The 72,089-nt window shown below is 42.8% G+C and overlaps 1 protein-coding gene across 1 annotated transcript; it reads right to left on the reverse strand.

Annotated features, from left to right (window-relative positions):
• Window positions 1–14,843: 14,843 nt before the first annotated feature.
• Window positions 14,844–49,437, reverse strand: LOC126303912 (mite allergen Der p 3-like). Its single transcript, XM_049991790.1, has 6 exons — window positions 49,355–49,437; window positions 44,616–44,769; window positions 40,670–40,805; window positions 27,795–27,911; window positions 24,250–24,399; window positions 14,844–15,309 (listed from the first exon to the last, which is right to left on the reverse strand). The coding sequence occupies exons 1-6, from the start codon at window positions 49,431–49,433 to the stop codon at window positions 15,166–15,168; spliced, it is 780 nt and encodes a 259-aa protein (XP_049847747.1). The 5' UTR covers window positions 49,434–49,437; the 3' UTR covers window positions 14,844–15,165.
• Between the last annotated feature and the right edge of the window lie 22,652 nt (window positions 49,438–72,089).

A 72,089-nucleotide genomic window follows, 5' to 3' on the forward strand; every position in this document is an offset into this window, starting at 1 on the left:
CTTTGAAGCCGCGCTCGCCACAACAGAGGGTTGTATAGTCAGAACAGCCGTGCTTTAATCGTAAACCTAATAACTGCTCTGCTCGCAGCTGGTTCTGTGGTGACTGGCGAATTGTCCCCTTGCATGCGAGAACGGATGCGGCACTGCTATCACGGAAAAGATGCGACGTGGTAAGCCGAAGGCGGCATAGTGACCTGAGAGGACGTTGACCTGGCGCTATCCTTAGTTGGAAGGAATGAAGGGAAGTGTATAGATAGGAAGGAAAGATGTATGAAAATACAGAATTAAGACATACATGAAGCAGTGCCAAATAAGCAATTTATACTCCTTCATCCATTCTGTCATTTATCAAATTGTGAGACTGAGATTGACCTGGAAGGGCCTTTAGCTGTCGTGAAAGATAAATGAAAATTAGATGTTATACACTGAGGTGAAAAAATTCATGGGATACCTCCTACTATTGTGTCGGACTTCCTTGTCTCCAGAGTACCGCAGCGACTCAACGTGGCAAGGACTCAACAAGTCGTTGGAAGTCCTCTGCAGAAATTCTGAGCCACGCTGTCTCTATTGCCGTCTATAATTTTGAAAGTGTTTCCAGTGCAGGATTTTATGCACGAACTGAACTCTCGATTATGTCTCATAAATATTTGATGGGATTCATGTTGCACCACATCAATCGACAAATTATCCAGAATGTTCTTCCAAGCAGTCGTGGACAATCATGGCTCAGGGTCAGTGTCATGGCGCATTGTCATCCATATAAGTTTCACCGTTGTTTGGCTGCAAATGGTCTTCCAGTAGGTGAACATAACCATCTCCAGTCAATGATCGGTTCACGTGGACCAGAGGACCCAGTCCATTCCATATAAACTCAGCCCACTCCATTATGGAGTCACCACCAGGTCGCATACCACCTTGTTGACCACTTGGGGCCACGGCTTTGTGGGCTCTGCGCCATACTCGAACCCCGCTAGTAGCTGTTACCAACTGACATCGGGACTCATCAGATCAGGCCGCAGTTGTCAACGGCCCAACTGATGTGTTCACAGCACAGGAGACGCGACGAGGGCGATGTCGTGCTTTTGGCAAAAGTACTCGCGTCGGTAGACTGGTGTCATAGCAGATTAATGACAGATTTCGCCTCATTGTCGTGACGGATACGTTCGTCGTACGCCCCACATTAATTTCTGCGGTTATTTCACGCAGTGGTGCTTCTATGATAGCACTGACAAACTCTTTGCCTCTGGCCTCGATCGCTAAGTGAAGACTGACGGCCACTGTGTTGTCTGTGGATACAAATAATGCCTGAAGTCAGGTGCTCTCGGCACACTGTTGACACTACGGATCTCAGAATACTGAAGTCCCTGATGATTTTCGATATGGAAAGACCCAGGTGTCTGCTTCCAACTATCATATCGCCTTCAAAGTCTTATAATTCCTGTAGTACGACCATAATCACAAGGGACACCTTTTCACGTGAGTCAGCTGAGTACAAATGACAGTTCCACCAATGCCCTGCCCTTTTATATCTTATAAACGTCACACTAACGCCATAGGAACATGGGTATATCGCTATGCCATGACTTTAGTCACTTCAGTGTATACATTGAATTAAGCAATTTAGTGTTAGTTGGAATTTTCTATGGCATGCCGGGAAGAAATTTTTATCGTTTCGGACAATAATACATTAACAATAGAAGATGTGCCTTTCCACCAAACTTTACACATAAACACGTGAATTATAATGGAGTTACGTGCTTTTTTTCAGTTTGGGTGACCACGATGAGTTCTTTCTGCCACTAGCTTAACCAGAGTATGCGTTGCGACACAGTGAGCCTCTGTTGGTAAGTTACAGCACGATGTAGAATTTGTAATGTACACAGACCGGAGAAAATCGCAACACCAAAATATAGTTAATTTAGAGTGATGGAATTTCGGTAAATTTGTCTACGTAACATATGTACGTTATTAACATCGCAAGAACACATGTTAATGTAAGTATAATATTATCTCACATCGTCTAAGTGGTAGAAACTGGTGAAGTTCCTACCTGCAAACACAACAGATGTTATACTCGTATGAGCTATAAAGTTTGCTAAGTGAGTAAGGGAAGTCGAAATGAACCTTTCATGAAACAGCGGAGACTTAGCATGGAGCCTGACAACTGAAGGAATTGAGTTCCAATTTTCCTCTATGTGGGAGACATTCTTAAATTGTAGTGCAGGTATTATGGTGAGAACGGTAATCAGCTCATGCTAATGTGTGGACCTCCATATTAACTGGAACGATTCTCCGGAGACTTGGAAATATTTGGATGCGTATCTGCTACTTGTGCTCCACAGTGATCTGGCCTCATTATGTTTTAAATATACTAGTGGCTATTCGTGTGGAGTTCAGGTGACTCACTTCCGAGTGAAATATTCCGTCGAATCCCGCGACCTGCATATCCCATAAATCTGGTGCTCCCGAGCATGTGCGGGACTCATTTGGAAGGACGAACATCTAGAGATTGTTCGAGAGCTAAAAATATTTTTTTACTACTGGCGATCTATCCTACGGGAATAGTAAGTAGATTCATAAGCGAAGCAGTGATGGCCGTTGCAGGTGAACACAAATATGATGTAATCACACCACTAAAAAAATTTCTGTACATTATGTTGTTAATGTTAGAATTACACATGTAAATCCCTCTGTATATTAATATATATTCTTATATATGTAAGATAAGTACGAACTACAAAATTATCCTTATATAACGTGTGAATTCTGTAGTCATTACCTGATTTTTGATGAGTGTGTTGCGCAATACCAGAAAAATAGTGTTGGTAGAAAGTTCAATGGCGTGATACTGTACCATCATGTGAAGAGCCACCACGTTATCAGTATAACAGCCTATATTTGTCAAGCGATATGTTGGCGAGGCGTTATCGCATTTAAGTGTCTTATCTACCTTAAACAGATTGTAACGATACCTTCAAGGTCCATGATGCGAGACAAACCCGTTTGGCTTACAGTATTTCATTGACATTACAGAGTACCTGCCCTAACTTAGAACTGCTTAAACCTAACTAACCTAAGGACATCACGCACATCCATGCCCGAGGCGGGATTCGAACCTGCCACTGTAGCGGTCGCGTCGTTCCGGACTGATACGCCTAGAACCTTTCGGCCACACTGGCCGGCACACAAATAGCAATACCTGCAAATATATCCTTAAAATGCTAAAATATCTTCACTTAACATTAATGTATTTTATGACACGACACTCCTCATTGGATGTCTTTCCAACCGAGAGCGACTGTCCAGTGAAGTAGAAACTCACTGTGCTACGGCAACAATAAAGCTGCTCTCTGTGTCGTCGATAAGTTTTTAAGTTGGAAGGTTTTTCGAATATTGAGCACCTCTCCCGCAGCTTGGAAATAGTTCCCACTTGATAAAAGTTTTTCTCTACTGACTTCTGCTATGCTGGTGTTAAGTTCTGGAGGGAAAATTGTTTGAAAATGACGCCTCATTGTAAATATGATGTACAGATGAAATGATACCATGTCAGTGGTTGTTAGGGGAGAAATTTCTGCTGCAGCTTTTCGCACCTCAAATAACATTTTGACCTGAAAATAGGAAAATAGCAGTTTCAGTGAATCCTGGTTGTAAGAAAACTCACATGTGGAAAGAAAACCACTTTTTATGAGTTTAGTGTCAGGTACTACACCGCACCGAGAAAAAAATGGTGACTGGAAGAGTGTGTAGCACTATGAAATTATAAAACGGGAAATCGTCGTATCCAGTGGTGGGTACGATGACGAATGCTCACAAGTGGACTGCAGCTTCAGAGAAGAACGCATACAAAGAGACAATGGGGGCCTCAGTTTACAGCGAATGATGTCATGCGGCTAATGAACCATGCGTTGATGTTTTATGCAGTTGATAGCCTACACTTTGTTGTTCTATACACTGAATGTCGTCTGTCACAATGGCAGCTTTCAGAATAGTTAATTCTTCCTCGCATTGTAAAAATGTAGACATATAACAAAGATGCTTCTGTACCAGGCAACTGATCACTGTAACTATCACACTCTTTGACAAGCTTAGAAAATCAAAAATGTTCAAATGTGTGTGAATTCGTAAGGGACCAAACTGCTGAGGTCATCGCCCTCTAGACTTACACACTTCTTAAACTAACTTAAACTAAGAACAACACACACACCCATGCCCGAGGGAGGACTCGAACCTCTGGCAGGAGGGGCCACGCAATCCGTGACACGGTGCCTCTAACCGCGCGGCCACTCAACGCGGCGACAAACTTAGTCGTATAGCTCAATTTGACTACCTGATGAGGCAGCCAATGGGAAGCGGGCGCCACCAAGTGCTTCGCTGTGTACGGACCGTTTAAAGGACTCGGTGTGAGTGAAGTATGGCCTGATCTTGTTTGTGTATCCTGTCAGCTCTTTCCGGCTGCTGCGGGGCAATCGTGGTTTAGTAATGTATTGGGCTGCCGCTGCACTGAAGCCCTTTGATGTTAGTTATTCTCAGACTGCTTGTCAGAAACTTGTGAGTAGGTTCCGCCACACATTGCACAGTTTGGCGTAACATTATTCACCACTTTTCCAGATCTTTAGTGTGCAATTTATTGATGTGGGAACTTAATGTTAGTTTTCTGTGACGTGGTCAGTTGTCGAAGTATGATACAGAATTGGGTTCACACAATTCCGTCCCAATAGTAGGAGCATTAAATTCATAGCATCCTAAACTAGTAGAATGTTTTCATTAGTTTCTAATGCATGTAGGATTCTTCTTATTCAGTTCTTTCTTTAGTGGTGATCTATCATACCATATGTTACATACGTGGATGACTGTATCCTTTACTGTAGCAATGATTAAGCTTTAAATAAAATAATAACCAAGTGCCACTGTTTGAAAATTCTATTGTTTTCACGATAGTGTGTGCCTTTTGCAACCTACATCGATTGACGAGACGTAATTTTTTAGGCCTTCTGCCTTTGACTAGTCTCCCACTAGGCTTGGTGAGTTACTATTATTATCAGTTAATACGTTTCAACAAACTGCAGACAGCAGTACGCTTCGGTTATTTCTTTGGATGTTTTTGTGATTAGAATGTAGTCATCCTGTAGATATAGAGAGAGCTGGGTGTACATCACCTTATGGAAGTCTTTAGATTTCAGTGCCAAATAGAAAAATTTTGATAAACATATTGAGCATCACATGCATATATCACGTAAATTGCCCACAATGTGAGTGTCCTTTACGTTCTTGAAATGGGTTTAAGAACATATTACAAGTTAGTACGATCATGTAATACCATCAAGTGCCCATTTATGCTAAAAATTCTTTCGTTTTGCACATTAAGTTATTCCTATCCTTCAATATCTTCGTTTCTTTAAATGTTGTAGTCACACAGCATTACATAACATTTCGTGAGTCTAAACTTCGTGTACAAGCTGCAGTGATTCAGAGCATGTTTCTGGATGTATATTTGCATACAATCTGAATTTAATCAAAAGTTAGATAGCTTACGACATATAATGCCGATTGATTTAATGCAACAATTGTTATACATACATGATTCCTTCTGAAATTCGTGTATTTTTCGTTTGAAAAAAAAGCAGAACTGACTACTTTCCTATTGCTTCCGCGTTATGTTAAATTAGAAGAAACACCTTGAACGGAGAAATGAGATGAAGTTGAAGTAGTGGTTTGCAAGTATACTCTCAGTCCAAAATACGCGGCATATGTTTCAGTGGTATCTAATTTCCCTTATCTTTGAATGGTGATCACCATGCGACTTGAAAGTTGGTGGTAATTGTATATGCTCTACATCCTCGGCGAAGATCGGATTTCGGAATTTACTGAGCAGCCCCTTCCGTTTAGCGCGTCGTCTAGCTGCAAGTGTGTCCCACTTCAAATTTTCTGTGAGATCTGTAACGCTTTCGCGATGGCTAAATGTACCAGTCACGAATCTTGCCGTTCTTCTTTGGACCTTCTCAATATCTTGAATCAGACCCAACTGGTAAGGGTCCCATACAGACGAACAATAATCTAAGACTGGACGAACTAACGTATTGTAAGCAATTTCCTTTGTTGGAGGACTGCACAGCTTCAGGATTCTACCAATAAACCACAATCTAGAGTTCGCCTTGCACGTTACTTGTGTAATTTAATCATTCGATTTGAGATCATTTCGAATAGTCACACTCAGATACTTGACGGATGTCACCGCTTCCAAAGACTAGGCATTTATTTTGTGCTCGTACTTTACTGGAGGTTTTCGTCTTGTTATACGCAGTAGGTTACACTTACTAATATTAAGAGATAAGTGCCAGTCATTACACCAAGGATTTATTTTCTGCAAATCCTCATTGATTTGTTCACAACTTTCGTGTGATACTACTTTCCTGTGGACTACAGCATCATCGCAAACATTCTAATGCCGCTGTCAATACCATCAACCAGATCGTTTATGCAAATCGTAAAAAGTAGCGGACCTATTACCCTGGGGCACACCTGGAGTTACGCTTGTTTCTGTTGAAGTCACCCCATTCAGGACGACATACTGCTCTCTGTCTGTTAGAAAACTTTCTATCCAACCGCATATGTCATCGGATAGACTATAAACCCGCACTTTTTGCAGCAAGCGACAGTGAGGAACTGAGTTGAACGCCTTTCGAAAGTCGAGAAATACGGCATCAACCAGGGAGCCGGTATGTAGAGCCTGTTGTATATCATGCACAAAGAGGGCCAGCTGTGTCTCGCATGACCGCTGTTTCCTGAAACTGTGTTGGTTACCGCAATTAGCTTCTCAGAGTCAAGAAAGATCATTATGTCTGTTCCTCGAAACTTATCTCACTTAATTCATTTCCAAAGTTATAGGGAGAAAATCGTATTCAGTGATAAACTTAGTTTAAAAATGCAGTTCTCATCGGAAATCAGAAACTTCTGTATCGTTCTGCACAAATAACGTAACCCATATTAACATTTAAATTAGAAGCAGCGCTGTACTTCTTGGAAGTTTCCATTATAAGACAGGACTAAATTGTGCTAACTGTAGCTACAGCTGTGGCAAAACGTGTAATTTTCCGAACTGAAAAACGATGAAATTTTTTTGTGACTAAAATTTGATGTTGATACTGCAATCTCTCTCCTGTCATTAACACGCCTCTGTTGCTTTCTTGCAGTTACCAATATTACAGCTAATCACCTCGCTGTCGGACTCTCTAAATCCACAGACACACACACACATACACACACACAGACACATAGACACAATGGATTGTTTATTATGAAACAAAGGACTGCAAACAACAAGTGAACAGTTCCTTTAGAACGTTGATTATAACGTCAAACTAAATGATACGCGAAATATATTGTGCAATGGGCTCCACTGCTTTCATTAACGGTGTGACGGCATTGCAATAATTCAGCCGAAGTTGGAACGCTCTCTTATCTACAGATGCTTTGATTCAAATAAGAGTTCAAGTGTTTAGTACGCAACACACACAATAGTGATTATCTCTTTTTCATCCATAATGTTAAAGAAGTCTCATGAAACCAAACAGCCACTTAATTAAAAATGTTCCATTACAGAATACTCCGGTATCTACATTTTAAAGAGTAAGATAATTCGCAATAGTAGAGCTGCCTAAGCGAAACTCCTAGTAAAAAACTGATATGAATATGTTCATTGTAATTTAAGAATGAATCTCTGTTTCCCACAATAATAAAAAAACTAAGTGTTTACAGTAGACATTGTAAGTATAAGTGCCAGTCATTACTCCATGCATTTATTTTCTGCAAATCCTAATTGATTTGTTCACAACTTTCGTGTGATACTAGTTTCCTCTTGGTTATCATTGGAACTAATGTTTACGTTGCCATTTCTGTTATTATCAGAAAATACATGACGACATACAGATATGGCCTTCACTTACAGTTTGAAAGGATTACTTACGAAGAGTTGTGCAGTGCTTTGACCATATGGTCTTCCATAATATTGAAAAAAATATCAGCATATCGATTCTTAGTAAATTTTTAGTTATATTTATTTTCTACTGATACTAGTTCAGATCAAAACCCATAGGAGATATAAAATTTTCGACAAAGACAGAAATGTAATAGATGACAATATAGATTCAAGACGTAATAGATGGCAGTACAGATTCAAGAACCCGAAAAGATTTCGAAGAAAGCATCTAGTTGCAGTTTTCCGAAATTCCTTCACCAGGGAAGACGAATGGAATATTCCAGAATTTGAAACACGAACATCTGCTAGCATGAGTTTCTTAGAAGTAGATACCTTAGGGGTTGCGAAGCAACTCAAATCGCTTGATACGGGTAAGTCTTCAGGTCCAGATTGTATACCGATTAGGTTCCTTTCAGATTACGCTGATACTATAGCTCCCTACTTAGCACTCATATACAACCGCTCGCTCACCGATAGATCTGTACATACAGATTGGAAAATTGCGCAGGTCGCACCAGTGTTCAAGAAGGGTAGTAGGAGTAATCCATTTAACTACAGACCTATATCATTGACGTCGGTTTGCAGTAGGGTTTTGGAGCATATACTGTATTCAAACATTATGAATCACCTCGAAGGGAACGATCTATTGACACGTAATCAGCATGGCTTCAGAAAACATCGCTCTTGTGCAACGCAGCTAGTTCTTTATTCGCATGAAGTAATGGTCGCTATCGACAGGGGATCTCAAGTTGATTCCGTATTTCTAGATTTCCGGAAAACTTTTGACACCGTTCCTCATAAGCGACTTCTAATCAAGCTGCGGAGCTATGGGGTATTGTCTCAGTTGTGCGACTGGATTCGTGATTTCCTGTCAGGAAGGTCGCAGTTCGTAGTAATAGACGGCAAATCATCGAGTAAAACTGAAGTGATATCAGGTGTTCTCCAGGGAAGCGTCCTGGGACCTCTACTGTTCCTGATGTATATAAATGACCTGGGTGACAATCTGAGCAGTTCGCTTAGACTGTTCGCAGATGATGCTGTAATTTACCGTCTAGTAAGGTCATCCGAAGACCAGTATCAGTTGCAAAGCGATTTAGAAAAGATTGCTGTATGGTGTGTCAGATGGCAGTTGACACTAAATAACGAAAAGTGTGAGATGATCCACATGAGTTCCAAAAGAAATCCGTTGGAATTCGATTACTCGATAAATAGTACAATTCTCAAGGCTGTCAATTCAACTAAGTACCTCGGTGTTAAAATTACGAACAACTTCAGTTGGAAGGACCACATAGATAATATTGTGGGGAAGGCGAGCCAAAGGTTGCGTTTCATTGGCAGGACACTTAGAAGATGCAACAAGTCCACTAAAGAGACAGCTTACACTACACTCGTTCGTCCTCTGTTAGAATATTGCTGCGCGGTGTGGGATCCTTACCAGGTGGGATTGACGGAGGACATCGAAAGGGTGCAAAAAGGGCAGCTCGTTTTGTATTATCACGTTATAGGGGAGAGAGTGTGGCAGATATGATACACGAGTTGGGATGGAAGTCATTACAGCATAGACGTTTTTCGTCGCGGCGAGACATTTTTACCAAATTTCAGTCACCAACTTTCTCTTCCGAATGCGAAAATATTTTGTTGAGCCCAAACTACATAGGTAGGACTGATCATCAAAATAAAATTAGAGAAATCAGAGCTCGAACAGAAAGGTTTAGGTGTTCGTTTTTCCCGCTCGCTGTTCGGGAGTGGAATAGTAGAGAGATAGTATGATTGTGGTTCGATGAACCCTCTGCCAAGCACTTAAATGTGAATTGCAGAGTAGTCATGTAGATGTAGATGTAGTTTTTAGGAAATAAGCAAATACAAATTCAATGGAAACTCCAAAAACGGGAATAACTCGTGGAGATAGAGGTGGGTGTTAATATCCCGTCACAGTCGACATCAATTACAAGCACAATAGAGACGCGATAAATGTTGTTGTTGTTGTTGTCTTCAGTCCTGAGACTGGTTTGATGCAGCTCTCCATGCTACTCTATCCTGTGCAAGCTTTTTCATCTCCCAGTACTTACTGCAACCTACATCCTTCTGAATCTGCTTAGTATATTCATCTCTTGGTCACCCTCTACGACTTTTACCCTCCACGTTGCCCTCCAATGCTAAATTTGTGATCCCTTGATGCCTCAAAACATGTCCTACCATCCAGTCCCTTCTTCTAGTCAAGTTGTGCCACAAACTCCTCTTCCCCCAATTCTATTCAATACCTCCTCATTAGTTACGTGATCTACCCATCTAATCTTCAGCATTCTTCTATAGCACCACATTTCGAAAGCTTCTATTCTCTTCTTGTCCAAACTCTTTATCGTCCATGTTTCACTTCCGTACATGGCTACACTCCATACAACTACTTTCAGAACCAACTTCCTGACAAATCTGTACACGATGTTAACAATTTTCTCTTCCACAGAAACGCTTTCCTTGCCATTGCCAGTCTACATTCTACATCCTCTCTACTTCGACCATCATCAGTTATTTTGCTCCCCAAATAGCAAAACTCCTTTACTACTTCAAGTGTCTCATTTCCTAATGTAATCCCCTCAGCATCACCCGACTTAATTCGACTACATTCCATGATCCTCGATAAGTTTTTATTGATGTTCATCTTATATCCTCCTTTCAAGAAAATGTCGATTCCGTTCAACTGCTCTTCTAAGTCCTTTGCTGTCTCTGACAGAATTACATTGTCGTCGGCGAACCTCAAAGTTTTTATTTCTTGTCCATGGACTTTAATACCTACTCTGAATTTTTCCTTTGTTTCCTTTACTGCTTGCTCAATATACAGATTGAATAACATCGGGGAGAGGCTACACCCCTGTCTCACTCCCTTCCCAACCGTTGCTTTCCTTTCATGTCCCTCGACTCTTATAACTGCCATCTTGTTGCTGTACAAATTGTAAATAGCCTTCCGCTCCCTGTATTTTACCCCTGCCACCTTTAGAATTTGAAAGAGAGTATTCCAGTCAACATTTTCAAGCTTTCTCTAAGTCTACAAATGCTAGAAATATAGGTTGGCCTTTCCTTAATCTAGCTTCAAAGATACGTCGTAGGGTCAGTATTGCCTCACGTGTTCCAACATTTCTGCGGAATCTAAACTGATCTTCGCCGAAGTCGGCTTCTACCAGTTCTTCCATTCGTTTGTAAAGAATTCGTGTTAGTATTTTCCATCTGTGACTTATTAAACTAATAGTTCTGTAGTTCTGTAATTTTCACGTCTGTTAACACCTGCTTTCTTTGGGATTGGAATTATTATGTTTTTCTTGAAGTCTGAGGGTATTTCGCCTGTCTCATACATCTTGCTCACCAGATGGTAGAGATTTGTCAGGACTGGCTCTCCAAGGTCATCAGTAGTTCCTATGGAATGTTGTCTACATCCGGGGCCGTGTTTCGACTCATGTCTTTCAGTGCTCTGTCAAACTCTTCACGGACTATCGTATCTGCCATTCCATCTTCATCTACATCCTCTTCCATTTCCATAATATTGTACTCAAGTACATAGCCCTTGTATAGACCCTCTATATACTCCTTTCACCTTTCTGCTTTCCCTTCTTTGCTTAGAACTGGGTTTCCATTTGAGCTCTTGATATTCATACAAGTGGTTCTCTTTTCTCCAAAGGTCTCTTTAATTTTCCTGTACGCAGTAGCTATCTTACCCCTAGTGAGCTAAGCCTCTACATCCTTACATTTGTCATCTAGCCATCCCTGCTTAGCCATTTTGCACTTCCTGTCGATCTCATTTTTGAGACGCATGTGTTCCTTTTTGCCTGCTTCATTTACTGCGTTTTTATATTTTCTCCTTTCATCAATTAAATTCAATATTTCTTCTGTTACCCAAGGATTTCTACTAGCCCTCGTCTTTTTACCTACTTGATCCTCTGCTGCCTTCACTACTTCATTCCTCAGAACTACCCATTCTTCTTCTACTGTATTTCTTTCCCCCATTCCTGTCAATTGTTCCCTTATGCTCTCCCTTAAACTCTGTACAACCTCCGGTTCTTTCAGTTTATCCAGGTCCCATCTCCTTAACTTCCCACCTTTTTGCAGTTTCTTCAGTTTTAATCTACAGTTCATAATCAATAGATTGTGGTGAGAGGCCACATCTGCCCCTGGAAATGTCTTACAATTTAAAACCTGATTCCTAAATCTCTGTCTTACCATTATATAATACCTTCTAGTATCTCCAGGATTCTTCCATGTATGCAACGCTCTTTTGTGATTCTTGAACCAAGTGTTAGCTAAGATTAAGTTATGCTCTGTGCAAAATTCCACTAGGCGGCTTCCTCTTTCATTTCTCTCCCCCAATCCACTATGTTTCCTTCTCTCCCTTTCCCTACTCTCGAATTCCAATCACCCATGACTATTAAATTTTCATCTCCCTTCACTACCTGAATTATTTCTTTTATCTCATCATACATTTCAGCAATTTCTTCATCATCTGCAGAGCCAGTTGGCATATAAACTTGTACTATTGTAGTAGGCATGGGCTTTGTGTCTATCTTGCCCACAATAATGCGTTCACTATGCTGTTGGTAGTGACCTACCCGCACTCCTATTTCTTTTATTCATTATTAAACCTACTCCTGCATTACTCCTATTTGATTTGGTATTTATAACCGTGTATTCACCTGACCAAAAGTCTTGTTCCGCCTGCCACCGAACTTCACTAACTCCCACTATATCTACACTCCTGGAAATGGAAAAAAGAACACATTGACACCGGTGTGTCAGGCCCACCATACTTGCTCCGGACACTGCGAGAGGGCTGTACAAGCAATGATCACACGCACGGCACAGCGGACACTCCAGGAACCGCGGTGTTGGCCGTCGAATGGCGCTAGATGCGCAGCATTTGTGCACCGCCGCCGTCAGTGTCAGCCAGTTTGCCGTGGCATACGGAGCTCCATCGCAGTCTTTAACACTGGTAACATGCCGCGACAGCGTGGACGTGAACCGTATGTGCAGCTGACGGACTTTGAGCGAGGGTGTATAGTGGGCATGCGGGAGGCCGGGTGGACGTATCGCCGAATTGCTCAACACGTGGGGCGTGAGGTCTCCACAGTACATCGATGTTGTCGCCAGTGGTCTGCGGAAGGTGCACGTGCCCGTCGACCTGGGACCAGACCGCAGCGACGCACGGATGCACGCCAAGACCGTAGGATCCTACGCACTGCCGTAGGGGACCGCACCGCCACTTCCCAGCAAATTAGGGACACTGTTGCTCCTGGGGTATCGGCGAGGACCATTCGCAACCGTCTCCATGAAGCTGGGCTACGGTCCCGCACACCGTTAGGCCGTCTTCCGCTCACGCCCCAACATGGTGCAGCCGGCACCAGTGGTGTCGCGACAGGCGTGAATGGAGGGACGAATGGAGACGTGTCGTCTTCAGCGATGAGAGTCGCTTCTGCCTTGGTGCCAATGATTTTCGTATGCGTGTTTTGCGCCGTGCAGGTGAGCGCCACAATCAGGACTGCATACGACCGAGGCACACAGGGCCAAGACCAGGCATCATGGTGTGGGGAGCGATCTCCTACACTGGCCGTACACCTATGGTGATCGTCGAAGGGACACTGAATAGTGCACGGTACATCCAAACCGTCATCGAACCCATCGTTCTACCATTCCTAGTTCGGCAAGGGAACTTACTGTTCCAACAGGACAATGCACGTCCGCATGTATCCCGTGCCACCCAACGTGCTCTAGAAGGTGTAAGTCAACTACCCTGGCCAGCAAGATCTCCGGATCTGTCCCCCATTGAGCATGTTTGGGACTGGATGAAGCGTCGTCTCACGCGGTCTGCACGTCCAGCACGAACGCTGGTCCAACTGAGGCGCCAGGTGGAAATGGCATGGCAAGCCGTTCCACAGGACTACATCCAGCATCTCTGCGATCGTCTCCATGGGAGAATAGCAGCCTGCATTGCTGCGAAAGGTGGATATACACTGTACTAGTGCCGACATTTTGCTTGCCCTGTTGCCTGTGTCTATGTGCCTGTGGTTCTGTCAGTGTGATCATGTGATTTATCTGACCCCAGGAATGTGTCAATAAAGTTTCCCCATCCTGGGACAATGAATTCACGGTGTTCTTATTTCAATTTCCAGGAGTGTAACATCAACCTATCCATTTCCCTGCCCGATCCGCAGAACGCGATAAATAATATATCTTTATCGTTTTTGAAGATAACCATCTATAGGTGAAATGACTCACAATCAGGTGGGAAAATAAAAAAAATGACTGAGTTTGGAAATAATTATTTTAAATCGTCATGTCGATAAGATTTTACAATACATATATTTGTTCAGAAAATCTATTTCATTATTGACGCACAGTAATTTGAAATCCATTTCTCCTGATTAGCAATGCACTGTCTTAACAACTTTATCACCTCATTTTGTAGACAATGACTCTAATTGAATGTGTTTACATATTGCGTGACCAATTTCTGCAAACGTGTGAGGAAAGTGGAAACTTGTCGAAAAGTATTAACACTGCATGTGAACAGAAAAACTAACACTTGATAGTGAACGAACAAAATTTCAAGAAAATAAAAATAAACAAATGAATGAAATGTCGTGTGCGAAGGGCCTCCAGGCGGGTAGACCTGATCGCCTGATGCAAGTCTTTTGAGGTGACGCCACGTCTGCGGCTTGCGTGTCGATGAGGATGAAAAATGATGATGATGAAAACGCCACAAACATCCAGTCCCTGAGCGGAGAAAATCTCTAACGCAGCCGGGAATCGAACACAAGCCCCACGGCATGAGAAGCCGTCGCACTGTCCACTCAGCTACGGTAATAAATAAATGAAGCAAACCAAATTCATCTGATAATTTATCAGAATTTCAGTTTAATTGTCCTAAGCCAGTACATGCGGAATGAAGTCAAACACAAGTTACTTTTCGCCTCCATAAAAAATTACTGATTTGTACCGATGAAATACTAATGACAGTGACTTCGAACAATACTTACCATACCACTGTTCTTGTAATGAAAGGTCACAATAAAACGGTAGGGGGAAAAAGTCAGATAAAGGACGTGCGACTCTTGAAGAATGTGTTAACATATGATAAGCATCCAAAGATGAAAATAACAGGAAGTAGGCCTATAAGCGTAAGTCTCCTGGGTGACAACGAGCGTCGCCTATTTCTTGTTCTCCTCGACCCAGTCCACGAAGTGTGAGACCCTGGTGTAGACGGTGGGGTAGCCCTCGAGGGCGCAGCCCTGCTGCCAGGACGCCAGCCCCACCACGACCCCGTCCACCAGCATCGGGCTGCCGGAGTCACCCTGCACACAAGGTATAAGCAAACCGATGTATAGACTGCACCACAGCAGGAACGAAGAGAAAACGGGCAGTAGGTCGTAACTGTTGAGGGGAATGCCCCACTCTCATACAAAATTCAGATTTTTTTTTTTTCAAAGAAAATATTGATGTACTCTATAGATAGAAAATGTCACTTTCGTACTCAATTTTACTCCATTTTAGACGAATCGTTTAATTTGTAAGATGATGTAAGGTCTCTAGTTTAGTTATGGTATACGATGAGTGTGCTGTCGGTTCTATTATTACTTGATGTGTCGCACTCGGGATATTTTTCAGACAGAATTCCTTAATAATCGACATTTAACACCACAAGAGTTCTCAATCCTGGCAATCTGATTTTTGTTGCCTATAGTGTTGTCATCACAGACCACAGTTAACATACACTGCGCATTACGTCATTTTACTAAAACCAACATCTAAGTCATGTGAATCGGGACACGAAGCTGAGTATGTCATTACGCATTTATAGTGAACAATTTATGACACTTTTGTTACAGACCAAATATTGAGCTTTTTACCAGGTGCAGGAGAAAAGACCTTCACATATGCTCAGATGAGTCTTGTATTGTATCCTACAGATTACGTAATGTGACGAAAATCTAAGTTGTGTAAGTGAAACAATTTAAAATACTTGCAGACATATATCCATAAGTTGAAAGTTAGGATGGATGTTGGTCCTTGGATGTGAAACTTGGTGAATGTGTAAGCTTTTGAGATGTCATGTCGGTAACACCCAACCTACACCAGTATAATCAACGTTTTGTAATGCGTATTATGCTACCTATATTAATATCATTTCGATATCAGTGCTGGATTAAGAAAAAGCCACAAAACATATGTGCCTATTTTATGTAAATACAGGACATTATGCGCATAAACGGATTTCCTTTCCTACGAAAGCTTACTAAAGTATTTCACAGATATTCTTGTGGAATCATTAGAAAACTAATGCTGCATTCGAAATTGTTATTTTGTCTTCCACAGCTGTGGATGCATTAAACTATAGGAATTTACAGTGCTAAAAAAACATTTTTACTAATGAACAGTCATTCTGTCGCTTGTTAAAAGAATTTTCAATACTTTTCAACTCGATCACAGGTAAGAACGAAAACCAATGTTTTGCTATCAGGAATTTCGCCAGAAATTAGGAAAAAAATCTGATAATCTGTGGTAAGTTCCAATGGGACCAAACTGCTGAGGTCATCGGTCCATAGGCTCACGCACTACTTAATCTAACTTATTCTAACTACGCTAAGGACAACACACACACACATACAGGCCCGAGAGAGGACTCAAACCTCAGAAAAGCAAGTGATGAAGAGTAGTACTACAGCTCGCAGAATTGTCAAAATCAGTGCTTGATTAGAGCTATAAATGAGAGAAAATGTAACTGACAGCTCCACTTCACTCAAAGTGTAATGACGAACTCGACTTTATTCACCGAGTCACGTGATTTAGATGTTGGTTTCAAGCGTTAGCATGACTGAGATAGGGACATGCTTGGTCTATGTTTAACACAGCCACTGTAGCATTCTAGAGTTCCACAACGATTCCCGCAGGCGAGACGTCATTTTGAGAATATCGACGACCACATGATTGTCTATCGTTAGCATTCAGTACGATGCTTTCACATGATTTCATGACTGCGCCCGGGGATTCACAGAAACACCCAGATCTTGGAATGATTTATTATAATTATCGGTATAATAAAATGCAAAGTAATTATTTATCGATGGTAAATGCCTTTATATAAGAGTGCCCTTTAGGAGTGAGCTGTTATCTTGAATAGCTTACAAATTAATAATGAAACACAATTGTTTTATAATCTGCAGTGTGGTGGTTCAGTGCAAAGAAGCATTGAAAATTTATCACAAACACATCACCATTGTCATAAAATTTTTCTGCATTGATTCTAATCTGTTAGTGCGATTGTAGAGACCAGGTTGAGCAGAATAACTATCACACATGCCTTGGACTCAGTCACAGATTCACCGCTGCTTTACCACTTCTTTAACGAATTACGTAATAGAGTTATTATTTTTATAAGATGTAAATTTTGTAAAGATTATTGTAATCGCTAAAAGTCGGTTTCATAATGCAGTTTTCAAGAAGTGCTAATCTCCTTTATGATAGTACGCTCAGTTTCTTTAAATGGCATATTACGAACATTTTATTTCGTAATCGAGTGTCACCACATTGCACTTAGCGAAACACAGTTAACCAAAACTTAAAGTATTATTTGCTGTTTTTCTTAGTACAGCTGCCTTTGCTTGCACTTAGCCTAAGTTTTCTTTTGCTTGTTTTCTGCTATATTATCTTTACTGCCTCTGTGTTTTTTCATGTGTTTACCTGATCAACTACGGCGATTTTCAACAAATTGAGCATTTGATCAAAAGGATAGACAACTGTAGCAAACGATACTGCAAAAGACACTGCACAGGTAGAAGAAAGCGCTCACTCTTAATATCCTGGAAGAATTGGAGATAGTGTGTTGCATAAATCACCTTCGCCAAAGTAAGCTCAGTCGACAGATAGAACTGAGACATCGCAATGTCTTAGCTAATTTTGATTGTCTTAACAGTAGTCGATAGATCCACGTCCCCTGTAATATTGTTACATGATAGTACTAGTTTTGTTTCTTCTCGAGGTTTGACCCTCACTTTCTAGGCACAGTTATAGATTACCGTCAACCCCTTAGTGTCATCTGGCATTACTTTTTAATTATGTTGTTATTTTTTGGTCTTTCCTGTCCCTATTATTTTTTCATTATTTTGTACAAAGTCGCCTATAGTAGTTTTTTCAGGTTTACTTGGCCTTGACACAGATTGCTTTTACCGGGTGGATCAGTCTCCAAAACACTAACAGGTTTCGCATTGCCTATGTAATGAGTCGAATTCACTACTATTTACGTTTTATTATGGTTTTTTTGTCTTGTTGCGTTCCAGTATGAGTGGCTTTTCCTAGGGTGAGTGAGAGGGGGGGAGGGGGAACGGGGTGGCGTTTAGATAGATATCACTGATTTATTTTATATTATTAGCATCATGTTACATTTGTTATAAAGGTCAGATATTTCTTCAGGTATGACATGCTGTAAGCCAATAATGTTGTGTCCATTGATAACCAACTTACAACGATTGTCGACGTTTACTGATACAACGAATCTGGTTTTGTAAAGAAGTTACCCAACTGCTCCTGTCCGGACACGAAATGCGGCGTGAGACTAAGTGTGTTTCTTGTTGTAGCACTACGGTGGCGCAGTTCATGCCTGCACGAAGTGGCTTGCTTGCTGGTTGTTCCTGCAGGGTTGGTACAAACACCGTATTGCTGGAACTCATACAGTTCTATGAGAGCTGTATCCTGAGTTTTAGTTAGTTTCATCAACACTGGAAATGTGATTCTTACGGGTAAATTCGTCGTATTTATATTTGGTCCGATTTTGTTGTTGGTTCCAGTCTGATTTTCTGAGGTTGTTTACAGCAACATTCAACCTGTTTATAGTACGACAGTAGGCTCAAGCCGGCCAGTGTAGCCGAGTAGTTCTAGGCGCTTGAGTCTGGAACCGCGCGACCGCTACGGTCTAGCGTTCGAATCATGCCTCGGGCATGGATGTGTGATGTCCATAGGTTAGTTAGGTTCAAGTAGTTCTAAGTTCTAGGGGACTGATGACCACAGCTGTTAAGTCCCATAGTGCTCGGAGCCATTTGAATCAGTAGGCTCATTTGGCGTATTACCATTACTTGGACACCCAATGTTGGCTCTTCCGTCCATTCCAACATTGGTGTCTCATATACATGTGAGTATTTATTTGTACTTTCGGTCATTTGGGATTGGAGTAAAATGCAGTTTTTTAATAAATATTCTCCCTTTTGTAAGATGTGCCTTTAAGCTACGAACCCGTTTGTCTAGCATAGAGTTGTTGGCGGTTTTCATTCCACAATTATCAAATGAAGAATTACAGTGATTATGAAGGTCACACGACTTTGGAACAGAAATAACCACTCTACACAGACGACAAGGCGTTCCCACGTCGCAACCTCATATTTAGATTTACTGTTAGACAAATTTAGGTCGTGAAGTTTGAAATTTAATTTCACACATCCACTTTTTTAAATGCAAATGGTATATCCTCGCAACAACTTCCGTTCAAATTTAGTGGACCGGAGTCAGCGGCTATCTCCAGGTTAGAAGGTCCGTAGTTCAAGACCATCACCGCGGAAACTACACTAAAAATACACAGACATTGGACTGAACTATGGCACCTCGTGAAATGAAGATGGCCAGTGACAGCCGGCCCGTCAGTTTTTGTACTAAAATTGTTGTGGTTCTGCTGGATAACAAATTATTTCCAACAGTCGACCAAGTGCCACCCCAAAACGACCGAAATGTCTTTCTTTCCTGCCTGTTATATCAGAATTTTCTGTCATCTACCCCACACGAGGCCACCCCTAGTTACGTTCACAGACACATGAGTATGTCGAAGACTTCTTAAGTAACAGAACACAGTACGTTGTTCTCAACAGCGAAAGTTAATCCGAGACAAGGGTATTAGCCGGATTACCACAGGACGTGTATCTGTATAAGTGAATGATTAAACGGACACGATGAGCGGTAATCGACGGCTGTTTGCTGATAACGATGCGGTGTACGGGAAAGTGTCCTCGTCGAGTAGCTGTAGAATGATTCAGGATTAGTCAGACAAAATTTCTGCTTAGTGCGTTGAATGGTGACTTACTCTATGTGTAGAACGAGTTAATGCATGTGAATAGTAAAAACAAGCCAGTAATGTTAGAATACAGCATTTTTATGTACTGCTTGGCACAGTCACGTCAATCGAATAACTAGGTGTAGCGCTGCAAAGCGATTTGCAATGGAACGAGCAGTAGTAAGGAAGACGACCGGCTTCAGCCTATGAAGAAATAGGACGAGGATCTCCGGTGAATGGTACAGCCACTTCTGTGGTAAGGTTAGAACGTAGCATTCTGGGTAGTCCGTAGTGTACAATTTGCTACAGCCTTTGGTAATGGGCAAGACAGTTTAAACACAGTTGAGCAGTTAAGCTGAAGTTGCACACACAGATATTTCAAAATATACAAGCTGTGTGAACTTTCTTTTGAAGAAGTAGGAATTCATTTCAAGTCCGAGATCCTTCTCAGTCGATTAGGATCAGTCCACAGTGTTTAAAGGAAAAATCTGGTCTTCTACGTAGACTAAATGGCTGGTCTTGAGATGTATGTGAAGTTATTTTGTCTACGTCACAGAACAATTGAGGCATCAATAACAAATCATACACACACACACACACACACACACACACACACACACACACACACACATACACACACGTATGCACACAGTCACTATATCTAATCGAATATCTTAAAAGTAAATTTAAGAACTCTAGAAATGATGGGTAAACGGAAGATGTACTCATATATGCATTTGGATATTATAAACATTCAAAATTTGAATAAATGGCTCTACGGTCCACAACAGCAGAAATTTTCAAAAGTTCTGTTTGTATATGAACGGACCAGTAACAGTATGAAATAATTTACAGCACTAAGTTCAGTACTTCGAATGCAGTATCCAGTATTTACAATTTTAATACTGTTATTGCTGACCATATGGTGTAGATTTTCGTTAGCACTAAGTGCGCTATACCATTGCTAAATCTTTACAGCCTAACACGGAAAAATGTTTGCCATTCATCTGATATATTATTCATTGAAAGATAATGGACTCGTATTGATGCTTAAGACATCAAATTTCTTAAATCTCTTTAGGCAGTAGAAGAGCAAGTTAGTATGGTGGCCAGTCAGAGATTAAATGGTATCCTTCGATTTCCAATTAACTACCAACTTACTAAACGGTCAAAGCAAGTACGAGTTGGAAACCAAAAAGATGTAGCAGCAGTGAAATGTACTTCTCGCGTAACGCTCACCAGTTTAGTATGGCGGGGCTCGTTTCATACTGACCAAACACCTTCAGTTGACCTGTATTTCATCCTGATGTCTTAAGTATGAATTCCACAACCAAAATCGTCCGACCTGTTCGTACGAACTCATGGTTGAATAGCTAGTAAAATTGGTAGTGTTAGAAAACGAAGAAAAATATTCAGTTTTGATCTAATTTCTGCTGTTGAAGAGCTAAGTTATTCTCTCGTAACTGTATTTCCCAGTTTATGTTCGTTTCTTTTGTTTTTGCGTTTTTCTGTTTCGAAAACTCAAAGTTATACTAACATAATTTATTTGTTATCAACAGGAATTTTATAGTTCCTTTCATACATATGATTCTTCTCTTACGTTAAGATGTGTGGTACAGTGATAAACCATTTGAAGAAAAATGCATTGCAGAATTTCTCATTCTGGAAACATCGCCCACGCTGTGGCAAGGCCATGTCTCCACAATATCCTATCTTCGGTGCTAGTTCTGCAATCGCAGGAGAACTTTGTAAGGTAGGAGACGACGCGCTGGCAGAACTGAAGCTATGAGGAAGCTACGAGGAAGCTATGCTTGGGTAGTCAGATGGCAGAGCACTTGCCTCCGAAAGGCAAAGGTGCCATGTTCAAATCTCGGTCCAGCACACAGTTTCAATACACCAGGAAGTTTTGTAACAGCACATCGCTGAAGAGTGAAAATCTCATTCGGGATCCTGTAAGTGTTTTTCCTTTGCTACTCTGCTTTCCCCACATTCTTCCGAGAACCATGGATTTTTCTTCCTTTTCCTTTTACCGCACTGCTGCTGCTTCCACATTCGTTTTTGCCATTTCCCCCTGGCCTTCAGTGTCGAGGTTGTCTTCCATTGTTGGAACCTCAAACACAAATTCACATGCCTTTCCATTATCTTTCAATTTGTTCCCGTCAATAGTGCATTCTTTTATATAGTTTCCTTCCACTGGTTTTTCTGTAGCCATTCATTGCCGTGCCTCTGTCGTGAACAGGTAGTGGTCTGTGGCTGCCTCTTATGGTTTTCTCCTTCTCTTCGCTGGTTTTATGCCTTTGCTCTACCAGAACGTGGTGTATTTGGTGTTATTGTTCTACTATCTGGTGATATCTAAGCTGCCTTGTGAATGCCCTTCCGAAGAAAGTATGTGATCATAGTCCTTAGGTCGGCAGCGCTTGCAGAGCGAAGAAATCTCACTCCATTATCATTACTTTCAGCGTGCAAGCTTTCTGTCCTTGCTACTCCCTTCCTCGTCATTACTTTAGCGACTTCATTGTTGAAGTATCCAGGAATGAGTTTCGTATGATATCCTTGTGGCTTACCGATTACCTCTTCAAATATTTCATGGTAATCATTTCCTTTCATCTACCGCTATCTCAGGTGGGGCACTTAGCGTTACACATGGTGAACGTCAATAAAACCGACAAACTGTATTCCCGAATGGAAATGGAGGAAGAAAAAAGATTCTATGAACGTGTGTCCCGAAATGCGTCGTTGCCATGGTAGATTGCGCTCACGAGTGGAAGTTCCTCGGACCACGTTCCGTATGTTCCTTGTCTGTTGCACGCTGTGTGGCTGACGTGGCGTACTGTAAGCAGCGTACTGGTCCGGTATTCATGTCGGAAACAAGCTGAGATGGTTTTTGTGTGTGGCAACGCAGATAGAAACGATCGAGAGATATCACGGCTGTACCAAAATAAGTTCCTTCATACACAGCAACCACATCACACATGTCAACCCCTGTTTGAGCGTTTGTGTGATCAAGGGTCCTTTCAGATAGACAAACGCGCAGGCAGGCGGTGGATTGTGCGTACATTTCATCTGGAGGACCGAGCTCTGAAGGATATTGAGACACCGAAACATCATCGTTGGATAGGTCGCGGAGACCGGTAGTACGACCTTCTAGCCTACAGGACTTAAATCAGCTGAATTTTTACCTCTGGAAGCATCTAAAAAGCGTAGTGCATGCTGAACCACTGTCCTATGTGTAGGCCCGCCAACAGTGTATTCACTACGCCTCTGACGCTATTCGGATGGAGGTGAGAACATACGAAAGAATGCGGCAATCCACGATGCGATGAGTGAAAGCGTACATTGCATCCAAAGGGGACCAATTTGAACATCCGTTGTGATGTGGACGCAGTGCAGCTCTGTTTTGCATTACGGGACGATTTGTAGTCGTTGCACGCACACTGTCCATTTCCGAACTCGTATTCATAGGACACTTTTTTCCTCCATTTTCAGTTAGGGTTCCGTTCCTGCAGTTTGTTGTTTTAATTAATGTTAATTCTGCATTTGTAAATCTGTGTCTTAGCTCTCCTGTTATCAGCTGACTGAAAATCAGTTACTACAGCTGCTGTTCTTTTACCAGCCGTGAAACCTCCTCCATTAGCAATTTTCCATCTTCCAGTCCACTGTAGAGTCCGTCTGTTTGCGGCATTCCTGTCCTTGGGTAACCTGTTTCTTGAAGTGCGAGTGGATCCATTCTATATCTGTCGAGTTCTTCTGGAAGAATATTTTGAGCCCCAGATATGCCAAAATCCTTACGTTCCACGTTCCAAATAGTCAGTCCTTGTTCGTAATGCGTTTGCAATGTTCCTTTTTTTCATTTCCACCCGAGGCACTTTCCTGACGTTTCCTGACGGGTTCCTTTTTGTGAGACAGCTTGTTAGTCAAGTGCCCGACTCCCAACCTAGAGGACAAGACCAGTTACTTTTTCAGCGTGATATTTTGTTTTCCCCCTACTCTCGCACACTGCTGGCGGCAGAGCCGGCATGCTGTGAAAACAAAATGTTAAAAATTTAGTCAGCCTCATTCTTAGACGACAAAACGTTATTCTTCACAAAGATAATGGTTTTTCTGTGCAAAGGCAATCTCTGCTCTTTTGCAAACCTATGTTTAAACATGTAAGCGTGATACTTGTTGCAGAGAAGTGCGTCTCCCAGCAGGAGGTACTCACGTTGCAGGCGCCCTTGTCCGGCAGCGGCACCTCCGAGCAGATCTGGCTGTCGTGAATCGTGTAGTTGTAGGCGTACACGTCGAAGCACTCCTGCTGGTCCACGATGGCCGTGTCCACCTTCTGCAGCATATCGGGCAGGTCTCCGTTTTGCTGTAAACAACACTCATGTTTTACAACTGCTGTTCAATGAGCACGTCTGTAGGGTAGCTGATGCATGCAGTGAGTCTTGTGACACATTCAGCGCCAGAGATCTATTTGTCTATTAAATTCTAAAATCTGAGTGAATTAGTGAATCTTTATCTGTACTGTACTTTTTGTGCTTAACGTTTGTGACTATATTTGTCAAACAGTAGCTAAAACGAAGGGTTTGTTAGAGGATCATCCCCGTCTGTTTGACTCTATACTTAAAAGGTTTAGTAAATACACTTTCAGAGGTTCGAATTAATGTTTTATGAGTGTGACACGCGAAGAACTGAGGAAGTGAAGAAATACATTTGTGTAATTGAGTCTTCGACATATGTAGCGAAAGCTGATCACACGTTTTTAAAGGAGAACGAAACATTATACGTTTGTGTGGAATAATCAGGAGAAACTGATTTTCATGTCTGTTTGTTGGTGAAAAACACGACTGTTAGATATTAACAACACGCAATTGATAATGTGCGTTATTTCGCGTCCTGAAAATTAATGGTACCGAAATCGTTCATCAATGTTGATAATCAATACATTTTTTAGTATCTAAAGAGAATCGTTAAATTCAAATACCAGCCTAAGCCCGAATAATGCTAATTTATCCCACACATAAAGCAAATTAATCAACACTGATTATCCCAGTGCTGTAGCATAGTTTCTCTTTAGCTGATGCCTTTGCACAATACTTTTCTAATCTCACACTCTCCCAACAGACATTGCTCCGCTATTGTAATATTACTTTTTGAAACATTTGAATAAGTTTATACTTAATAACAAACGATTGGATATAATCAAGAGACTCACTGTACATTTCATCTGTCATATATGATAATTTGGTAGGCGGTTTTCTTTCTTTGGAAAGTTTCCCTTCGTCTTGCTGAAAGGTAACACTGAAGCAGCAGGCATCTGTTACAGTGACTTATGATCTACAAAACAGTGTCACAGATTTATAGAGTATTTCGTCTGCTTTAAAATACTTTTCCCAACTAATAGCGGGGATGTCACAACAACTCGTAATGAAGAAACGAACCGTCTTCGTTGCAGGGTTGTAATTATTATTTATTTACCGATCATCTTCAGATTGGCTGCACAAAAATAGAGCCCATATTTTATTAGAAGTAATATGACCCCATTTTGCAAAACTGGAGTTACTTGAATGAAATTGTAACACGACTTACTGATGTTAGAAGGGGCTATTCCCGTGACATACTGAGCATACAACACTTCCCAGGAAATAACTGCGTCTATCAAAACTTTGTAAACATTGGGCAATTTTCTATAAATAAATAGGATGGAATGTAGCCAGAAAATACTCAGACTCAATGACCAGCATAAAAATATGTATTGTGCACCGTGAGAAAATGAAATACGTCAGATTAGCCTCCTGAGGCATGCTTTGTTGTTCAATGAATACAAGATCGGATCAGGCCTGCATATACGGATGAGTCAAAACATTATAACTACTTGCTTAATAGCTTGTTTGTCAGTATTTGGATGGAAATACATCACAGATTCTGCTTCTCAGCGATCCAAAACCTTGTTCGTATGTTTGTGGAGCTATGTGTCGTACATGTCTGCGTATAAGTCATGTAATTCGCGTAAATAACGGGCTACTGATTTGCTTACGCTGTGATGGCGCACGATAGCGACCCAGACGAGTTCCATTGGATTTACATTAGGCGAATTTTGTCGCCGAGACATCAATGAGAGTACCCTATGAAGCTCGACAAATCTCTATAGCACGGTTCTGGCTGCGACACACGGACAGTTATACTGCTGAAAGATGACATTGCCGCAGAGAAGATATCTAGCATGATGGGATGCAGGTGGTTCGCAGCAGTCAGCGTGTCTTCGATTACTACCAAACGTCCCATGCAAGCGCAGAAGAATGTCTCTTATAGCATAAAATTGCTCCCACCAGCTTGCGTCCGTGACACACTGCACGTATCGTGCAGCCGTTCACCTCCATGACGGCTTTCTAGAGATGAACATCGACCTGATGTAGCAAAAATGTGATTTGCCGAAAGAGCCGACACGTTTCCATTGATCGACGGTCGAATTCCCGATGGTCCCCTGCCCTCTGAAATAGTAACTGGCGACGTCGTTGGGTCAACACGTTAACACGTAGGGGTCATCTGCTGCGGAGCTCCATGTTCAACAATCTACGGTGAACGGTCTGCTCTGAAACACTTACGCGTGCACTGGCCCTGTGCTCCTTCGGCACAGGCGCCACCAATCAGCTTCTATCCTACAAGCCTCCGAACTCCACATTCTGTGAAGAGTCGCGGACGTATAACCATTTGGCGCTTAGTGGTAGTTTCACTGTCCTTCTACCTCCTTCTGTAGATGGTCACGTCAACAGAACGTGAACATTCGACCAGCTTCGCTGTTTACGAGACACTCATTGACAGGCTGTGAGTAATAATAATTTATCCTTCGTCAGAGTCGCTTATCTGAACGGATTTTTCCATTTGTAGCCGATATCTTCGCTAGGGTGAGCTCCCCGCTTACATACTTTTGTACCGCATCTCGTGCACGCTACGCCACCAGGCGACATTCAAAATCAGGGTGGGCAGTGATCATAATAGTATCGCTTATCAGTATACAACTATCATCATGTAAATATGTTTCAGCTGTAGTTGCTCAGGTTTGGTGTATGCCTGCAAAAAGTACCGGTGATGGGAACACACAGAAGTGTGCCCCAAGTGTCTGCTTGGACACAGCAGATGTCGTAATTGAGCTGTGAGTTAAGACGTATTATTTAACTGCCAAATATAGGCAAGGGTTAAATAGCGAAACGTAAGAGCTACTACAAGTCATGTATAAAGCTCATTTGAAATTAATCATATAAAAATTATGGCTAAACTATTTACAGATAAGGCCAAATCAAAGACGAAAAGTAATAAATAAAATTGCGTACTGAGTGCAGAGAAATGAGAACAAATGAAGCTCACCCAACTGGTAATAACAATCGTCAGAGATGGATGAAAAAGGTAACTGGTGGTACAGATACAATGACATAAAAGTTAAAAAGGTTAAAATTGAAATAAAGTTGGAGCATTAAATACTAGAGGCCTACAACACTGCCAATGAGAGAATGAGAGACGCACAAAAGTCATTGATTGCACTGATAGCAGCTCTCAGTATTTCGCAGTGCTGATAACGTGCTGATCTTCAAAATTCCCGATATGCAGATTACATTTTTATACAAATAAATATACTAATTCTATAACTATTACAAAGGTTAATAAATGAAATCGAGAATCTTAATATAAAACCTAAAATAACTACAAAATCAAAACTTAAAATAATGAACTAAAACGTAATCTTGAAGATAGCATTCCAGTCCTTACCCAGAGCCGTCCCCAGCCGATAATGATGGCGGGAGTGCCGGCAGGAGTGTCTTGCCATTGCTCCGGCAGCCTGGCAGCCGCCACGCTCACGTTGTCGATCACCATCGCGGGCTCCACCTGTGGGCACACGACGGCGTTCAGGTCGCAAGTGGTGCAGCGACTTGATTTCTTTTACTGAGTGACTTGCTCATCGTCCCAGCGAAATTCACAATCAACGGGCAGCAAACGGTAGAATGTAAGCACTCACATTAGGACGTGAAGGAACTGTGATTAGGGTTTAGCATTGTATCAAAGACAAGGTGATTAGCGGTCTCAGAAAATATTGAGACAAAGTGAAAGCTTTCTGTATTGACACTTCTGGCCTTGAATTTTCTTTCCTGTATTATTTCCCTCTGAATGTTTTGATGTAAATGGTACATGTTCACATGAAGCATTACAAGGAGTTTTACGATCTTCATGTATGAATGTTATATCATCTCCTTGTGAGAGGCAATAAGGTAGAGCGAAATCCCAAAGTGCTAAAATTAAATGTAGAGGAAGACTTAAATATATCCAACAGAGTAAGTATAGTACAAGTGACACTCTGAGATGACGAGGTTGGAACGGTAGAGAATGTCAGAAGATTCACACGAAAAAGTTATAATATACGACATACAAACAAGAGATGGAACTGCAGGATAGATGTGACTTAGTGTCTTAATCATATTTCATTTTGACTCTCGTTTCTTCTTTACTTTACGGGAAATTAAAATCATGGTGTTCCTCATAAACGCAAAATCGTCATGCTAGTCTGGTTTCATGCGTGTCGCCACTACTTCCTCTCCCTCATCTCAGAGCAGCACTTGCAACCTACGTGCTGGATGTAATTCCGTGTTAACATATGTCCTTTCATCTTGTTAGTGTTTTCCGTATATTACTCTTCTCTCCGAGCCGGCCGTTGTGACTGAGCGGTTCTAGACGCTTCGGTCAGGAACTGCGCTGCTGCTACTGTCGCAGGTTCGAATTCTGCCTCGGGCATGGATGTGTGTGATGTCCTTAGGTTAGTTAGGTTCAAGTAGTTCTAAGTCTAGGGGACTGGTGACCTCAGATGTCAAGTCCCATAGTGCTCAGAGCTATTTATACCATCTTCTCTCCAATTCTGCGCAGTCTCCTCATTCTTTACCTTATCAGTGTACCTAATTTTCAATATTTGTCTGTAGCACCACATCACAAATGCTTCTATTCTCTTCTGTTTTAGTTTTCTCACAGTCCATGTTTCGCTACCATGCAATGCTATGCTCCAAATGCATATTCTCAGAAATTTCTTCCACAAATTATGGCCTTCTTTTCATACTATTAGACTTCTCTTGGCCGGGAATGACATTTTTCAGTGTTACTCTGATTTTGATGTCCTCCTTGCTCCATCCGTCATGAGTTATTTTACTGCCAAGATAGCAGAATGCACACTGTTATCTATCAAATGTTAGTTCGTTTTAAGATCACAACAGATTTCCTACATAATTTTGGTAAAGAACTGAACTGTTTTACAAGTTATGTAGGTTAAATAGCAATTTAATAAAATTTAAGACAAAACGGGATTCACTTCATTTAAAAACAGTCACATTTATAGTTTCGTACATATTCCTTGATGTTCTTCTACGAACATGTCATATATTCCAGCACACACCACTTTCACTAGCACTAAATATGTTCACGATTTTCAGTGTGGAGAACCACTGAAATCTTGCGATTTTGTACACTTTTTTTTGATCTGTTAAGAATGACGCAGAAAAAAAACCTGACCACTGAAAAGTCTTTGAAATAAAGTGAAACGCGTTTTGTCTTAGTCAGACTTTATTACAGTCGCAAAAGACGATGTTTAAAGTATATAATTTGTAAACTGTGACTGCGGAAAAAAGGACTCAGAACAACGATGAGAACCATTTTATTTGGTGTAATATAATAAGAATTAGAGGGACCGAGGTAAACACTCGTTATAATTTCTACGAAGCGAACTTGACAAAACCAGTGACACGAGAAAAGGTATTATGTTATTTATGAACACGAACGACGAACTTGGTGGTTCTTCTCTATTACCTGCTACTCAAATAAAGTTGTGCCACCTACGTAGAATGTTTGAAAAATGAGCTGGAACTTTCATTTGTGGATTAATTCTCGCCCATGTAGCAATTTTCTCAAATGATTTATGAAATATAAAGCGGATAGCCCACATAAATTAAAACCAAAATCTCGAAAGGTTTAGAAAGTGATAGACGCAAAAGCTTGAAATCCAGATAATGGTATCACTGCAGAGACTAGTGAAGCAGAAGTCGTAACTGCACCACTGTGCCCGATACTGCATCGTCACGCACGCCCTCCGCTCAGACTGTAAAGTTCCGCCCGCTCGCTGCGGCAAGAGACAGTAGTTTAGATGGCTCGAGGCCAACATTTAGCCTATGAATGACGATGCCTTGTAATTAGAACGCTGGATGCGGTACAAAACCAGGTCGACGTTTAAACACGACTCGTACTCAGATGCTCTGTAAACAGTGGGTGCCGCCATAGCTCACCGACCTAGTTGCACAGGACCCTGACAACTTGCAATAAGGGCGGTAGCGAGCGTAGGGACTAGTTGCTGTTGCGACAAGCTTTATCGGAACGCCACAGCTGAAACACATCGACAGTCACTGTACTGCAGCAGACGTTTTGTATTTGAACTTAACCAGCGTCATAGTGCGAGCATTGGCAAGAAATCAGGGAATATGGGATTAGGACCACGAATAGCGACGGCCACACCTATCTGTGGATGCTTCCCGTCTATTTCTTGATCCTACAGGCGTGTTGATAGTCACTGATGACGGAATATTGAAACGTGTTCTGTTTGCCTGAAAGAGGTCTGTTTAGGCGTTATGAACTCCGTGTATAAAAAGGTAGGACGGCAGTAGTACGGTGAGAAAAATCGCACAAGGAAAACAGGAAAACAACGTTCTAGAAGACAATAGTAACTGATCAGACTAAACACGTCTTGTGCTTCAGTGCAGGAATGATGCATCCAAAATATACAGTGATATTCAAGAACCTGGACAATGACCTCCATGCACGCTTTTGGAATGGTAGCATCCTCATCTCTACAGAACGTATAGAAATTCAAAGAGCCATGTGTGAAGAATGGATGCAAGAATCAGTAATAACATTTGCCAAATAATTGTATTATCTTCTTGGCTGCAGCTGCACGGTAGTTGTGAATCTTTCATCTAGAAACGTCGGAAGCTTTGTTCATATAATACGGTAATATATAAACTCTGTCATCAATAGCCCCCAGGGGCTCAGAATTCACTTGGTGAGTACGGGCTTGGCGACCCCGTGGTCCTGAGCTGGGGACTGGTCAGCGCCGCCAGTCTCCTGTCACCGTAACCCCCGCATATGCTTCAGCGACCACCATACGGCGCGGCGGTGAAATGTTGTGTGCTGCGGGGAATGGTAATCTTGTCTTGACCGCCTGGATTGCTAGTAATGCCAACCTCTATAAAAACTCCTCAATCTTTCGGTGTGCTCCGCGCCTATAAGATGCATGGCTGTTGGGGTGGAACAGTCGCAAGCGGGTAACCTCTGGGACACCTGCCGCACCCCTGTTGTATAAGGCTTACTCAGGCACGCGGGGCTTTGTCTGAGCGGACCTTTAGTTCCCTAGCTGCTCGTGGGACCACAATGGACCCTTCGACCTCTACATTTCCTCCTACCAATGGCTTGGGTGGGCCACTGGTAGGAAAACACACCCCATCGAAAAAGCGGTTACGCGCTGCTAGTCCTCCAGCGCCTGGTGTTGCTAGAGATTTGACAGACTGTCGTAACGGAGCACATGCTGATAATCAGACTGTGTTTTTGATTATTGAACGGAAAGAGGATGGCTTTGAGAGGGTTTCTCCCTTTTACATCCACAAGGGTCTTGAGGGAATTGCAGGAACACTGAAATCTGTGAAGCGACTGCGCAATGGGACTCTGTTAGTTGAGACTTCTAGTTCCCGTCAAGTCGCTTCCCTTCGGAAGGCAACCTGTCTAGGAGAGTACGCTATAGAGACCGAGCTCCACTCCACTTTGAATTATAGTAAGGGTGTTCTGACGTGTAGGGACTTGGTGGATATCCCCATAGACGAGTTAAAATCTGAGTGGGCTCACGAAGGTATTGTTGACGTGCAGCGTATTATGAAACGAGTCAATGGGGACCTCGTCAAATCTGACTCGTTTATTCTCACGTTTAGTTGCCCGAGACTCCCAGAGCATGTTAAAGCGGGGTTCTAACGTTTGCCAGTACTGCCATATTTCCCCAACCGAATGAGCTGTTTTAAATGTCAGCGCTTTGGGCATACTACGTTGGGGTGCAATGGGATAGCCACTTGTGGTAAATGTGGTCAGCCTGCCCATGACGGAGCCGATTGTTCACCGCCTGTGAAGTGCGTGAATTGCTCTGGGAGTCACCCTGTCTGGAGCCGGATCGGCACCATCTATCTCATAGAACGGAAGATACAGGAGATTAGAACATCTAAGCGCATCCCCTATGGTGAGGCCAAGAAGCTCTTTAAGGCCATACAACCTCCTGTGTTTTCAACATCTTTCGCTTCCGCTCTGAAAAAACCGGTACACATGGCCACTGTTGCTACGCCAACGGAGGTTGCTAGCGTTAGCACTAATACCTGCGCTTGCCAGTGCACTTGTGCTGCTGCGGTTGTTTTGCAACCTGCGGCTCTCCCCGCTACGTCGGACAAGGCCGTGCTTGCTGACATTGGGGTACTTCCTGCCTCTTCCCATATGGCGCCTTCTGCCCAGGCGAGTAAAGCTCCAACTGTTGACAAGGCTCTGCATTCTAAGCCCCCCCAAGACAAAGACGCCGAAGGTGAAGGTTTTGCCACCTGAGGAGACTACTCAGGGTCGGTCCGATGACGAGGCCATCGTACTGTCTGACGTCTCCCGTGGGTCGTCATCGGAGCTTATGGACATTGATGTCGACCGGGGGTGATCTTCGTACCCCAGGAATAAATCTGTGGCCAGTACGGGCTCTTCTCCAAAGCACAGAGGCAGGGTGAAAGGTCAGCCACCCTGATCACTGGCTCCCATATTACAGTGGAACCTGAATGGGTTCAGGACGCTTGTGGCCGAATTACAACTCCTTGTACGAGAGTGCCCCTTGTGCTTATGTCTCCAAGAGAGACATTTTCGGGCCACTGATGTTCCTTCTTTACAGGGCTATACCGTATATCGAAAACGTGATCTGACGGGGGAAAGGGCAAAGGGTGGTGTTGCGGTTTTTGTCCGTGACATGCACCCCTCATCTGAGCTCCCTCTCGTTACCGACTTGCAAGCAGTTGCAGTTGACATTCTTGTGAGTCGGAGGCTCACAGTCTGTTCAGTTTATTCACAGCCTCAGGATGCGATAGACTCTGAGGCTCTCACGGACCTTATTAGCCAACTCCCCCGCCCATTTCTTCTTCTGGGGGACTTCAATGCTCATAATGTCTTATGGGGCTTTCCGACTACTTGCCCCAGGGGTCGCATTCTGGAAAGCCTCATTATGTCTGAAGAACTGTGCATCCTCAACTCTGGTGCTCCCACTCATTTCTGTACTGCTTCCGGGTCGTCATCGGCTATTGACCTTTCCTTTTGCTGTCCAGCACTCGCGGATTCTGCTCTGTGGGAGGCTGCTGCTGACCTCCATTCTAGTGACCACTTCCCCCATTGGATTTGCCTCCTGGATGAGGCTGTGACATTACCAGTGCCGCCCTGGTGGCACCTCTGCAGAGCTGACTGGACACTTTTCAGCCAACTTGCTGTTTTGGAACACTGTGCCAGCGTCCACGAATGGGTAGACGATGTTACAGCCGTGATCTCCGATGCTGCTGAATTTTCAATCCCACGGTCATCCGGTCATCCCAAGAGGCGTCCTGTCCCTTGGTGGACCACTGGGAGCCGCTCAGCCATCCGAGCCCGCCGTGCAGCTCTGCGCCGCTTCAAGTGCCGTCCCTCAGCTGACAATCTTGCGGCCTTTCGGGTGGAAAGGGCCAAAGCGCGGCGAGTGATTAAAGAGAGCAAACGACGGTCATGGCAATAGTTCTTGAACTCCATCTCTCGCTCCACTAGTTCTACGAAAGTATGGGAAGCTATCAGGAGGATTTCCAGGAAAGTCACGGCATTGCTGCATCAGGGATGTCTCCTCACGGCGCCGAGAGACATTGCCCAGACACTGGCCATGCATTTTGCGGACTCTACCGCCTCTATTAACTGTGATCCAGATTTATGCCGTTACCGCACTGCCATCGCGAGGGGTCACTTGAACTTCCGGTCTCTAAAAACTGAACCCTACAACTGCCCCTTCACAATGTGGGAACAGGATTCGGCGCTGTCTGTGGCTCATGATACTGAGCCTGGTCATGATCAAATCCGGTACAGCATGCTGCGGCACTTGTTGCTGCCATCCAAGGAAGTTTTGAACTGTTTTATTATGATATGGTTATCCGGCACGTACCCTGACTCGTGGAGGGAGGCGATTTTGATTCCCCTCTTCAAACCAGGGAAGGACCGAACGCATTCCCAGTAGTTATCGAAGTATTGCTTTGACAAGTTGTGTTGGGAAGACGTTGGAACGCATGGTTAACCGTCGCCTGGTTTGGCTGCTCGAGACCAGGCAGCTCCTTAGCCCCTCTCAGTGTGGCTTTCGGAGATGTCGTTCCACTATAGACAACTTGACCCTGCTTGAGGCCGCCATCCAGCAGGCCTTCCTACGTAACCAGCATTGTCTAGGTGTCTTCTTTGACATTAACAAGGCGTATGACACTACTTGGCGCCGCCTTATCCTCAATAAACTCCATGAGTGGGGCTTTCGTGGCCGTCTCCCCATCTTCATTTGGTCCTTTCTTTCTCACCGGCTCTTTCGGTGTCGGGTTGGTGATGTGCTCTTCGATTTGTACGTGCAGGAGAATGGTGTTCTTCAGGGCAGCGTTTTAAGTGTCACCCTCTTTGCCGTCAATATTAACAGTATCACGTCCACTATCCGGAGTCCTGCCCAATGCTCCTTGTTTGTGGACGATTTTGCTGTTTTCTGTTCTTCCTCCAGTCTTGTCACTGCTAGTCGACAGTTGCAGCTTACGATAAAGCGATTAGAGGCATGGATTGCGCAGACGGGATTTACCTTTTCTGCAGACAAATGTGTGTGTGTTCATTTTAATCTTTCTCGACGTCATTTTATCTCCCCTGAATTGCGTCTGAGGGACACCGTTCTTCCTTTTGGAGACACTATGAGGTTCCTGGGCCTCACTTTTGATTCCAAGTTATCGTGGTTGCCTCACCTTAAAGACCTCAAGGTGCGGGCTCTGATGGCACTGAATATTTTGAAGTGTCTGAGCCATCGGTCCTGGGGAGCAGATCGGGCGCGTCTGCTGCAATTTTATAGAGCTTTCGACCGATCGCGTCTTGACTACATTTGCACCGTGTATGGGTCAGCAAGGCCTTCGTATCTGAAGTACGCCATGAGGGTATCAGGATGGCCAATGGTGCCTTTCGTACCAGTCCCATCCCCAGCCTGTGTGCTGAGGCAGGGGAACCGCCGCTCGCCATCCGGCGGAAACTCCTCATGGTGCAACGGGTGTGTCAATTCCTTGCCTGTCCTACATCCCCTGCGTACCCTACCGTTGCCCGACCGCCTATGGAACGTCTCTTTTCCAGTCGTTCCAGGGCAACGAGACCATTTGGGATTCGTGCCAAGCATTTTCTTGAGTCCCTTGGTGTGGAGCGTGTGGCCCCCAACGATAAGGTTTTACTCGCCTGCCTCCCTGGTTGCTCCAGAGGCCCAGCATCCTTCCAGACTTATCGGAGAACCGGAGGAGCTGCACTCCAGCGTTTGTTTTACCTCCTTATTTTACGATATTTTAAACCAGCATCGGGACCATGTACCTGTATTTACGGATGGCTCTAAACAGGGGAACTCTGTTGGTTGTGCTGTTGTTTTCCCTGATCGAGTCTTCAAGTTACGGCTTCCTGCGGCGTTTACCTTCTTTGATGCCCAATTGTTTGCAATCTTGCGGGCATTGGAGCAGATGAGATGTGTTCCCAGTCTTAAGTTCCTCATCTGTTCTGACTCCCTGAGTGCCCTTCAGACCATGCAACACTTGTACCCAGAGGATACGGTCGTCGGGAACATCCATGATGCCCTACTCCACCTGCAACGGCAGGGGAAGGAGGTTTCTTTCTGCTGGGTGCCGGAGCACGTGGCTATCAGGGGAAACGAACTGGCGGATGTGGCTGCCAAGATGCATGCTCCCTCCCTCACGTTGCTGAATGTGCCGTCCCCCTCCATGCTGTTACCACCATTTTGCGTTTTCGTGTTATGCGTCAATGGGAAGAGGAGTGGCTGGCAGTTCGTGACAATAAGCTGCGTCTGGCAATGCCCACTACGCGGCCATGGCGTACGTCCTACCAGTCATGCAGGCGGAATGAGGTTCTCCTCACTCGCCTCCGCATCGGGCACAGTCCCTTAACGCATGGTTTCTTACTCCGGCGGGAGGACCCCCCAATCTGCAGTTCTCGTGGCGTCCAGATTACTGTCCACCAAATTTTACATGACTGTCTTATATACTCTGACCAGAGGTCGGTGGTTTCTTTGCCACCGGATTTGCCCTCTATTTTGCAAGACGACGCAACGACTGTGGTTAAGGTTGTAAGTAGGCTGTTTAGGTTTCTTTATTGGTAACGCCGCCGACACGTAGCGCTCTGTATGAAAATCACTGGCTGTGGCGTGTGCAGTCTGTGGCTGCTTTGCATTGTTGTCTGCCATTGTAGTGTTGGGCAGCGGCAGTTGGATGCTAACAGCGCGTAGCGTTGCGCAGTTGGAGGTGAGCCGCCAGCAGTGGTGGACGTGGGTAGAGAGATGACGGAGTTTTGAAATTTGTAAGAATTGATGTCATGGAGTGATGTATATATTATGACTACTAAGGTAAATACATTGTTTGTTCTCTATTAAAATCTTTCATTTGCTAGCTATACCTATCAGTAGTTAGTGCCTTCCATAGTTGGAATCTTTTATTTAGCTGGCAGTAGTGGCGCTCGCTGTATTGCAGTAGCTTGAGTAACGAAGATTTTTGTGAGGTAAGTGATTTGTGAAACGTATAGGTTAATGTTAGTCAGGGCCATTCTTTCGTAGGGGGTTTTTGGAAGTCAGATTGCGTTGCGCTAAAAATATTGTGTGTCAGTTTAAGCACAGTCTTGTAATAATTTTTCAAAGGGGACGTTTCAAGGTCTTACGGTTTTGTGTCCTGTCCAATTTGTTGCCTCGGATTTTAGGGAGAGAGTTTTAATGTGCTGCTGGGTGACTGGCTCACCCAAGTTTTAGGTAAGAGGTCCGCCAGTCACGATTACCTCCTTGTTACCCTTCGGTTTCTGTTCTGTTTTCCTTGTGTTTCCTTTCCTTTTTTAGTGTGTTCCTTCTCCTCTTGTTTTGCCTCTGTATGTGGGGATTTGGAACTGCGTCAGGTCTGCTTCTTGTAGACATTCTCCTTGATCGCTGTTCGCCTATAGTCCCTTCACTGCATGTGTTCCTGTTTTTATGTGCTTGGGCGCTGATGACCACGCTGTTTATCGCCCGTAAACGTCAAACACACAGACACACACGCACACACACACACTGTCTTCGATAAATGTCATTGGAATTGGTGGTCCTTAGTAGAGTCCAGGTAAACCACATTAGTTTTCATTAAATCTTTTCTGATTTTTCTTTTTTTCATCCTCGAACATCTTGATGCACTTATTCAAATGATTTTCCACTTTCCCTTAACTAAGGCCTGCTTCTGTAACGCTGCATCAGCCACTAACAAATCATGCTTCTTTGTTCCATGTACAATTTATTTTTTCTTGACAATTATTTCAGATCGGATACGTAGTCGACCATTGACAGTTGCACGAGTCCCTGTCTGTGAAGTATCCTAGTGAAATACTGCTCGCTGCTGTTCTGCCCTAGTGGCTGCGGGATCCAGTCTCCGGTATAACAATAGTAACAATCCATTACGATGGGTGCTGAAATTCTTCATGAAGCTACTTCTAGCATGACAATACTCTCAGTCGTACACAGCATTTTCTCTACTACACTAACAAAGAGCTGATGTTGAAGCTGATGACATAAGTGAGCTTGAGTACAAGTAGCTACAAGACATCTTTAAGCTCTTAAGATGCCTTCCCAAACGAATTCTCATTCTAATGTGAAGGCTAGCAAAATGGTTCGGCAGCTCCACTCAAATAGGAAGTCAACCATGATTATCAATATGGAGAAGTAAACTGTTATCAAGCAGTCGTGGTCACCCGCGGAAATTTTACAGATGGGCTTCGAGGGGAGGGGGAGGGGAAGACAGACGCAAGAGACTTGGTCAGTCTGGACACATGCCATAGGATCTAAGTTTAACAGGTGACACAGAAAGTTGCTATGTGGCAGAAAATTTGTGATCCACTAAGCGGCGGGGGGGGGGGGGGGGGGGGGGAGGGGGTAGGGGGGCGACGTAACTCTTGCCCTCCCTTGCGAACTGCTATGCAAGCAACGCACCCACGGAAACCTCTACGCATCTCACCGTTTCATTGTAGTGGAAGTAGAGCTTACTTTGTTAAGCGGAAAAAAGTTCGAAGCAACTGCTCTCGATTACATAAAAATATAGAAGATCTAAAACTTCGGCCTTGTTCTAAAGACACGATTTCTGTAGTTCATGGTGAGTTCTGTCAGTTCGTCGAGAGCATCAAAATTCTCGAAGAAACCTCGAGGTCATCACCAATGTGTAGCTAGGCAAATAGAATAATTCAGCGAGTTACAGACGTATCTTTCTGAGATGATTTGTCTACAAAGCACGGAAGAAGTTACTCCTGCAGAAGTTTGTGAGATAAACAATCGTACATCTCGATCGACGCAAAAGGAAGTGCCTCTGTGACGTGCGACAACGCGCGGTTAAGCGTTTCCGACTCGAAGACGGGTTTCACGGTAGTCTACTTTTGAGAGCGTGCCAGTGCCGTAGTCGTTGGGAGTCTACGGATATGGTCGGGCGCGAACACTCCGTTGAGGAAGTATCCGAAACAAGGCCAAACAGTGTACAGGATTTTATTGTCACATGTCTAAAAAATTAATTAGCAAACGGGAAACGTCGCCCGAGACTGAAGCATTCTTGAACGTTGATGTTCTATTCGACTGTCGAATCATGTTTTTGATACTATAAACCAATAACTCCTTTCGATAATGGATCACGAAATAATAATAGTTGTGAAACAATCCAACGTCGATAAGAAGAAGATTAATTATCGATGACGTGAGCGAGAGAGGGAACAGACGAGCTGGTGAGGAAGACTGATCAACTTTATCTCGAAAACTGACGTATCAAAGGAATGGCGAGGTAGGACTAATATGGACAGGCATAACATCGATGCTAACATATACAGAACAGTTTTCTTTACCTTTATACAAAACATTATTATGTGAATATGCCTAATATTTCTGTCGTTGGCAAAACGTGCATCAAACGGTAATGTTTTATAACAATTAGCAATCGTGGTAATAAATACCTGAAAGAGGTGTCATGTACAGAGCTCATACACCTCAGTTTCCAGTGATTTCCACACCATAAAGAGAATCATTATAAGATAATTAAAACTTGGATTTTACAGTCTTTATTTTGTTTTACAGAATAACGAATGTATTGAAATTTACATTATTTATAATATATAGAATTGTTCAAATGGCTCTAAGCACTATGGGACTTAACATCTGATGTCATCAGTCCCTTAGAAATTAGAACTACTTAAACCTAACTAACCTAAGGAAATCACACACATCCATGCCCGAAGCAGGATTCGAACTTGCGACCCTAGCAGTAGCGCGGCTCCGGACTGCAGAGCCTAGAACCCCTCGGTCACAGCGGCCGGTTATAATGTAGAGAGGCTGAAAGCGCCAAGTTACAGAAACACGCTCTGCCATAGACCTGACAAAAAACCACAGTGGGCTAATATTGTCTAGAGTAAACTACACCCTATTTATTTGTTTTCTAATCGTTTCAACAAAATGTTAGCCTCATGTCCTCACTGGCTTAATTTTTTACTTATTCCTGATAGAAGAAAAAAGTATAATTATAATCGTATGGCTTGATTACTGAGAGTTTTTGACGAGGGATGTTCAGTTGCAGTACTAAACTTTTTTTTTTAACTCCGATTTAGCGAAATAGGAGCTACACCAATGTAAACGATAATATTGCCATACTGAACACCGAACCCTTAAAGAAATGCTAATACTGAATACTAACAGACAGAAAAGAACAGTGACCCAATTGCTCCAGAGAACTGTACATAAAGTACTCCATATATAACAGTTTCTGTAATAAAAACCGGCAGTTCCTCTTTCTCTGACACACTTTTATCCAAATTTTAACTTTATTGATTTGAGTGTGAGTGCTTAAGGAAAAAAGACATATCCATATCAGAAATAGAGGACGATAATACACACTGTGGTTGCAGATTATTACAGACAGAGAGAAGGGAGATGTGCCGCTCTAGTTTCACGAGTCAGTTCACTGCAGTACACTTTCAGAGCAAATTTATTAAGTTTTTCCCTCTGTTTGTAGCTGATAATATTCTAATCTCCACTATTTTTAGAATTCAGAAGCTCGCCCTATAGTGTTACCGTTAACAAAAATGTTCTGAGAATCCGTACCATCACCACCTATGTAAAAAAAACATTGTGCTACACAAAAAGCCTTTTGATATTCACATATATCTGTTAACAGACTCTTAAACGTAGACCTAAGACGATAAGGGGCTCAGCAAAATGAAAACCAAATGAGCGCGAAAACTCATCTGTGGGCGGGAAGTAGCTGTCCAGCCAGACTTACCCTTATGAGAGCGACGTCGTTGACCCAGGAGTCCTGGGGGCTGTACCGGCTGTGCACCACCACCTTGTTGGCTCGGTGTCGCGTGCCGCCAGAGGATATGTTGACGGTTCCGGCCAGCACCGACAGCTGGCTCGTACTGCAACAGAGTGTCGTCTGCTTTCTGCAGATAGTACAAGACACTGCCCAACATACAGTGGAAGAGCTAAGGAAAGACGGGGAAGATTTATGGGTTTAGCTACTGAATATAGTTTTTCCATTTCTTGAAGGTATGAGAGCTGCAAAGTACATGAGACACCCATTATACAGAATATGGTAACTGCTTGTCTTTCAGCGGTCTGCAAGAATCTTATTCATAATACTCCATATTTTGTATAGTGCGAATTTTTGGAAGATGTTTGAATTCATGTAGTTCATAAAGGAAATAGCTCTTGATAATTTTAGTCGAATTGTTTGAATTACATCGGACAATATTTGCCACAGCAGATTGATATGTAAACGATAACATTTCCGTAGCCTGCACATTTCCCAGACCGCAATCACTTGCATAATTGTACGTGGGCCCACGGAAATGAAGACATTAAAAATGCAGCGATGCTTCATTAATGTGTCAGGGAGGTGTGCGAAACCATTAGACATTACTGTCGCAATTTGGAAGGCGAAGTTTCGAGGCTGTAAGATTGAAGGAAGTGGAGATAACCTTGTAGGTGGGGCAACCTTGGGTATTAATAACCGCTTCAGCTGTATTTCGGTCCCTCACTACAGTACCACTATCGGTTTCGTGGCGTTAAAGCCACACCTTCGGCTGACATGTGATTAGAACATTACAGCGGGAAAATTCGGGATCTTTTTTCCTAACATTCGTTGTGTGTCAGAACATAACACCGCTAAAAGGCGGTCCCAAATTCCAGTATAGTGGATGGATCCAAAACATATCGTACCATAATGATCGCTTCTCCGATCTATGTGGAACTACGTACCGTATTGGAATTTAGCAGCTTTTTATCCATGATATACCGTTTTTAGTGGTGTTTGGTTTTGGCGAACAACGAATGTTGGGAAAAAAGATTACGAGCTTTTCGACTCTAATGTTCTAGTCATATGGCGACTGAAGATGTGGCTTTAACGCCACGAAACCGGTAGTGGTACAGTAATAAAGGACGAAAATACTGCTGAAGCGGTTATTAAAACCCAAGGTTGAGGAAAGTGTTCTGAGGCTTCCAGTTGCCTGAAGTGGTTAGAATGCCAGGAGCATCGACCAGCTAATATCTGGCAGTGACTGGTTATAGGCCGTTGGTACCACACGCTCGTATTTACGCTAGCTGCCGGCTGTGACCTCACTGGTTCCTACGATGTCACCATGAATGGTCATACGTTGCCTCCGCGTTCTATGCGCCCGTTCCCACCTCACCGAGCTGAGTTCAAGGGTACCACCTCTACTGACAGTGTTGTCAGTGACTTTTATTCCAACGGATTCTTTAATTACAGAGTCCCAGAAGCTGCTAATGCCAGCCGCGAAAGAGGTGTCGATGAATTAACTCCTGTTATCTTCTCCTAGAGCATACTATTCTAAAGCTGACTCTTCGCTGTAGCACAGGGTATAAAACCCTTCTCACTCCTTCCTGCTTTTTTCTACAATGTGCACTGTTTGTTCAACGAGGGTATTTTGTAAACACCTGTTACCATACCTTCCACGTCCTTAACTGGGCACAGTAATTACCAGATTTTCCGAGGAGACCTGAAGAGCGATTTGGTTTTACGTCTTTTCGGCAGGAGGCTTGTCTTACACGACATGGGGCCACAGACTGGCAAAACTGCTCAACTGTTTCTCTGCTCTTCGTCGGTGGCCTTGCTACAGTTCTTATTTGAGCTCACTTCATTTGGTGATCGTCAAGAAACTTGCGTAGCTCCCTCACCTCATGGGGCAGGTCATTGGCGTCCAGCATCGGCCTGGCACGATGTACCAACGTCTGCATCACATTGCGCTCCTGTACCTACTTACTATACAAATTGTAGGGTTAACTTACTAAACACGTATATTTAGATGTCAGACAGGGCTGGGAGACCTAATCTTTTAGTAGAAAAAACGAGTGCAGAACGTCCGAATTAAGATAAATAACAGCAAGCGTTCCAAACTGTTTGTGGTGGTGTCATCATGATACATTGCCCTGTTCGAAGCTATCCTCCGTTCCCGTTCAACCTTACCATGTGTTACACACCACATTCAGCTTTTAACCTGCCCATACATGTCTGTTACACAGGCAAGTTGTCTATCGTTATCAGCAGAATGGGTACGTTGCTTTACTCTTATCCAAGACAAGGTAAGCCATGCTATGCTGGATAAAGGAGCGTTTATCCAAGACAAGGTAAGCCATGCTATGCTGGATAAAGGAGCGTTGCTTGTCTGCCCTTCTTCCCGCTGTGCTACGGTACTCAGGAGGTTATTCTGTACGCTTTCACTGTACCGTTATGAGTAGGATTCTGAAGTTGGTTGAAATATCCCAGTAACATACCTCCATGAGATATCTATTTATTTTAGTTCATTGTAGGCCAGAAAAGTGGTTGATTTAATTTTTTCCCAGTTTTCGAAGCATATTGGGCTTATTCATTTATTTCTCTTCTCTTCTTTTTCACTTCTCTGCACCTTTTTTCGACTTGTAGCGGCTGTTCTCAATTATAACCATCATTAGGTCACCTCTAATACATATTTTCTGTTGTAATGAGTGCCATCTTCGAAGGCCGAAATCCTTATCACCAAAATGCCTGAAGATGTCTGTTATACAACAATGGTTGCCGAAGTATAGTTGAAATGGCTCTGACCACTATGGGACTTAACTTCTGAGGCCATCAGTCCCCTAGAACTTAGTACTACTTAAACCTAACTAACGTAAGGACATCACACACACCCATGCCCGAGGCAGGATTCGAAACTGCCACAGTAGCGGTCGCGTGGTTCCAGACTGTAGCGCCTAGATCAGCTCGGCCACCCGGCCGGCGAAGTATAGTTTCTGTAACCTTAACGTTTCCAGCCAAACTTGACACCAGTTACAGGAATTTTAATTACTTTTTCCTGGACGTCCATTGTGGGTTCTCTGAATTCACTCTAAGTGGGCAAAATCATTCATTCTATATTTTCCAAACGCATTTTACCCAAATCAAAGTTCGTTTATTAATATTATTATGTTAATCTAAATAGTACGCGTCTGAAAGAAAAAGGTTTTCTTTGATACGAAGCTTTCTTAACACTATGATCCATAGCACCAGAATGAGGTTCTTAATAAGCACTGAGCCATATTTTTTTCCTATTTCAGAGAACGTTTGCGCTATATGAAAAGTCTATACACTGCTATATGGCCTCAGTTCCTTAGCATACATTTGCACACACTTGTCAACTACTAAGTCCTAGTCCTCTTTCAAAGTATGTGTATAGTGAGACATGTCGTAATATGCTTGAGGTTCCCGAATCGGTGCCTAAGAACTTTTTACACAGTTTTCATTGCGAGAAACCTGTCGATTTATTTGAAGTTGCCATATAAACAAAGGACAACTTTTCACTTGTTGGAGTTGCGATCTGTTGCAACTGGTATATATTCCCCAATTCTTAAATTCTCCTGATTCTTCTGCCAAGTTTGTTTGTTCATTTTTGTGTTCCCACCGTTATCATTAATCAGCTGCAGTGAAATTATCTACGGAAACATATACATGGCTAGTCCCGTTGCACTGATAGCGCAGCCTGTTGTCAGCTTCAGTAAGCTAGCGGCAACCAAATATGCCCTGCTTTAACCACTGCTCTTCAGTGCACAAAATGTACTCTTGTGTCTCCGTTGCAGCAGGTTGAGCTGCCTTAATTGCTGCAGTGGAGATAGTGGCAGGCAGGCTGGAACACGAATTTTTACACCTCCGATACACACACACACACACACACACACACAAACGGTGGCTTGCTTACTCGACGTCGACGCAGTGCGCGGCGGTGAGCAGCCACTGCTCGTCGAGTACGTTGGCGCCGCAGTTGTGGCTCTCGTCGACCTGCAGCGACACGATGGCCGGGAACTCACCTGGAGCCGCGTCCTCGCCGCCTACTATGCGGTCCTGCGGCAAACCTGTGTGGTCAACAGTGAGCGCATATCAGCAACCACTTCTCGCAACGAACTACAGGTGGCAGTGTTACACCAAGTGCAACAGGCCATAAAGTGGCTTGCGGAATGTAAATGTAGATGAACATCTAGACATGAGTCATTTCCATGAAAAGTCTTAGTCGTCTTTTCACGTGCGTATGTGAATTCACACATTGCTACATATGTAGTACAATTTTAGAATACTCTGCGAAAATTGTACTGATGGAGAAAAATTACAAGAAAAAATACTTGGCTACTATTATCTACTGAAACAATGGTTACTACCAATAATTTTTTCTCCCAGAAGGATTGCCTATCTTCCACGTGGTGGAATATTTCATTTGAAAAATAATAATATGTGGAAGGGCTCACCTATGAAGAAATCATTTCAAATAGCATGGGTGTTACCGTTCATTCTGATAGACACCTCATGAGATTAGAAGAAAACAGTTAGCCAATATGTACAATCGACAAAGATAGTGGGCCACTCAGGAATAATATCCATTTAACATGCAAACTAGTAATGGACATGCCACGAACATGTGGTTTTCATATTACACGAATTGAAATTAACAGTGTCATTAAAATACAAGGATTTCAAGCGTAGGACAACAGATGAAATGAATCTAAAATCTGGAATTAACACGAGCATTCCGCACATTCATCGCAGACAAAATGGGCATTAGATAGTGCGACAGTATGTATTTCAATCGTAACTCCTCACAAGTGGCTTCTAACCAAAGTGCGTGCCTACGGAGTATCGTGTCATTTGTGCGTCTGGATTCGTGATTTCCAGCCAGAAGAAGAGTAACTGACGGAAAGTAATCACGTAAACCATATGCGATAACTGACGTTCCTCAAGGAAATGCTATTGGCCATTTACTGCTCGCAATCGATGTGACAGCTACATAACACAATATAATCAGTCTGCTGAGACTGTTAAAAATGATGCTGTCATTTACTGTCTAATAAAATTATTAGAAGATCAAAAGCAACTGCAAAATGATTTCGAAAAGATATCTGTATGTTATGAAATATGATAATTGACCCTAAATAATGAAAAGTGTTAGATTACCCATACTAATACCGAAAGGAGTGCGTTACATTTTTATTTCACATTGAAACACACAAATATAAAGGCTATCAATTTAACCAAACACTTAAGGATTACAGTTATGATTAACTGACATTGGAACGGTCTCAAAGATAATGTTGTGGGGAAAGCGAACCAAGGCTGAATTTTATTCGCAGGACACTTAGAAGATCTAACAGGTCTAGTAAAAAGCCTATACTACCCCTGTCCGCCCTCTTCTAGTGTACTGCTGCACGGTATGAGATCCGCACCAGATAGGATTGACGGAGGACATCTTAAACCTTCATAGAAGGGCAGCTGTATTGTTACGAAGTGGGGCAGACAGTGCCACGGATATGATACGTGTGTTGGTGTGTCACTACTTAAAACAGAGGCGTTTTTCGTTGCTGAAGAATCTTTTCACGAAATTCCAGCCGCCAGTTGGCTCCCCGAATGCGATAATGCTTAGGTTGACGCCCACCTACGTAAGACGGAATGAATATAATAAGAGATATTAAAGTTCACACAGGTAAAGTGTTCGTTTTTCTCAAGTGAGGTTTCAGAGTGGAAAGGCAGAGAAATAGTTTGAAGGTGGTTCGACGGACACTCTGCAGGGCTCTTTATTGTGAACTGCAGTGTAACCGCATAGATGTAGATGTAATTGATTATGGCGAGTCGGTATAAGACTTGGGTCATCACCCTGTTTCCAGTATGGGTTGATGAGCAGCCATTCACATTTGTCTCCAAGAGAGATCTAACAGCTTTGGTACGTTGTGATTTAAAAACACTGTATGCTCTGAATGTCAAGAATAGACACTGATTCAAAAATGGTTCAAATGGCTCTGAGCACTATGGGACTTAACAGCTGAGGTCATCAGTCCCCTAGAACTTAGAACTAATTGAACCTAACTAACCTAAGGACATCACACACATCCATGCCCAAGGCAGGATTCGAACCTGCAACCATAGCGGTCTCGCGGTTCCAGACTGACGCGTCTAGAACCGCACGACCACAACGGCCGGCAATAGACACTGGTGCTTACCCCCTCCCCCCTCCCCCCCAGTTGCCTACGTAGGGACGAATCGGGATGGAAGCGAACAGGTGCGAACTGCCTGTGCGCTTACTGCAGTTCATGCAAATATCTCCATGCGCGTTGCGCGGCGTGGGTAAGGTGAGGAAGCTTACTTCGTTAGCAGGGTGCCCTCCAGCACGACAATGTCACCTCCAGTTTCAGTCACCGGAGACGAAAATGAACACTGCAGTATCCCAGTGTCCCTTCGATGTGTCTCACTGTAATTGTAGAGTATTAATCCTCGCAGACATGTTAAGTACCGATCTCGGCATTTTTCATATTAACCGTAGGTGAAAGACGTGTAAAGTGACGGACAATAATCCTACAACTAAGTGGGAAGCCTTAGACTGGCACTTGTGCACTGAGCCAAGTTTTTATTTATGAACGAGCTACGCTAGAAACGCCGTAGTTCATGAATAATATTTGTTCGGATCACTATTAAAGCTGCATTTCTTTTCTATTTTCCGGTACCGGTATTTAAAGAGCACGTGCACGTCTCGTACTAAAGATGCTTCAGACGGTCCTGACGACTGATTGTTCGCCGTGGCCTCGTCTTCATCCCAGCTGAAAGCAAGCTGCCATCAGGACCGTTAGAAGATGGCAACAATTCTGTTTGCCGAAATATCGCACCATTTGGACGGCGACATCCTGCTGAATGCCTGAGAACATTTCAAAACTCATAAATATTGCCCGATTTTCGGTCATGGATATTTCGAAGCACATTTGATTTTCCTGAAGGTGACATGCAATTCCTACAGCTGGTGGTTATGCCATTTCGAAAGTGTTGTAAATATTATAAATTCAGTCGTCACCCATAGCCATTATTCTTCTCCAACGAGTCGTTACGTATTTGTGTTAAGCCTCCATACTGTTCTTGAATTAAGATATCATGTAATTGAGTATTACTAATTTTAATATCTTTGTTCACAATACACGAAAAAAGTAGACGCTGAACAGTTTTGACTGATAAAAAACCATCACTGGATCTACAGTAGAAAAAGTAAAATTGCTTTTCAGGTTTACACATTTGCAGATATAATGTAGCACTGATGCTCCAGTTATAAATTCATTATCCAGAAAGCAAATCCGACATACATTACCGAGCAGCAGCTTAACGTTTTTCGTAAGGTTATTGCGTGTCGCCACTCACATTCACCGATAGTAAGTGATCTTCGCTACCAGCCACAGTAACTCGCCCGTACTGTCTGAACACTGTACAGGTACAACGCAGCGGGAATAGTAAACTGGCGGTTAGAGGGTTGGGTTGGGTTGTTTGGGGAAGACCAGACAGCGAGGTCATCGGTCTCATCGGATTAGGGAAGGACGGGGAAGGAAGTCGGCCGTGCCCTTTCAAAGGACTGACGGTTAGAGGGGGCTAACAGCCACTGACTTATATTTGCAGATGACTACTACTGATAAATATTCAGTTGCTTAGCTGTTACATTTCCAGATCGTTTCCAGCCTATTTTACCCTTTCAAGATCGAGTTATACTTTGTAAAATGTAACTGAAGGCTCTTCGTTTCCATACACACAGTTTCCAAGTAAACTTACTTGTTACTATAAAGATGAGAATTGTAGCTATTTCGCATCTACTTCTCACATTCTTTGAAATTAAATCAAGTTATTCATCGTTACTTTACTGAAATGTCAGATTCGAATCAGAGATAGTGTAACATTTGCCTCGCAACTTATGTTGTAACTCTAGACGTCTAGAACCCTCTAATGCAATAACTAACATATATTCGTCTAAGAGCTTCGAAATGTCAATCAATCAAGTGCAATCTGGTTCACGTAAGGTATTTATCAGGTTTATATACAGAAGCGTACAACTTTGAAAAAAAGAAAAAAAAAAGAAAAAGAGTAAATAAATGCATTTCTGCAGATAGTCGTTGTACCCGAAAATAAACAGAGATGTTTGCTGGCGACAATTCAAATAACGGATTCTCGTTATTTGATTATCACCTATTCAAAAACCACGTTTAAGTTCATCTACGGTAAATGACAGCTACTGTTTACAACGTTAAATTCAAAATACGTGAGAGCAATCCATATGCTTATGTGACTATGCACTTACTGGAAGGAAGATATGTGCATATTTCTGATGACAGATCATTTGAAAATGTGCACCTCGACTAAAATAAGACGATCTATGCTGTGGGATTCGCTGTAATAGATGCACCGGATAGAAAAGTCTTTAAGAAAATATTCTGTGGAAGGTAAGATTCCATACAGAGAGCAAGGCAATTCCCTGAAAAGTTGTAAATTTTTAAAACTTACAATTGTTGTCAAATTAACCCGGAACTTTTACCACAAGAGGATAGACGAGGAACTAGGCCACTTTTAAAGCCACCTACCGAGTTGTTCCTAACAGCTAACTTAATAATCTTGTTCATTGTCGTCAATATAATGAATGTGGAAACTTACCAAACACTACTGAGACGGCAAGGCAGAGGAAAAATAGCAGAGCCATGTTGCTGTTAACGGCGGAAGACGTTAACTGCATGGACGACGCTCTGTTCTAGATACGTGCGGTGATATATAACACTTCACACTGATAAGATATCAGTTAGCACAAATTATTACAGGTAGCTGGCACAAGTCCAGATAGATGATAAGATTTGCAGGCACTAAAGTTTCTTTGCTGTCCTTCCACATTAATGACATTGTGCGAGATTTATTACCTTGTAATGCACCTTTTTGCTTAGTCACAGAGTTTTTAACTGGAAATCGAGTGACTGTATAGATGAATATCACATTTCTGGTATTTTAATGTACTTGAGTTTCAAAAATGTCTTGACGGAAATTTCATGAAAAAAGGTAATGTTTTTTTTTTTTAAATATTGTTATGAATTAAATATGCTTAGCAGAAAATCTGGATCGGTTGATAAAATAACGTTACAGCCGTCGTATTGACATCTTCCGACGTAACATCTTCCGATAGCTTTCTTCAATAGTATGTCGGTCGCAAAAAGAAAAAGGTGTAAATGACGTGGGATTCCGGATGGGAGCTCTTCCTCAAAGTTTATCTTTAATGTTTGTGCATCACAGACTTCGATTCATCTAAGAAAAGACCTATTTATTGATCATGAATTTGGTCTACTTTAGGAAAGTTACTAGATAGTTGTCGCAACAGATGAGTTCCAATAATTAAACCGCTTACTGATGTAATCGATTTTCCTTTGCAGACTGAATTATAAACTTGCTTCTTACTATAAACGTGCTTTTCCAAGTCTTGTAAATTAAAGCAATAGGGAGAAGAGTGATTATTGCTTAAAAAGCATTGTTGATGCCATGGTACCGAAATGAGAGTCACATTTCATAGTGCACATATGTAACCACGGAGTATTGTAGTCCTTCAATTTTTCAATCAATTTCCACACCAAACCTTCCTTGTTATGACAATACTCGCACGCCTATTACATCGTAGGTATTAGTTCTTTTTTTTTAACTTTCATGGAGGACTTAGTGTCCTTTGGAGCCTTAGCTTAGTCTTACATTATACAATTTTTGATTCTCTTTATTTGATTGGTTGCGTATGGAATATCTTATTATCTGGGCCTACATTTCTACTTGTTTTTTTATATATAGATATTATTCCCTGGTGGGGGAAATCCACGTCCCTGGCATTCGCCTTACGGCTTTAGCCTTACGTTATACTGTTTTCACTCTATTTTATTGTTTGGGTATGGAATATCTTATTATCTGTGCCTACTTTTCAAAAAATGGTTCAAATGGCTCTCAGCACTATGGCACTCATTTCCGTGGTCATCAGTCCCCTAGAAATTGGAACTACTTAAGCCTAACTAGCCTAAAGACATCACACACATCCATGCCTGAGGCAGGGTTCGAGCCTGCGGCTGGGCGGCCTCGCGGTTCCAGACTATAACGCCTGGAGGCGCGCGGCCACTCCGGCCGTCTACTACCCTCGTACCTGAGTTTGTGTATGTGTATAAATATATTGATCTTCGGCGGGGGATACGCACGTCTCTCATAATTGCCTTGCGACTGAGGAAAATCCTTACAATTTAAATTCAGGTGCGGTGAATTATTAATGCCAAGAGTAGCATAAACTGCCTGTGAGACTCGGACGTCCGTGCTACGGACGCATCTTTCTGGAATAAGTAACCAAATATGTATATATGAAGACTCTGTGTGAAGCGATTACGGAGATCGGACGTGTTTTATGTTGGAGAGATTTTGCTGTTGTTGTGCGACGCTATTAAGCTCCATTGTGAATGTTTAGTTAGCCGATGGCACAATAAACAAATTCAAGAAAATAATACGCATTCAAGGTGTGTATTTATTAATTTGTAAAAGATTTGACAAACATTCTTCAGATATCAATTGACGTAGATCGATCGGAGGTGTCGTGTGGAATGATAGTGCGAGCCTGCATCTTCTCACGGTCAATATTCTTCGAGAGAACATCTCAGAAGCAATAAACATTTCGTTGATATAAAAGTTATACACATAAATTCATATGCATCATACAACGTAGCACCTACTTGTGCCGAACGATCTTCGTAGCGAAAAAAAATTTTTTTAGAGATTTCAGGTGGAGCAGTTCCGACGAGGAGGATCCGCGAGATCGACGCTGCGGGACATATGTCTGTCCTGTGGTATTCAAAACCAAAGACTTATATTTGATGTGTTATTCCTTTCGACACATTGACATTAAACACGTAACCAGTTTGTAGTTGTCATACACTTCTTCATTACAAACGCATGCTGTTAATGAAAGCAACAGTAACAACAATTATAATAAAAGGCACCTGCCCTACAGAACCAGCAGCAGGTCTCAGATTAAAAGATTAGTGCATTTAAATGCGATAGACACAGATCTTTTAAAATTTACTCAACCAATTTTCACTAGTTAAACAATGTTCATAAATCCACCATTAATCAAATTTAACTGACATAACTGAATGCTTCATGACTTCCATAGAAACTGGCTTGCACATAGCTCGTATCGAATTCTAAAACTGCTTCCAACAACTAAGGCATTTTCCATGGACTGATCTTAAGCAATTGTAACAAATTAAAAGTATTATTAGATTAACACATGCAACTAAGCTTCTCTTCAATATTATCTACATGTACGATGTTAAAATACATTTCATCCCCTGAATATAATAATAGCACATTAAACAGTCTTAAAATGGAGCCGTTTCAATTTTATGTTGAAAATTACTGATGGACGTGAGTACACCGAAAGGTTCTTCCAGATACAGGAGATTCACGGCCCGGAAGGTAAAGTAAAACTATACTCAACTTTAAGCTACAAGTAAGCTTCCAGAAAACCACAACGCTCCACCGGAAAGATGGAACTGCAGAACACTAACAACGTAACCACAGACACCGATCCAGGTCCTTAAATTCCCCTCTTCCACAGTGTTACCCAGATCGGAGTTTGCTCTCGTTGACCACTGCCAATTATCTGAAACGCAAACACATCAGCGGCAGACAATATTCTGGCGCATCAGATACAACAAGCATCTCTACCCAACTGGTTATGAATAAACCTTTAATTATACACGGCACAGATGGACCAAAGCAGAACTAACCTACGTGACCACTTGCCCAGTAACGGTTCTCAAAATTTGATTAGCCAGTTCTCTAGTACAGACAAATAAATCAATATCACACGAAAAGGAAACATGGAAAATTATTTCGGCGTGCTCTTGAACGTCAGGCACAGACTTACGTAGTACTTCGCATGACCTCTAGCTACGCATTAAGCACGGCTCCATGTCTATTTGTTGTGCGTAGCTAGCACTCCCTTAAATATCGTCAGCATATCAGGCGGCCAAACAAAATACAGTGAGAAGTAACTGACAATCAAGATAGTTTTCAGTGCACTCGGGTATTCAATTAACATGACAGAACTCACCAAGGAATAATTCGAGGACTCCAGTTCATTCACTTTGAGTAACATGTAACAGACGCGAACGAAATCTGTCCTTCAAATATCAAGGAAATCCCAATCACAGTCGGTTGCGGATCTGCATTCAAACGGCTGAACTCGCCGCAGCAGCTGCCACCGCTCTTCCGTCGTACCCACAGCTGATACCCCAAACGACGCTCCAGCAGAGCGCACGCGTCGCAGTTAAACAGCCATCCGCCAAAGATGCGAAGAAGACAAGCAGGCATCGAAAATCGACTCACAACGATCGGGATTACAATCGATAGAGACTGGCTCCAGCTGCGCACCAGCTTAATATTCTCTAACTTTTAAGACTGAAGCTTAAACCTAAATAAAACCACTGGAAATCGTAACTAAAAATACAAAAAAAAGAAGCAGAGAATTTTCTTAAACAAATTTCTGAAATAAATAAATAAAATTAAAATATAATGAAGGGTACGTTTTACCAGTACTAGACAGTTCCCTTGCTGTTGCACTCGGAAATAGAGATGCGGGAAAACGATTGTCTATATGCCGCCGTACAAGCCGTAATTTCACTTAGTTGGAGGAGGCAGCATCGTTCTACAGTCAGCGACAGATTTACTCGAAAATAACGTCGACTTCCCTCCAGGGATTCCCATTTCAGTTCACGAAGCCTCTCAGTAATCTTGCGTGTTGATCGAAAATTTTCCCACTCACATATCTGGGAAACTATGATCGTATCTTCGTCAACACTCTGCAGTGGGCCACCATGTCAAACGCTTTACCGAAATCTAAGAATATGGGATCCGCCTGTTGCCTTTCATCCACAGTTCGCAGCATATAATGCGAGAATAGGGCAAGACGAGTTTCGAACGAGCGATGCTTTGTAAACCTGTACTGATCTGTGGACAGGAGCTTTTCCTCCTGGAGGAACGTTATAATAATCGAACTGAACGTTCAAGAATTCTGCATCAATCCGATGTTAAGGATACTGGTCTGTAATTTACTCTTCTGATACGCAGGAGTCACTCACGCTTTTATCCAGTCGCTTGGAACTTTGCGCTAGACGAGAGATTTACGAAAGATGCAAGACAGGTAAGGGGTCAGTTCCGTAGTGTACATTTTGTGACACCGAGCTGGGATTCTATCCGGGCTTGGATAGTTATTTATTTCCAAATCTTTCACTTGCTTCTCTGCGTCAGGGATGCTTATTACAAAGTCCTCCATACGGGAGTCTGTGCTATGGTTAACGACGGTATGTTTGTACGATCATCTTGTGTGAACGATTGCTTAAATAAAATATTTAAGAGTTTCCATTTTTGCTATTATCTGTTGCCACACCAGATTGGTTTCTGTCTAGCTGTAAATTTTCTTCTGTAAGTGTAGTTGATCGAAATGTTATATTTTATTCTCTCTGACATTGCTGTTCATTAAAGCTCCATCACAGAAAAGGAAAGCAAATTAAGAAATTTTACTTGTTGTGCGCATATGGAACGTCGACACTGCCAATGACGAATGTGAACTGTGCTCGGTTCTGTCCGGTGGGACTGGGACCAGGGTGTGTGGTACATGCTTAAGGGACGGCCTAGGCAGCGAGTTCTAACACGTTGGTTGTGGTCGTTCTTGCCGCAGAATGCCTCGGTGGCCTTCCTCTGCCCGCTTCTGCTCTGCTTTTGTGTCAAGTAGTGGTGATGTTGCGTCGGTGCGGTTCTTTCCGTCCCTTTACGACGTACCTGCACCTACCTGTGAACATTGTCTCAGCAGATCACCAGTAGGAAAGCCGAGTGAAACCTACTGTACTTCGACGTGAACCAGGCTGCAATTGAAGTCACTAATCTTCGTTTCGGGAGAAAGTTTTCACATAAATGAAAGGTTGGAAATTTTGTCCTCCATTAATATATTCTGAAACTTAGGTGAACGAGTGTCACTGCCAATCCCGTGCTAGTTTTAATACAGTCACTTATAATCCCTTTCACTCACGTTAGCAAGTTTATGGTGTTGCTAGAAAAATACTGATCGTTTTTGATTGAGAATGCTCGCCAAATATTAAGTCTGTCGGTACCAAATGCAGTCACAGTTTTTAGCCACCGACCTGCTCAATACGCCACGCGGAATATATGTCTTTCCTCGCCACAAAATTCACTTAAAAATTCCGAAATTTCTACATGCCCATATTAATAATTATGCCGTCATTTTACCACACTTTTGATGTATCAAACACTGCCAGATCCGGCAACTTATCGTTTCCAGCGGAGCTACTACTACACACGTCCGATCTGATTCACGGCTAGGCTTCGACTGTTCTCTAGAATACTCTAAGTCTTCTCTACAAGCAGAGAAAGGCGCGCTAAGAATATTGCTTTACCATTGGTCAGTTTACTCAACAGCCAATAGCAAAACAACATTCTTCAGAGTCAGTCCACGCTTTTCATCAATAACCAATCGCAAAATAGTAAACCTAACGACTGCACTTTTTACCGACGTAATTATCTAATACGCTGAAGTTTTGCTTATGCATAAAGTTATTTACTACTGTTATTTATGCCTGAATTAACTTTCCCTTTACCATAAACTTAATTTACAAATCTATTCCACAAAAATCCCCTTTGTCCATATCCATACTTCTTCGAAATGTTCCTACACTAAATCCTTCTATATAACCCGTTAAACAATTATCTTCATATTAACCTTAAACCACACTCACACATCATTCATACCGCTAAAACATATTTATAACATTTTACACAAAAATACATAATAACACTTTATGAAAATACTAGAACAATGAAAAACATTCTCTTACCTTAATGCACTCTAGTGAGCACAATCGAAACTAAAATCATAGTCCCCCTATCCGGTATTGTCCTCTATCGGCTGAAACAGTCCAGTTTCGCGGCACCGTCTGTCACTAACCAGCTCTGAAACACATCACCCACTTAACCGCCTCCAAGGCAGGATCCATATCCGACGCTACGCCTGAATGTGTCTCGCTGTTTTACTTGTGACAAATCAAGTAGTTACGGTGAAACATATGTAAAACTACTAGCCCATTACTACAGTGCTTTTGGGAATTAATGTGTGTCGCCTCAAGTTGCTTCTGACGTAAGCATACCTAACTATTGTCGTGTACAAACATGTACCGTTGCTCTCCAGTCTACGCCACCTCCCGTCAGTCTGTGAGCGTCTAATGACTGTTTTCCTGCGCCTAGCTGCTGTACTGGTGCCGCTGCACGTGGTACCGTCTCCATCCTTTGGAAAGGAGGTGGTTGCGGATGATTTGACTGTTCACATATTAAAGTTATTAACCTAAAGTTAGTGTGTGAGTTTCTTCACTGAGCTTAATCTTCATACTTCGGATTTTGTGATACTCGACCGTAGTTGATAATATTTGACTGTGACGGTGATGGATTGCTCGGAGTAGAGGCGTCACTTGAAATGATGGCACGGTGATGGTGAAATTTTATACCATCAGCAGTAAAATGCTCTTATATCGTGCATCTTCCTGACCCTGCACTTACTCCAATGATTAGCGCAATATCTGAAAAATTCCCAGGCATATGATACGCCTAATTATTCTCCCTCAAATACAACAGCTTTATCTGTTTCTCTACATCATGTCTGTAAATCTCATTACAATAGTTTTCTTCTCAAACTATTTAGCGATCAACTTAATCATGTTGTTGTTGTTGTTGTTGTCTTCGGTCCTGAGACTGGTTTGATGCAGCTCTCCATGCTACTCTATCCTGTGCAAGCTGCTTCATCTCCCAGTACCTACTGCAACCTACATCCTTCTGAATCTGCTTAGTATACTCATCTCTCGGTCTCCCTCTACGATTTTTACCCTCCACGCTGCCCTCCAATGCTAAATTTGTGATCCCTTGATGCCTCAAAACATGTCCTACCAACCGATTCCTTCTTCTAGTCAAGTTGTGCCACAAACTTCTCTTCTCCCCAATCCTATTCAATACCTCCTCATTAGTTACGTGATCTATCCACCTTATCTTCAGTATTATTCTGTAGCACCACATTTCGAAAGCTTCTATTCTCTTCTTGTCCAAACTAGTTATCGTCCATGTTTCACTTCCATACATGGCTACACTCCACATAAATACTTTCAGAAACGAACTTAATCATGAGAAATAAATATTCTTGGCAAACACTACTATACGGCGATCGTAAAAAGTTTACATAGAAGCTACAAATTGTGTTTTTTCTTTAGAGGCTAGAGTGAATGGCCTTGCCGCAGTTGTAGCACCCGTTCCCGTCAACTCACTGAAGTTAAGCGCTGTCTGGTTGGCCTAGCACTTGAGGATGGGTGACCATCCAGTCTGCCGAGCACTGTTGGCAAGTGGGGTGCACTCAGTCCCTGTGAGGCAAACTGAGGAGCTACTTGATTGAGAAGTAGCGGCTCCGGTTTCGTAAACTAACATACGGCAAGGAGAGCGGTGTGCTGACCACATGGCCCTCCATATCCGCATGCAGTGATGCCTGTGGGCTCAGGATGAAACGGAGACCGCTGCGAACCGCTGGGCCATCCAAAACCTGTTCGGACGGAGTTTGGTTTAGTTTAGAGGCTACAGTTAGACTTACTGCCTGAAAATCGTAATTACTTCCTTTGTAATTTAATGCATTGTAATACATAAACATGTTGACTGATTATAAACTATTCATGTTAACGTCTGTTGAAGTTTCGAGAACATACCTTCACCGAGGAGTCAAGCAATATAGTATTCCCTCCTACGTAAAAATCGCGAAGAGACCATGAGGATAAAATCAGAGAAATTAGAGCCCACACAGAGGCATACCGACAATGCTTCTTTCCACTAGCAATACGAGACTGATAAAGGGAAAACCGATAGAGGTACTCGAGGTACCCTCCGCCACACGCCCCAGGTGGCTTGTGGAGTATGGATGTAGATGTAGCTGTAGATGTTAAACACTCCCTACCCGTTCTTATTACTGAGCAATGAAATTTGGTTTTAGTCAGAACCTGGTGTACCAAACGAAGCTATAGTTTCACATCTGCAGCAACTGTGATAAAATCATAGTACGATGGCAGCAACGGTTCTGACCCAAATTGCTGATTTTAGGACTTTTTTCTGCTGACAGCATTCTAGGAACTGAACCATCAGCATGTTTTGGTGTCAAAATCATAGCAGCTACACCTACTGTGTCAGATTACAGCTCAAGCAACTGTGCTTGTTATATTCAAAGTTACTGAGCTTCGTTCCCCTCTCATCCCCTCCCCTCTTCCCCCTCCCTCTCCACATTTCTCTCTCAGCCAATTGCACTTTATCGTTATCAAATGCCCGGCCAATCACAGCAGTCTCTCTCCCCCCCCCCCCCCCCCCGCCCCCTCTCAGCCAATTTACTTTCCTTTCGAGGTCTGTACTCTAGTAAGAGGAGGCAAATTTATTTGGTAAACTGATTTGATTAGCCGTGTAGTTGTTAATACGGCAGGAGTTCTTTTTTTTCTTTTAGAGTTCAACCCTGGCGTTGGTTAGCAGCACAGCGCCATTCCTCTCTTCTGTCTTTCTTCCTCCTCATTTCCACATACGTGTTATATCCTACATGATTTATGATCTGTTGAATGTATGATAACCTTGGCCGACCCCGCCGATTCTCTCCCTCAATAGCTCCTTCTGCTATTGTTCCAACGATGTTGTTGTGTCTTAGGATGTGCCCTACAAGTTTGTCTCTTCTTGTTTGGATGTGCCTCCACAGATATCTGGCTTCCTGTACTCTTCTAAGCACCTCTTCATTCGTTACTTTGCCTCTCCAGTTGATCATCATCCTTCTACAACACCACATCCCCAGGGCCTCTAGCACTCTTCCCCCTTCTCTTCCCACTGTCCAAGTTTTATATCCATATAGGGCCCAATGCAAATGGAAGCTTTCACGATGCGTTTCCTTATTTTCAGACAGAGTAAGTTCCTCCTTAGATTAAATGCAATTTTGGCATGTTGTATTCTGCTCGCAATTTCTTTCTGGCTTCTACCGTCCTTTGTGATTTTGCTTCAGAGGTAGATAAGTTCCTCTATCACTTCCATCTCCTCTCTTCCAATTCCCATTCTAAGAGGTTCATATTGTGCTTTTGTACTGAATACCATCAATTTAGTGTTAGTCTTGTTTATTCTCATTCCACATGGATTGCATAGTATCTTTTTCATTGTTCTGAGGCCTACCTCTAGATCTCTTTTTATCTCCCTGACTATAGCAATGTCATCTGCATATCTATCTTAAGGTGTTTATCTTCTGCCCATTAATTTTGATCCCCACCTCAGCAGTTTCTCGAACTTGGTCTATAGCATCCTGGATGCAAGCGTTCAATATAAGAGGAGAGATAGCACATCCTTGTCTTACCCCTTTTCTAATATTTGCTTCTTGTTCCTGGTGACAGTTCCTAATCACTGCCACCTCATTCTTATAGAAAATGTCACACAGGTGCCTCTGTACTTCATTTCACTCTTCCTCAGCACTCTGAACATCTTTTACCAGATACCGTTATCAAACGCCTTTTCCATGTCTACGAAGGCAGTATAAGTTGGTTTACATTTCTGTAACTGCTTTTCCGTAAGGATCCTCTGTGGCACAACCACTTCTCTTGTTCCCGATCCCCTTCTGAAACAAACTAATTTTCGCTCTTCATATCGTCCACCTTCTCTTCATTTCCTTCAGAATTATTTTTATGAGAATTTTTAACGCATGTGATATTAGGCTTCAAGTTCGGTACTGTGCACATTTTGTAGCTGGAGCCTTCTTTGGTATAGGGATAATGATGCACTTCTGAAAGTCTATCTGTATCTCTCTTGTGTTATAGATGGACCTAATAAGTTTAAGGAGCATCGTTTTCATGTTGTCACCTGCAATCTTTATTATTTCTGCAAAGATATCATCAACATCCGTTGCTTTGTTGTCCCATAGTTCCTTTAGTCCTTTGTCAAAGTCTTCTTGCGGAATGTCGTCTCCCTTGTCATCTTCGTCTACTTGCTCTTCTCTTTCTATTACTTCCTCCGAAAGAGGTGCTTTGGCATACTACTCCTCAATGTATTCTTTCCATCTCTTCCCCATGTCTTCACCAAAGAGCATTTTCCCCTCTTCATTCTATTGTGCCTGAGAGTGTTGTTCACGTTTGATAAAAAATTTATTTGCAGGCTAAATCAGGTATTCCGTTTTACATATTTTCTTCCACTCTCCTCCATATTTCCTCACGAAAATTTTCTTTTGCTTTCCTAGCCTCTCTGTTTACAAAACTCCTTACTCTTCAGTGTTCAGCTTTTCCTATTTCTTCAGTTGCATTTTTGAATAATCTCCTGTTTTCTATAAGCTCAGTAACATCGGCTGCAATCCATTTCTTTTTGCTTTTCGGTTTAGTTTTTCCAACTATATTTTCTGCTGCTTTGTATATGCCAGCTTTAATTTGATCCCAGTTTTCATTTACTCCGCCATGTTGAAATTTTTTAGTTAGGCTGTTTGTTTCGTGAGCATAGAGTTTTGCCAGTCCTGCGGTTTTCAGATTTTCTAGTTCCCATTTAAGTTTTACTGTCTTCTCCTTCAGACATTTAAATCTGAGTGACCTTGTCAGGACCAGGTTATGGTCACTGCCTATGTCTGCAGATGGATAATTCTTGCAATCTTTTACCTGGTTCATAAAAACGTGCTTTCACTAGAATTTAATGAATCTGCTGTCTCCTCAGGTCTCCTGGGCTTTCCGTGTGTATATTCTTCGTTTGTGATGCTGGAAAAATGTGTTTGCAACAACTAACTGATGCCTCGAGCAGAACTCGATTAGTCGATCTCCTCTTTCTTTTCTTCTTCCAAGCCCAACAATTCCTTCATCCGGTTCTTCACCCACAATCGCATTCCTCTTCCCCATGACAATCAGGTGTTCACCTCCCTTAACATTTCTCACCGCATTAATTATTTCTTCGTATATTTCGCCAACGACTGCATCTTCTTCTTTGGACATTTGCATGTATACTTGTATTATCACAGTGTCCATTGGTTTAGTTTCGCGTTTGACTAGTATTATTCGAGACCTATATTGCACATATCCCTTGGCAAGTGAGCCATACATTTTCCTCAAAATTATTCCAACTCCTCCCATTCGTGGTCTCTCTTAATCAGTTCTGGTGTGAATGACTCTGTTTTCTTCACCCCAGAAATCATCTGAATGAGGCCATCTCACCTCCGATATGATTGATACATTAATTTTCAGTAGCTCTATTTCCAAATTTAGGTTTTCTAGTTTGCTACACTGAAGCAGTGTTCTCACATTCCAAATTTGATATGTTAAAATTGGGGTTGTAGGACTAGCCATAAAAAATGGCAGAAAATTAATAGGACCGGCAGCGGAATTAAAACAGACCTAAAAATTGGCAAGTAAGAGCATTGGCAAAGATACAGACGTACACTCGACAGCAAAAAACGTGAGCCATTGCTGAATGCAACCAGCGTAATGTAGTTGTGTCGCAGGTTCTCTAAACAGCGAAATCCAGTAGGGTACTGTCGTTTGATTATACGCAGTGGTTACTGGAAGAGACTACTAGAGAACACTGTTCACTATGGCAGTCAGTCCAAATGTAAAATAGTACCGCAATACACCATGTATTACAAAACACATTATTAGAGATGACACAATTCCTAACGCTTGTAAATTAAACACCTCAGACGTCTAATCAAACCTAGTAAGTGACAAGACGAGTTCTTGTTTGCGACCTGAATTCCAGCCCACTGTTAACCATAAAAGATTACGTGTCTCGTAGAGATTCGACTAGGCATACAGAAACATATAACATTGAAGATTTGACCGGTATCAATTTACAAGGCCGAAAGTCTGGACCTGTAAATGACGATACGTTTAGCACTGCACCGGGAACCCCCATGAGGCTTACATTGCCCGTCAGAAATAACCACAAAAGAAATGTAATAAAGTGCAATTCACAAGTGTATAATCCCAAAAATGGCTGTGGTGATGGACGGGGAGTAGAACCCAACACCTACATGAAATGTTAACTAATCACAATCAGATGTCAGATATTAAATATGTTAATCAATTGCGCGATATTGGTACCTAAAACGACGATACAAATTATTTTTGCGTGGAAGGGATTCGAACCCGACACCTTTAGTTCTTGTCTTATAGCTACAAATAGACATTAAATATACGTTGTTGCTTCAACAGTAGCAAGATGAGCACATATTTGGCTAGAGGTAACGCCGCGAATAGTTCTGTGCTTCGTGGGACTCCAACCCCATGCAACTCTATTCGCTACTGACTGGAACAGGGTTGGGTAAGTTTTGGCTGCCAGAGGCAGAAGTCGCTGCTTTCAGAAACTCTGTCTCTAATAAGTAATTTTACAATGGTAATGTTATTTTATATTAATGAAACAGTCGTCATGTAAGGTCATAGGACCTTCATTTCTCTTAGGAAGTGACCTTGAGATTTTGGTTGTGTTGTCATTAGAATGGGATTCGAGCTCCGATTCCTATTTTTCTCTGAATTCGAACCCTTCGGAAATATGCTCTCCATTATTTCGTTCTTTCCTCACAATGCAAAACACGTCCAGGTCTCTACTAATAGCGCTATTCTAACTGGCAGAGGAAGGGAGTCCGGTGCTTGACACCTCTTAATGTGGGGTCAACAACGACGATGGAGTCTTCATATCACGAAGAATTACCACCACCTGTAGTTCCAGATTTTTCATCAGATGATGATGTTACTCCGTTGGATGTTCTGTTGAATACTGATGAGGAAGGTATGCATGCTTTTGTGTTTGTTTTTATAACAATTACTGTTTGTTTTTGGGCTGCGTAGACACAGATTTCAATTGCAACACTTATGTCAATAAAATTCTTCTGGGTTAGAGACCGCATTGTCATTTATAAAATTCCAACGTTTCGGCGTCTGTTGCAAGACGCCTTCCTCAGGGTGTGTTGCTAACTGCTGAATGAGCGCAAGTGTGGGTACATATATACTATGGAAGAGTGTTGTGATTGGATGTGAGGATGAGGAGGAAGGGTACTAGGAGTTCATTTTATTGGCGTTTGCATTGCGTCTTGTTATTGGCGGAAATAGGCGTTTTCCATTGGAGTTTCCTTTACTGCCTGCCATTGGTGGAAATCGGCGAATAGGAGACATAGCGGCGACTTCAGCGTAGCGTTGTTTACTAACTGCCTAGTATCGACTAGGCCGCGTCAGCGCTCTGTGTACCATCCTCCGCTGTGGCCTACTGCACGCCTGTTGCTTTGCGCGAGCTGTCCTTCCGCAAAGCTCTCACAGCAGGCAGCCAAGACGCTGGAAGTCTGTACCCGTCTTCTCTGTTCATATTATCGGGTCGCTTGGTTATTTCTATAGCCTGTCTAATCTTCCTCCTCAGACTAAACGGCTGTTTCGCCAGTACTCGGGCCTCTCGAAATTCGATGTTCATCCTGCACTGCTCATGATGTTCTGACACAGCTGATTTGCTATATTGTTTGAGGCGGATATATCTCTCATGTTCAGTTAGCCTCGTGCTTATTGGACGCCCAGTCTCACCTGCATACACCAGTCCACATTCACACTCGATTTCATAAACTCCGGTGGCATGTATCTTTTGTCGAGCCCAGAATGTCTTTTATTTTGTTGTTGCTACGAAAAATCGGCTTAATACCTGCCCGACGGAGAATTTTTCCCAGACGTTCAGTAACCCCTTGTACATACGGTAGCACGGCGGTGTTCTGTGCTTCGTTCTGTATTTCCCTGTTGTCCTCCTCCTTCGGCGCCATGGTTTTGCGTATCAGCCTCATGTCGTAGCCATTAGCTCCAAAAATGGTCCTGAGGTTCTGCAGTTCAGCTTGCAGGTTGTATTCATCGCTGATCCTGTAGGCTCTCGTAGTTAAAGTTCGCAGGGCCGAATTCTTTTGCATAGGATGGTGGTGGGAGGATGCATGCAGGTACCTGTCCGTGTTGGTGGGCTTCCTGTAAACTCTGTGTCCAAGCTTCCCGTCTGGCTTACGATAAACTTCTACGTCGAGAAAAGGCAATACCCCGTTCTTTTCAATCTCCATGGTAAAATGAATTTTGCTGTGCTGCTGGTTAAGATGTTCGTGGAAGTTCTGAAGCTCTTCTTCTCCATGTGGCCAGATAACAAAGGTGTCATCCACGTATCGTAGCCAGCATTCCGGGCGTAATGGCGCGGACAGGAGTGCTGTTTCTTCGAATGCTTGCATAAAAATGTCTGCTGCAGCAGGCGAAAGAGGGGAACCCATAGCAACACCGTCCGTCTGCTCGTAAAAATCCCCTTTCCACCTAAAATAGGTGGTCGTCAAACAGTGGCGCACTAGCTCGCTGATGTCAGGTGCCATGCGTTCCTCTAAGATGTTCATGGTGTTCGTCACGGGTACATTCGTGAACAAAGATTTCACGTCAAAACTGACCATCAAATCCGTATCAGAGACACGCTTCTCTTTCAAAAGTGCTATAAAATGGGTGGAGTCCTTGACGTATGCATCTGTATGTCTCACTAAACGTCTAAGCTTCGGAGCCAATTCTTTCGCTAATTTGTAGGTCGGCGAGTTGATACTACTCACTATCGGCCGTAAAGGGAAGGCTTCCTTGTGGATCTTTGGTACCCCATATATTCTTGGTGCCTGTGGCACCTGTGGAATGAGTCTATGGGTCGTGTCAAAATTCATCCTGGTTTGCTTCAGCAGCGCTTGCGTCGATTTCACTATCTTGACCGTCGGATCCCCCTTAAGTTTATGGTAAATGGGTTCCTTCAAAAGATCCTCCTTCCGCTTATCGTAATCTACTGTGTCCAACACTACGGTGGCATTTCCCTTGTGCGCCTGTATTATCACAATCTGAGAGTTGTTCTTCAGCTCCTTGATGGCCTGACGTTCCTCTTTACTGATGTTTTGCTTCGGAGGCTTTGAGTGAGCCAAGACTCGTACTGTTTCTTGTCGGATCTTCTCTGCTTCTGGTTGTGGTAGATGGCGTACAGAGGCCTCCACTGATTCGATAATGTCTTCTTTCAGTACTAGTTTTGGTGCAATTGCATAGTTCATCCCTTTCGTCAAAACTTTTGTGGCTGCATCGCTCAAGGTGTGGCTGGAGAGGTTCACCACTGTTCGTCGCGTATCCAAAACTTGTCCTTCATCTCTTGTTTTCCGTTGCAATTTGTCGAACTTCGTCACCTGGCGACTGGTGGTACATTCACTTGATCTGGCAGCTTGCTGGAGGGTTAACCTGTCGACCTTGTGCTAGTCTTCCTCATCCAGTTTCCCACTCAGAAAGAGGTGCAGTTCACACAGTTTTATGTTGTTCACGTCGAGACTACCACGAATGTGACGGATCCTTTCCCGCAATAAAGCTTTTCTGGCCTGTGCACAGATATTCCTGGCCTTGTACGATTTTATGTGGGACGTCAGCCGTAAAAATGTTGGTACTACATTGGCATCCCTACATCTCTTCAGGAACGCAAGATCATTCAGCAGTTTACCTCTTTTCAGCCTCAGTGATTCGAGCTGCCTGATGTTTGCGTAAATCTCCTGCCCATACAGGTGCGTTAAATGTAACCGTAGGCTTCCGCGGCCGTTGTCAATGTCAATAAAATTCTTCTGGGTTAGAGACCGCATTGTCTGTTATAAAATTCCAACGTTTCGGCGTCTGTTGCAAGACGCCTTCCTCAGGGTGTGTTGCTAACTGCTGAATGAGCGCAAGTGTGGGTACATATATACTATGGAAGAGTGTTGTGATTGGATGTGAGGATGAGGAGGAAGCGTACTAGGAGTTCATTTTATTGGCGTTTGCATTGCGTCTTGTTATTGGCGGAAATAGGCGTTTTCCATTGGAGCTTCCTTTACTGCCTGCCATTGGTGGAAATCGGTGAATAGGAGACATAGCGGCGACTTCAGCGTAGCGTTGTTTACTAACTGCCTAGTATCGACTAGGCCGCGTCAGCGCTCTGTGTACCATCCTCCGCTGTGGCCTACCGCACGCCTGTGCTCAGATGGTAGAGCACTTGCCCGCGAAAGGCAAAGGTCCCGAATTCGAGTCTCGGTTGGGCACACAGTTTTAATCTGCCAGGAAGTTTCATATCAGCGCACACTCCGCTGCAGAGTGAAAATCTCATTCTGGAAGTCATTTGTAAACCGTCATATGTGCAAGAAATCTGTCTGCAACGAATGCACATCAAAAGACAATTACTTGCGCTCGTTATGTGATGGCAGTCGGTAAGGACACCAAGATAACGTTTGTAAGTTGTTTATTTTTTAATGATAATTTGTGGAAGGCTACTATATTTTTGTTTATATCATAAAAAAATTTCCAGTACCTCAACGAATTGATTCATTAGCAGTAACAGTAATTCACTTCTACAGGATAATAAAGGGGCAGATACGCGAGTCATTACTGACCCAACCGCCAATCTAGATAAGACTCGTGTCCAAATATCAGCGATTCTAATGTTAGAAAAGAAAGGAAAAGGATGGGCTTGATATTGCCGCTTTACGTTCACAATGTGTGACGATGACTACAAGACCACGAATAGGTTATTCACAAAAACAGCTGAAGTGGAAGTCAACACTTCCCATACTGTGTGCTGCGTATCCCATTATGACAAAGACATGTTTCTAACACATGTGAAATTCGGTGTAGGTTGCACTGAGCTTTGCTTGTAACGGCTAAGATGTGGGCTCGATTCGCGCTGGGGGTACCAGTTTTTAACAGCCACAAACTTGTGTGTGATATCCTTAGGTTAGTTAGGTTTGAGTAGTTCTAAGTTCTAGGGGACTGACGACCTCAGATGTTAAGTCCCATAGTGCTCAGAGCCATTTGAACCATTTTTGAGGAGCATCCACCAGCACGTATCGGAATCCTGCAGCAGTAGGATCATGACCTATCGAGACAGCTGGCGTTGCTCGGAATCCGACGACCGTCACGCGAAAATGAATCTATAGCTCCCGAAGGATCATACTCTACGTCGTACAAAATCTCACATGTCCCACAGTACTGTCGCCTGAGCGGACTGACATATCACTACTAGGTCATGTAGTGGGTAGTGCCACTCAGTACTCTATAGAACAAGATAACTTACGCCTCGTATTGTCGGTATTTTTATACAGCAGACGAGTTAGGGCAGGTGGCTGTGAACTAGTTTCAAAGACTCCGCAGCGTTAACTTTCAGCAAGATGATGAACGACCGCATGTAGCTCGTGTTGTCCTGACCCACCTCGATACCAGAACGTTTTCCAGAACTCTCATCCATAGGAAACATATGGCCAAGGAATGCCAAGGGACAAGCGCGCCAATTCTCGCCAACGATAGGAATGATGCTGTGGAATGTTGAAGCAGCATGAAAGTGGATCAGAGCCTTTGTTGCAACCATACGTGGCAGCTCTGTGTAGAAAATTTCGCATCTTATACACTCCCAAATCATGTACAAATTTAATCGTGTTTCTTCCTATTCTACCACTACCGTATACCCATAATAATATTTCGTGACCTGCTGTCCTTTCTGTCCTACAGCTTAAGTGACCAACAGAGTACTAACGCTTTTCACCTGTAGATCTAGAAGTGGTTTTATAATTCGAGGAGTACCCCATACACTAAAATGTGTGTTTAATTTGCTGATGTATAATGTATTGGTTTAATATGTGACGTGCTTTAGTAACTGCATGCATTATTATTTAATAATGGAGTGCTGTGCATTCGCGTCACGATAAAAGCGAAATATTTGGGTACATTCTAGCTAGTAAACATAGTTTATGTACGCGTCCTCAGAGTTTTTCGCTGTGGCATGCTCCAATAAAATCTCCTCGGTTTACAGCACGCGTCATTTCGAATGAAACACTCGAGTTCTTAACAGCCGTCTCCAGTATCGTCGTTTGGAGTTGAAAACACTGACTGCCCGGTCTGGCACGTGTTATAAAACGACAGCGCCTGGAACCTTCCAGGTTGCGCCAAAGTGGTGAATACGCTGGCCAATTGGCGTCTGCCCTCGAGAATTTCATTGGAAATGAGGTGGCTTGTAAACATAGAAGATTTTATCGAAATTATTTATTCATACTTAAGTTGAATTATTCTACTCTTCAACTCTTGAATATTCGGTGAAAGGTATTTAAAATGGCTCCTTACAAACCTTGGGAATGTGCTAAATAATAGGGAGCACATATACTCTTGGCCCCTTTCGTAAGCGGTCTGTTGAGGGATAACAGTACCTGTTACTTCTTCGCACTGTAGGATTCGAAAAGGAACATGCAGGGCAATTGTATCACTCTACATCGTTGTTGGTCGTTATTGACGTAATTACGCTTTGCAAAGAGAAACTGCAAAGAGGGCACTTGAAATACATGTGCAGTGCCACTGTTCGCTGTATTTGTGCATTCTGTTTGTAGACCTTCTGGCATTGACAGAGAATCGGATGTTGCTCTGGCCGCATCAGCTGTTTGTTACAAAGCACTGAATCTATTTATTTTCCGCGTGGGTGTAGACGTCACTGCGATGCATACAGTACGTCGTGTACGTTTTTTGTCGTTATTCGGGACGTCCGGCTGTGGTGCTTCTCCAGTCGGGCGCCGCTTGGGAGCTTTGAAGAGGACGCTACCTGTTCCCTGAGCAGTGGACAGTGGTATAACAAAATAGAATGTTCACAGATTGGAAACTCGGCTGCAATCCATGCGCCAAAATTTAGTGTCTATGCGCCGAATCTGGCATATTGAATTCGAGTAATCAGCTGTGTTTGAAGCCAAAGGTAAACGGATACTTTTGTTTACTTTATTAATTTTGAATATTATCCGCCGGGATTACCTACAACGAAACCATTCTTTGAGGTACTATTAAATTTAGAACTATATAATGAGAAATAGTTGAAGAGGAAAGACCACACAAGAAAGTAATGAGCGGTAAATGAGAAAAGTGAAATTTCCGATTTTCTCGCTGTAAAGGTAGAAAGCTCATAAACAGTTAAAAATACTGTATGTAGATGAAGTAAAGCGGGAAACGGCCTGCAGTTAGTTTTTCGATAGAGTTTCTCATTATCCTACACAGAATCAAAATCACCTTTTTGGGATTTGGTTCGTTTCGTTCAGTACTGTGTATAACAAATCTCATTCGATTCTGAGGACACTAACTGGCACAAAAATTAATTTCTTTTGGATCTTACTATTTGATACCAGAGCGTAATGATGAAGAGTCTATCTGTTGCTGTTATTGTGATAATTTCCAAGCAAGGTACAGCGTAAAATTTGAAACGTTTGCAATGAAAACTGTGAGCCCTGGCTTCTTTACACTTGAGTCATTTTAAGTGATGCTTTGCTGTGTACTAAATGTAGGTAACCTATAGAAATTGGTTTTAAAGCTTGAAGGAAAGCCAGTATATGGAGAAAATAGAAGTTGGAGTATTTCATTTGAGCACACTGACGCCGAAAGCGCTGCCTGAGTGCGCCACGCGAGTGTACTGTACCTTGCAGATCACAATTAGGTGTGAACACTTTGTATCTCAAATTACTGATCGTGAGTTATCATTGCACTTACTACTCGAAAAACTAATGAAGAAGAAGACTTGTTACGTCGTAAGTTACATAACGGGAAAGTTCATATTTAGGACAAGGTTGACAAATTTTTTGTATGGCACTTGAGTCTAATTAATTGCAGCCCATTGTCTTCATTTAAAGTAACACCGATGTGTTACTTTCAGGTTGAAAACTTAACGAAAATTCCAGCATTGGAATAAATACTCAAACCTCGGGGAAAGTGTCCCACAAGAGCTGTTTCTGATGGAAGTGAACTTGATTTATCAGCTCGAAGTGTCAGGACAAAAAAATTAAGCAATAAAATAAAATTTCTACAAGGAAAAGTCCGATATTTATAAGACAGGATAACTTCATTATCATCTGAATCTAAAATCAGAGGCAGTTAACAGATTGCACTTGTGAATAGTGGTGAATTTAAAAGTTTATGAGATAAGTTTTTAATTAAAGATTTATCACAAATTGCTTCAACAGCGTTCCCCACAGTAAAAGTTTTCGTTTAGTTGGTTAAATTACTTCCGCTTCGTAAGAACCTCCATTACGAGCAGCAGAAGGCAGCTATAATTTCGCGTTCATTCCGCTTCAAAAAGGCGTCGAACACAACGCTTTCTCTTCATACATATCAAAGAAGCCGCACTCTGCTTTCATGTCCGTATACTCTCATTCCTATGGTGGTTTGCTGGAAAATGCGCAGTTTATGTCAGAACAGAACAACAGCGACTCGGCGGCGAACATCTCCCTTGTTCTTTGACAGAGCAACGGCGCAGAGACACCTGGGGCGCGCCTTGGGCCTGCATGAGGGCGGGCGTGCGGGAGGCGTGAGAGGGCATCGTGGTCTGGACAGTGTATCCTCCCTTCGCTATGAGTTGCAGTGGTGGTCGTGTAGACTGATGTGACATATGCCGTACAAAGACATCTACGAAGATGGAATGATAGGTTGCGCTTCACCTCAGGATGCTACACTAAAGGGCAAACAAACCGGTACAGGCATGCGTTTGCAAAGACAGAGATTTTTAAAGAGGCAGAAAACGGCGCTGTGGTCGGTAACGCCTATATAATACAAGTGTCTGGCGCAGTTGTAATCTCGCTTACTTTAGCTGCAATGGCAGGCTATCAAAATTTACGTGAGTTTGAACGTGGTGTTATAGGTGGTGCACGAGCGATGGGACACAGCATCTCGGACGTAGCGATGAAGAGGGGATTTTCTCGCACGAACATTTCACCAGTGTCCCTCTAATATCAGGAATCCGGTAAAATATCAAATCTACGAGATCGCTGCAGCCGGAAGAGAATATTTCAGCGTGACAGAAATACAACCCTTCAAATGGTTCAAATGGCTCTGAGCACTATGGGACTTAGCTTCTGAGGTCATCAGTCCCCTAGAACTTAGAACTACTTAAACCTAATTAACCTAAGGACATCACACATATCCATGCCCGAGGCAGGATTCGAACCTGCGACCGTAGCGGTCGCACGGTTCCAGACTGTGGCGCCTAGAGCCGCTCGGTCACCCGGGCCGGCTGCAACCCTTCGGCAAACTACTGCAGATTACAATGCTAGTCATCAACAAGTGTCAGCGTGTGAACCATTCAATAAAACATCGTCGATATCGGCTTTTACAGCCGAAGGGCTACTCGTGTACCTTTGATGACTGCACCACACAAAACTTTAAGCCTCGCCTGGTTCCGTCAACGTCGACATTGTACTGTTGATGACTGGAAGCATTTGCCTGGTCGGATGAGTCTTGTTCCAAATTGTATGGAGCGGATGGACGTGTACGCATATGGAGACAACTCCATGAATCCATGGACCTTGCATGTCAGTAGGCTCTGTAATCGTGTGTGGCGTGTGTAGTTGGAGTGATATGGGACCCCTGATACGTTTATATACGAGTCTGACATGTGTCACGTACGTAACCATTATGTCTGATGACCTGCATTGCCGTCCGTGGTGGCCGAGCGGTTGTAGTCACCACAGTCGGGAACCGGCCGACCGCTACGGTCGCAGGTTCTAAACCTTCCTCGGGCATGGCTGTGTGTGATGTCCTTAGGGTAACTAGGTTTACGTAGTTCTAAGTTCTAGGGGACTGATGACCTTAGAAGTTACGTCCCATAGTGCTCAGAGCCATTTGAACCATTTTTGACCTGCATCCATTCATGCCCATTGTGAATTCCGACGAACTTGGACAGTCCCAGCTCGACAATGCGACACCCCGCATGTCCAGAAATGCTACATAGTGGCTCCAGGAACACTTCTGACCTTAAAAACTTCAACCAGCCAGCAAACTCCACAGACATGAACATTATTGAGCATAGATGGGATGCCTCTGAACGTGTTGTTCACAAGAGATCTCCACCCCCTCGTAGTCTTACGGATTTATGGACAGTTCCGCAGGATTCGTGGTGTCAGTTCCCTCCAGCACTACTTAAGCATTGGTCGAGACCATTCCACGTCCTGTTACGGCACTTCTGCTTGCACACGGTGCAGGTGTACCAGTTTCTTTGTCTCTTCAGTGTAATTTTTTGGTGGTGGGATGAATCACGAGGGGTACTGCGCTACTAAAAGATGATGACATTTAGTTTCCAATGAAGATGGGACTCAAACAAATTTCCACATTGAACCTGAATCTGCGCTTTGTTGACTGTTAAAATTCCTTCTCTGATGAAATCAGAGAAGGAAATATCGGTATAGGAGAGCTGTAAGTTGGGTGATGGCGAACCGTGCTAATTTCACGTACAATGCGACAACCAATGTCAAAATGAA

Source organism: Schistocerca gregaria, chromosome 1, assembly GCF_023897955.1.
Source record: "Schistocerca gregaria isolate iqSchGreg1 chromosome 1, iqSchGreg1.2, whole genome shotgun sequence".
NCBI lineage: Eukaryota > Metazoa > Arthropoda > Insecta > Orthoptera > Acrididae > Schistocerca > Schistocerca gregaria.

Excerpts from the sequence above, each read along its gene's own strand:
- LOC126303912 (XM_049991790.1), bottom strand. The coding sequence starts at position 49,433 with ATGCAGTTAACGTCTTCCGCCGTTAACAGCAACATGGCTCTGCTATTT. Across the intron at positions 40,806-44,615 it reads GCGCACTGCGTCGACGTCGA|TACGAGCCAGCTGTCGGTGC; the intron begins GTAAGCAAGCCA and ends ACTCTGTTGCAG. Across the intron at positions 24,400-27,794 it reads TCGGCTGGGGACGGCTCTGG|CAAAACGGAGACCTGCCCGA; the intron begins GTAAGGACTGGA and ends TGTTGTTTACAG.